The sequence below is a fragment of the Mytilus galloprovincialis genome, chromosome 9 (genome assembly GCF_965363235.1).
Source record: "Mytilus galloprovincialis chromosome 9, xbMytGall1.hap1.1, whole genome shotgun sequence".
NCBI classification, from domain to species: domain Eukaryota; kingdom Metazoa; phylum Mollusca; class Bivalvia; order Mytilida; family Mytilidae; genus Mytilus; species Mytilus galloprovincialis.
The window spans coordinates 12,099,156-12,171,244 of NC_134846.1; the positions used below are offsets into that span (position 1 = coordinate 12,099,156).

At 32.6% G+C, this 72,089-nt stretch overlaps 2 protein-coding genes across 2 annotated transcripts in view; both read right to left on the minus strand.

Moving 5' to 3' along the window:
- Positions 1-6,582: 6,582 nt before the first annotated feature.
- Positions 6,583-48,635, minus strand: LOC143046485 (beta-1,3-galactosyl-O-glycosyl-glycoprotein beta-1,6-N-acetylglucosaminyltransferase-like). The gene is made up of 4 exons (XM_076219642.1): positions 48,536-48,635; positions 13,061-13,538; positions 8,184-8,410; positions 6,583-6,899 (listed from the first exon to the last, which is right to left on the minus strand). Exons 1-4 carry the CDS (start codon positions 48,633-48,635, stop codon positions 6,583-6,585), a joined length of 1,122 nt encoding a protein of 373 aa, XP_076075757.1.
- Positions 48,636-66,540: 17,905 nt separating this feature from the next.
- The window catches only part of LOC143046486 (beta-1,3-galactosyl-O-glycosyl-glycoprotein beta-1,6-N-acetylglucosaminyltransferase-like), a 16,865-nt gene continuing 11,316 nt past the window's right edge, over positions 66,541-72,089 (minus strand). Inside the window, exons 2-3 of the mRNA XM_076219643.1 lie at positions 70,888-71,114; positions 66,541-66,857 (exon numbers count right to left, since the gene is read on the minus strand). Coding sequence (XP_076075758.1) covers positions 66,541-66,857; positions 70,888-71,114 — 544 coding nt within the window. The remainder of the gene's footprint in view (positions 66,858-70,887; positions 71,115-72,089) is intronic.

Genomic DNA, 72,089 nt, shown 5'->3' on the forward strand with positions numbered 1-72,089 from the left:
ACACGTTTCTCGCTAGTTGAAAACCCTACTGGGAGGGTAATAACAAATCATCCTGGTCTCTTGTGAAGAGTTGTCACATTGGCATTCGTACCACATCTTCCTTTTTATATCGTATTGTTCCTTTCGGTTGCACCTCTTGAAAACTAGAGTCGTGTCTGTATATTTGTTACAATTTTCAACAAGTAAAGTGAACAAATTTTCAAAGCATGGATGCATAACGCACACTCTTAAAGTAGAGCAAAATAATTTCCCATAAAACTAGATACATTGTATGTATTTGGCATTTTTACACCAATCAATATAATTAATATAAAAATCCACAGTTTGTTAGAAAAGGTCAAACTTTTAATTTTCTTCATTTTCAAAATGCATATTATTGATGCGTTTTGTTTTAATCTGTGTCAAAAAAGCGTTTACCAGAACGTAATAGGTGTTTGCACATAACGTAATAGGTGTTTGCACATAACGTAATAAGTTTTTGCACATAACGTAATAGATGTTTGGACATAATGTAATAGGCATTTGCACATAACTTACATGGTGTTTGCACATAATGTAAGCGGTATTTGCACATAACTTAAATGGTGTTTGCACATAATGTAAGCGGTATTTGCACATAACGTAATAGTGTTTGCACATGACGATGTAGTTTTTATACATAACTTTATAGGTATTTGAACATAACGTAATAGGTGTTTGCACATAAGGTAAACGATGTTTGCACACAGGGTGAACGATGTTTGCACATAAGGTAAACGAGGTTTGCACATAATGTAAAAGGCATTTGCACATGACGTAATGAATGCTCACAGAGAGTATCAATTGTTCGGCAAAACGCATATGAATTATACCATGATGTATTGTGTTTTTCACTGGAGATACATATGTATAAACACAACATAACGCCACAAGACTATAATATCATGAGATTTACATAGAACAAAGGTGTATCAAAACAAAACCTTTAGAACATTTGACATAACAATAACACTTGAGACAGGACGCAATTATTAACTAGCTTACGTAAAAGAAGAATAGACACAACATAGATAAAATATGAGAGAATGTAGAGGTGGTTGATCATAAAGTTTCGAAGTATTCACAGAATATATAGTAGTTACAGCATAATGTAATGCATATTTTACACCACAAAGTTTAGCAATGACATATTATACAATTGTTTGACCAAACAAATTACTAATTTTACATAACATAGAGATGCCGTGTCAGGAAATAAAGGCATCTGCACATAACATAAAGAAGAAATGACAGGACGTAAAGGCAAATCGACAAAACCCATTAAATATTTACACTATAAGACAGATCCGGCGTTCCATAAGAGTCCCTTTAATGTAAAATATAATCCATATTAATCCGTTTTGAGTATGAGTACTCTTAGCAGTATTGTTAATGTGCTAGTTTAAAGGGTAGGCTAACAGTCACCATGAAGACATGTCACCCTACCGGTATCCATAATTCTAACTTCAAGCCGACCAATCTTAATTGTTTTTACTTGTAACTGCTGTTGAAAAGTAAAAAGTAAAAAATGAACTGTCTTTGAAAATCAGAGTAATCATTCATACATGTCATGCTGCTCTCTATCATATAATGTGACGTCATACGCATGTATCAAGGATTTGTTTTTACTAACAATGTTCTTTTTAAACACAGTTTTTTGTGGTGTAGTATGAACTATATAGCATAACAAAAATAATTCTAGCGTCAACAAATTTAAAATAATTTGTCAACGTAAGGCTTCTGACGAATATCGATATTATTATAAACATGTCAAAGCTGGGACTTGTATTTAGTAATATTCTATTCGGTCCTGGTTAAAATCAAATATAATTTTAGTTTATTCCTAAAAATACAACACATGTAAGTACATGTTAAAATGTGTAACATAACAATCAAATGAATGTGCCAGACTAATGAACTGTTTAGATCTGTAAAATAGTATTCCATTTATTGATGAGTTTCTGTATTTATTTCAAGGGATTAAAATGTCTGTATTAATTTTCCATATCAGGAATAATTTGTAGAAGAAAATTAAAAACGTGTTCGCCCAGTTTGTGAAGGTACATTTGTGGACTTATTTGGTCTTTTTAATTCAATAGAATTTCACGGAAATGATTTGAAATAATAATTTATAGTATAGTGTAACTCAATATGTGGAATTCAACGGTTCCCGAAAATGTAACTACACATGTACAGTACTGGTTTAGACATGATTTCACTATTGGACATCGTTAATATGGACACCATCAATGAGATTTAAAAGACAAGATAAAAAGAAATGCTGACTACAAGGAAATTCAAATCAGACGGTCCATTATCAAATGGCTACATAAAAATAATTGCAAGCACATCAAACTAATAGAAAACTGTCATATTCCTGATTTAGTATTTTATTACGTAAATAAATACGCTGTACCTGTCTTATAGTGTAAATATTTAAGCGCTGTGTCACTTTGTCTTTACGTCCTGTCATTTCTTCTTTGTGTAACGTGTAAGTTCCTTTATAACCTGACATAGCATATCTAGGTTATGTCAAAATAATTATTTGTTTGGTTAAACATTTGTATAATATGTCATTTATATTCTTTGTTATGTGCAATTTAGACTCGGAATTCTCTTGAACTGACTTTTAAATGTGAGTATTTTCATGTGTTTACTTTTCTACATTGGCTAGAGGTATAGAGGGAGGATTGAGATATCATAAACATGTTTAACCCCGCCGCATTTTGTGCATGGCCAAAGTCAGGAGCCTCTGGCCTTTGATAGTCTTGTATTATTTTTATTTTAGTTTCTTGTGTACAATTTTCAAATTAGAATGGCGTTCATTATCACTGAACTAGTATATATTTGTTTAGGAGCTAGATGAAGGACGCCTCCGGGTGCGGGAATTTCTCGCTACATTGAAGACCTGTTGATGACCTTCTGCTGGTTTTTTCTATGGTCGGATTGTTGTCTCTTTGACACATTCCCCATTTCCATTCTCAATTCTCTTTATTACATTGTATTACGTTGAAACTACTGTACATTCTATGTATACCTCTAAACTTTATGATCAGCCATCTTTACTTTATTTCATATTTCCTTTATGTTGTGTCTATTCTCCCTTTATTTATGTCAGTAAACAATTGCACCCTGTCTTAAGGTGGTACCCAACACTTTCACTAAAATTTATTTGGCTCGTTTAATTTCCATAAAATTTTGTCAAAGTATTTACTTTAAAATTAAAAATTTCAAAAAGTTTGAACCAACCGTTTTGTCAGAAAAATTACACTGGTTATATAGCAGTTTGACAAACACCAATTTTGATCATTGAGAAGCTTAATATTCCTTTTTCAACACAATGTAATTAAAACGTTTAGCTGACAGAGTTATCTCCCTGTAGTGTTAGGTACCCCCTTAAATGTGATTGGCATGTTGAGTGGTCTGAAAGTTTTGTTTTGATACATCTTTGTTCTGTGAAAATCGCATGGTACTATATTCTAATGACTTTATGTAGTGTTAATAGTTATTAAAGGTACTAGTATCATAATTTAATACGCAAGACGCGCGTTTCGTCTACATCAGACTCATCAGTGACGATCAGATCAACACAGTTAAAATGCCAAACAAGTACAAAATTAAAGAGCATTGAGGACCGAAAATTACAAAGTTGTGCCAAATACGACTAAGGTAATCTACTCGTGGGGTAAGAAAATCTTTATTTTTTCCAAAAAATAGTTTTGTTAACTGGAAATTTATTAAAAAAAAATGACCATATAATTGATATTCATGTCAACACCACACCGAAGTGCTGACTACTGGGCTGGTGATTCCCTTTGAGACGAAACATATTTACTCAATAGTTAAATAATCGATCGTAAAAAATCAATAAAATACCGATTGGATAAATCCGATAATATCATTCTGGTGCTAATTGTTTTGTGTTTTCTTTTTTTATCATCCAACTTGTATACTGGGTTAATAGGATGAAGAGGAAAATATGTACATAAGCCTTGGAAATGGCAATACATATAAAGAGAAAATTAAGCTTTTCAATATATAGTATTATGCCAGTCTTTTTAGACATTTATTTCATGATTGTGAAGATTAATAGCCGACGTACATGCGTGCTATTATTATTTTACACTTCATATTATTTTAGAAAAATTAAAGAAGCATTAACTATGAGATATGAAATGAAAAATAAAATTTGAATTTTGTTTTCGTCAAACATTAATGATAGTAAAATAGAGAAAAACTAATTCGCTTTCAGCATCCAGTTTAGTTCAGTTGGATGAAAATAAGCTATAAAACATCGCTGATGAATAGTTAACTTGCTAGTCAAAAATAGGACATCATTGAATCAGTAGTCATGTGAACTTCAGTTTAATTCATGACCATTATCTAGCGATTGGTTACGTACAAAAAATGTATGTTTAAGTCGGATTCAGAAAAGAATGTCAACATTGAAAGTGAAAAAAAGTTAATCATTTCATCGATTGACCCGATCCACACAAATAAATCTTATAAAGGTAAAATCGGTTATAAAATTATTTTTCTAACATATAAAATGTATAGCATCAATTTAAACACACCTACAAAAGTATAAATGCACGATGTCCTTTCTATTCATATTAATGTTGATGCTTATCTCGGGCTATGTGGCCGTCGGTAGTCCTCGGAGGGCATCTCGATAGATGGTTTCTGGACTAAAATACAAACAAAATGCTGGTATATAGTCTAGGGTATATTCTTTGTTTATTGTATATTTAAGACTTATTGTAATGTTGATATACGTTTTAGTATGTTATTAATCAAATATGAGAATATGAGTCAAATCAGTGATCATGAATTCGACAGCTTATGTCCCTTTAAACTTGTCTACATGAATTTTAACTAAGCATAAGAAAAATTTACATAACATTGTTGATTTCCTAAGATACAATGTTTACCAATTAGACAGTGGTCTCTTGTTCCAATTGTTAAGCGACTGTTTCTAATAAAACTACATGTAAATATAAGATTCTGATAAACATTGATTATAAAAAGAACAAAACTTGTATGCTATCATTTCAAATTTTGAAGAAAAGAGGACGTTTTCAATCATTCGAAATACGTTTAGATAACATTTCTATAAATAAACACTTTTCACAAGTGTTTTATAAGTAAAAGTTTTCTAGCTTCCACATGACACTGTATGTTTAATATTGATAAACGGAGAGAGGTACACAAGTTTTTAAGGTGGATGTTTTTCTCATTATTTTTCAAATCATACTTAAAATAGTGTACATATAGCTATCCCTGAAAGTTATTATTCAAAAGATATATTGACTCAATTAAACATACATGCACGAGGAGAGGACAGCTGTTTGCTTACTTTAAAGGTTTGAACTGGTAATTATTACTTATTGCTTATCTTGCTCTGTATGAGAAACACTGAATTGAGGCACTTTATCATACAAGGACTCGGAAAGAGCGTTGTGTTTTGTTCGTATTGAAGAACTGCTCCTCCGTATACGGTGCCTTTCAATTTAACGAGAATGGCGTCCTTTGACCGAGCAAAACTAAACGAATAGATATCAGATTTCAATTAGTTTATTATGTATAGCCGTATGGTTGATGCACAGACACTTGACTCTGAAAATAAATTAACTTATTTACTTTGAAATAACATAATGTACGTAACTCATATATTTGAGAAAAGTCACACAGAAAAAAAACTAAAAGGGAAAAGTCACACGGCCGTTATTTTTTTTAATTCTGTAAATATCTATCCCACTAAACCTTGCTTGTTATTGGAATCATTTGTAACAGGCCTTTTAAGTATGTCAACAGTTCTCCGGGTGCGATAACAGGAAGGGCCAGAATTATTTGGGTTACTTTTTCTGATTTTCTGTAATATTTATTAGTTTTAATATCACGTTCCAAAACAAAACCGTGCATATATAAGGTTAACGGTTCTTAATGTAATATACCTACAGTCCCGTACATTCATGTTGATTTTTTTACCTAATACGACTTTTTTCATAATTTGATTTCAGAACAACTTACTGTGGCGTGCATCACTTTTCATGCTATGAGAATTAGTATACATATTGTATGCCCAGAATCTTCAACCATTGACAACATTCTACGAATAGTGTATGATTGTGAGATATCATTGTTTTATGTTTTCCAGTTAATTTTTATCGTACTGTATTCGCATAGGATTGTTTGTCCGTCCTGTTTAACACATTTTCTAGCTACAGTACTTGCAGTTACAAAAGCTGCTACATTTATATCGCTTCTACAAAAGCGTACATCGAAGAAAAGGGGGGTCATAAAAAGATAATTGACTGTTTGAACCAAACAATAATACACGAAATCTTTTTATTTCTACTTTTTTTCCATGTCGAAAATTGTCAGTTTATTTTCAACTTATGAGTTTGAATATTCCTTTAGTTTCGTTTACCGGCGATAAGATTTAATCATTTAGGAAACATGAATGATGCACAATTTTGCAAATGTGAATATTATTATAATAAATGAAATAGTGAACTGATTGTTCACTAGAAACAGAATGGCAAATTTAAGACGAGTTGAGTTTTATATAGCATTTGTAATAAAATCTAACGACCGATACTTAGCAATGTCAAGTTTAAAGCCATTGAAGTATTCGTCTCTAGTTCGATTAAACATCAGCTGATCCAAACATTTGAGAGTGTATGGCTGATAATTAAGGAAAAATTTGTTTGCGAACATTTCTGGTCTTTTAGATAACAACGGCAGATCTCCTACTCCAAATATACATATTTGTCTGATTACTTTGCCGTGACAGGGCCAGTTGAAAAGTGAAGAATTAGGACCCCAGTTTTTAAATCTTGTCAGAAATGGATTTGATTTGCAGTCCGTTTCCGGAACACCTGAAAACAAAGTAACTTGTTACTGGAATCTTTAATGTATTTATGTTATAATAATTATGGAATGACTGTAAAATTTTTTCTGTCTATGAAGAAATAATAGAAAACATTTGATACACACTGCATAACGCGCGTAGTGGGTTACTTCACAGTGTGCACCACTTTTTTTATGTTATTTCGAATAGACAGAAAAAAATATTACATTCATTTCTTATAATTTAATTCTAAATTCAATTTTAAACCTGTGAAAAAAAACGTTGATGAAGTCACGGTCATATGACTAAATTATGTCTATGGGCTGATAACAAAATAACGTCAGCCAATCAGAGGATGCTGTACAAAATTAAATTATATATAATTTATGTATAATCTGGAATTATCATTATCATTTGTTTGACATTTAGAACATGAACGTCCATCGACTATAATCAGGGAATCTGTAAAATAATTCTTGAAATTATCAGAGTTTGTGTCAAATCACATGTGATTTCAGCGATTATATATATAAAATAACTTATGGTAATGCAAAATCCCTCAACAAAAGGAATTAAACATATTCCCTAACTATACGATTTCACTGTAACATTAATGTATATACATACAATATATTGTCTATGTTATCTGACAAAAGGAAAATAAAATGACTATTTTATGGAGCAAGCATTTAACTTCAAAAAAAGGGTTGGGGTATAGCTTTTTTTCTTAGTCCAAAAATATTTTCCACCGCGATCAATCAGCTTATTTTTTTTCGAAATTTAACATATTTAAGATATGGAGGGAATTTGCATTTAAAAAATTTTGTTTTGTCATCTGCTTGACAAGTATATTTTTTTTCTTCATCAAATTGGGAATCAGAATATTTTTTACAAAAATACTGAAAGAATGACACTCCAGACATGGTATGTTCAACAGAAATTAAAGGATAAAAAGATGATTGTACAACATGTACAACAAAGAGAATTATCTTAAGCAGTCGTATATATCAGACACAGAAAGTAGTTCTAGAGTTACGTGTTACATGAACAACTCAGAGAGTTACGCCACGCCACAATTGTTTGCAGCTGATTTATATGAACGACCCAGAGAGTTACACCACAACACAATTCTTTACAACCGATTTACATAAACTACCCAGAGAGTTACACCACAACACAATTGTTTACAGCCGATTAACATGAACCACCCCGAGAGTTACACCAAAACATAATTGTTTACAGCCGATTTACGTGAACTACCCAGAGAGTTAAGCCACAACACAATTGTTTCTATCTGCTTTATGTACCTTACCTTTGTACGATCCTGATATATTTAGGTGTGGATTATAGTTTAATGTATTATAAAATATTTCTGAGGCATGTTGAGCATTTTTAGTCCAGTTGAAAAGATCGCTAGCTACTTTGTTAAAGAGAATGTATTCTACGAAACTCCTATTGACAACAATATGCATGGATCCATGTATCGGTCGAATTCTATGAGGAGGTGGCGGTAAACCATTCCATCTCCCTGTGTACGCTCTACAATATGAAAAAAGACAACTTAAAACTTCATATAAATCTTAAATAGCCCTTAACGAGTTAAAATATATTGAAACTAAGTTCTAATTTCCCTTAACTAAGCATAACTAAGAATTGAGATGGTTTAAGCTGAGAATGTTCTGTTTAGTTTCTTTGGTAATGTAACTTTATTTATGCTTTGCTTCATAAACGTTTGGTTTCGAAAGTCGATTGTAAAAGTTATTCGTAAAACATGTGCCGCGCACGCTAAAATCGACACCAAAGATGTCAAATCGGTTTCGTTGGATACTCAGTATGCTATTTCGAAATATCTCAGACCATAATAACAGTATGATGATTCAGGTTGTTAACGACCTTGACTGGCTATACAGCCTCGCACTGCCCATAGACGATTGGTGAGCATTAAGTAATTTTTGTTGCAAAAGTTGCAGATGGAAGGCGCCATTTTGGTAGACGGTCATCTTGATTTACGTGACTGAGTTGTTTTTGTCATTTTTTAATTTGATCTTCCTTTACATTTACTCCACAACTGTTGCTTTTAGGGCCAGGGTGATCAGCTGGGCAGCCCGCTTACTACGACGATGTGGTACTGGTAGATGAATCATTAACTCCGTAAAAGTTGACTGTTACTGCACTTATACTACAACTTGACCTCGGTCGTCTGAGCAACACATGACACTCACCCATCCACAATGTGTTGAAGAGTGTCGCTGTGACTTGTTTGTAGTTTAACAATATGAACAGCGTAACAGGTCGTGGTTAAAATATCATCAGATCCAAGAAGTCATGGCGCCCTACCAGGACATAGAGAACTTGTTTTAAACTTGCGTAAGTTTTTACTCAATATCAAAATATTATTTTCTAATTAACACTTTGTTTCGCCTTGAAGGCACTTACAATTTCTTTTTTGTTAATATTCTTTAAAACATTGCTCTTTAATTTAGCCTTTCATATGATCTAAATGTTTTAACAGGATTTTATTTAGAGTTAAAAGTATATTACGACTATTCTAATTCATAAGGTACTTATTTGAAAAACTTTCAAAAGAATATATATTTCAAAATATTAATTCTGCTAAACATTTCTAATGTTGACAGTAAATAAATGGTGGCTGTAACACTTTTTAGATATCGATGTCCTAAACTCAATTGTCAATATAAAGAAGAAGATGTGGTATGATTGCAAATGAGACAAATCTCCACAAGAGACCAAATGACACAGAAATTAACAACTAAACTTCCCCATACGGCCTCCAACAATGAACAAATACCATACCGCACAGTCAGCTATAAAAGGCCCCGAAATGACAAATGTAAAACAATTCAAACGCGAAAACTTACGTCCTAATTTATGTAAAGAAATGAACGAAAAAAAAACAATATGCAACACATCAACAAACGACAACCACTGAATTACAGGCTTCTGAATATGGACAGGCACATACATACAGAATGTGGCGGCGATAAACAACGTGTAAGCAGGATCCTCAACCTTCCCCTATCCTGGGACAGTGGTGTCAGTTGTGAAAATACAAACAGAGAAAAATAAACAATAAGAATCACATGACCTTCAACCGGAGCAAGACACTGTGCAACAACATTTGAGATTCAAATGTACTTCAACTGGAGCTAAACACTATGCACCAAGAGGATAAGAATATCCTAATGTGCATCCAACACTAGCCATAAGTATCCCGACTACACAATTTGTTGATCAGCAGATATTAGATATCTTAGAAAAAAAGTAAATTGTGTACGCTTTTAACATGCCTCTCGTAAATTGAGACAAAGACAAATAGTTTCAACTAGTTTTCAAAAAATATTTAATAGTTAAATTAAAACATAATGTCTATTTCATTTCCTTTTCCACATAATCCTGATATAAAAACATGGTCGAATGGATTCACCTGGACAAGACCCAGTTAATTTACAGATCAGAACATTTTCCTGATGTCTTTAGATTTGATTCTGAGAAAATATGCCACTCGTGGTAGTGATGGTAAAACATGAGTAGAGTTCCAGTTTGTCATTCTTATAACCTTCCTAGAGGTCATTTGCGTAGAATATTTTTTGTTTAGTTTAGTGACACTACAAAAATAACACATAGCAGAGATTGTTACCCCAAGAAAACATTGTCAATCGTAGCAAAGCCAGGTTTGAGAATGCTTTTTCGAGGGGTACCAATCTGCTCTATCACCCTCTCAGATATGTGTTACTAGTATTCAATTTACTATGCAGAATGTCCTATCGTTATTGTCTTTTACAGATCAATTTAATTTGAAAGTGTTTTCTATGACGTTATGTACATAACAACGTTACGGGTGTTATGAAAAACAAAAGAAGTGAAGCAATATGGTTTATTTTTTTTATTTTGACAGTCAAATAATAAAATATGAGCAAAAAAGTAGAACCATTGTTTTTAATTACTTGACGTAAATTCAATTCATTGTCCATTTAACCATCGATCTTTGATTTGACTGCACAAGAGGCTGACTTTCAATAGAATTTGTCTCCCACTCAGTTATCATGGGTAAGTGTAAATTATCTCCCTTGTATTAGCCAATCAAAAAATGACATTTTAACCTGAAGTATAATAAAATGATATTGTGCACGTTTATTTATATAGTACCTACTGAAATATATGTAAAAGCACCACACGATTATGCAGAGTGTTTGTAATGAGAATTCGGGCCAGATAATGAATTCGATAATCATCATTTTATTTTCTAATTACTAGTAATTAAATGAAGTGTACACATTTTTATCGCTGCTAGTCTACGACATTTTCATCTGATCTTTCGCACCACAGTAGTGTGATATGAAAAATATCGCCAGAAACTAAGGGAACACGTGCTGCTGTCAATGAAATTAACAACGTCGTCATAGGTAAAATTGCGATAAACAGATTATCATATGTCATCTCAACTCATTTGCTTTTATCACTTCCGCCGTAACCCTATCAAGCGAGAAAATCAATTAGTAGTGGTTGAAGTCTTAAATTTCAAGAATTTAACATGACACCAACTCGCCAAAACAGTTTCAGATGCCATTTGATAAACTCGGATCCTTCAAATTATATTCTAAAAATAGAACCTCTCAAATGGTATATTTCTGTTTCAAGTGGCAAACCCATGGTTTTGATGTTGTGTTAGAACTAGAGGCCCTAAAGAGTATGTTTCGCTCACCTTAGTATATGTGCATATTAAACGAAGGACACATATGCATTAAATTCATAACAAAATTGTGTTTTACTGATGGTGGTTTGTATATCTTACTTTACTGAACATTCTTGCTGCTTACAATATCTCTATCTATAATGAACTTTACCCAGTAGTTACAAAATTGTTAGAAATTGTTTAAAATTGACTAAAAAGGGCAATAACTCCTTAAGGGGTCAATTGACCGTTTTGGTCATGTTTGACTTCTTTTTCAGTCTAACTTTGCTGTACATTCTTGCTGTTTACAGTTTATACATTATTGTTGTTTACAGTTTATACATTATTGCTGTTTACAGTTGATACATTATTGCTGTTTACAGTTTATACATTATTGCTGTTTACAGTTTATCTCTATCTAAATAATATTCAAGATAACAACCAAAAGCTGCACAATTTTCTTAAAATTACAAATTCAGGGCCAGTAACCAAACAACGGGTTTTCTTAATTGTCTGAACATGTCATGACAGATAGATGTTGACCTAATGAACAATTTTATTCTGTCAGATTTGCTCTAAATGCTTTGGTTTCATAGATATAAGCCAAAAATATGTTTTTCCATATGTACTATTTTTAGCCATGTCGGCCATCTTGGTATCGCAAGCGGGGTAATCGGACACAATTTTAAAACTAGAACCCCAATGATGATTGTGGACAAGGTTGCTTAAATTTGTTCTAGTAGTTTCAGTAGAAGATTTTTGTAAATTTACGAAAAATTGTTAAAAATTTACTATTAATGACAATAACTCCTTAAGGGGTAAACTGACTTTTTTGGTCATGGTAACTTAGTTGTTGATCTTACTTAAAATAATATCCAAAAACGTCAAAATTTCCTTAAAATGACCAATTCGGGGGCAGCATGCAACCTATAGCTAGCAACGGGTTGTTCGAATCATCTGAAAATTACATAACAGATACATCTTGACCTGATCAACAATTTTACTCCATATCAGATTTTCTCTAAATGCTTTGGTGTCACAGATATAAGACAAAACCAACATTTTATCCCTATGTTCTATTTTTAGTCATGGTGGCCATTTTGATTGGTTGGCTGGGTCACCGGACACATTTTGTAAACAAGATAACCAATTATGGTTTTGGCTAAATTTTGCCCAGTAGTTTCAGAGGAGAAGAATTTTGTAAAAGTTAACAACGACAGACGACGGACGACGGACGTCAAGTGATGAAAAAAGCTCACTTTGGGCCAGGTGAGCCCAAAAATGGAGCCTAAAACTGATTTCCACCCCCAGTATACAGTATACAAGAGATGGAATGTACTTAGGAATATTCGAAATTCATTTCTCAAAGTCAGACCAACAAAAGCATAACACAAACGAAAAGCGGTCACAATACAACAATCCTGTCGCAAAAGCGTTATTTTTTTTTAATTCGAAACAATAATGTATAGAATACTTTAAAAAAAAAACCAACATACCTTTTTACTGTTCCTTCAATATTATTAGCACCATTGTAAGTCTTCAGTATTCTCACCAATTCTAGATTGGTTCGTAATGGAAATTCTTGACCTGTTAAATTTATAAAATATTTCCATTTCTTGTGTCTCCAAAGATCTTTCATGCACACCATGTCCGGTGTTAACACACTAGTGGTTCCCCATATTACACTGATAGATTTGGCTGACATAAACACATTATCAAAGCAACTTGTTATACCTCTAAGTGCCTGCTTGAAAGTATCGTCTGCCTTTTTATCACAGTGAATACAGTAAACATTTTGCGGACGATAAATTGACCTTAATAATCTTTCAACTTGTTCTATATGTTTATATACAACTATACTATATGCTATAGGGAAGTTTTCTTCTTCTTCCGTCAAAGATGATGTTATAAAACCAGTCTCATGTATATATTGCTGACAATCTGTAGTTTTATTCACTAGTAACCCGAATTTAGCTTGAACGGACAAAAACGTGTTAACGCTATTTAAATGAGATTAATTGTTATTTGATAAAGATTGACAAAAATTAAAAAATATTTTTAATTCATTTCAATTCATTTCAATTCATTTTAACGCCAGTCAAATAGATTTCTTTGCGGTGAATCAATTAAAATCAAGTTGCTAGTAATGTACGTCAAACTATTAGGCCACGCCCCCGTTAAACTATTTCAAACTGGCATCAATTCGTTTTAAACATCGTTGAGACCCGAGCTTTGTACAGGTAAATCACTCAAGCAAGACAAACTTCATTTATTTATCTTTTTTTTCATCAAATTTAATCGAATTTAGTTATATGCGTGTATTCTCAGTTAAGTCGCATGCTTCACAATTTTTAACAAATGAATAAAAGAAATTTAGATAAACACATTAAAATATTGATGCACGGTTTAAGAAATGTGAATCTGTTGAAAATAAAATAGTAGTATAACATAATTTGAATTTGCCAAAATGCAGTAGATCTTTATCTCACATATTCGTTTTAAAAATTGATAATTGCTATGAAAACTCGTGGAATCTAAGTAACGTGTGATACCTTGTAATTGCTTACGAAACTTTAGGTATTCCTGAATATTTATCGTTTCTATTTTTCTGTTTTACTATTTTGTACTCGTAAATTAGATATGTAACGGAAATAAAAGTAACATCACAGAAATTATAAAAAAAATTGATTGCGTATATAATTTAAATCTTATATTTTCGGTAGACAACAAATATTCACTAGCTGTATATTAATATATGAAATTGCTTGTAATGAAAAAACAATGTTTTGTTAAATAATAAAATTGATGAAGATAATGTTGACATTTGTTGAATATTTATTATAAACAGTTAAGTCTTGCTCAAAATTGTAAATAAAGTAACAGATCAATGAGCTTTTAAACTATGTTAAACTGTAATACCGGTCGCTGGAGCAAAACAGGCGTAAATTGTGGAAGAGCATATAGTAGACGAGCATATTGAAGCGTTGTTACGATTCGTATATTATCGTGCTATCATACACCTTGACGTACAAAAATTCTTGTAATAAATGAACATGTATCCTGTATATATGAGATAAATTTTAGTTTGCGATAACAACGGGTAGGTTTAGTTAAACGATCTTGACTGGCTATTAGTCGGCATTCTCTTACGCCTTTTGATATGCTCTAGCGTTAAATCCAGTCTGTTAAGACTGTTTTGGACAAACCTAGACAAATCATAAAAAGTAACGTTTAAAAGTTTCAGATCGGGTCAAGATCCGTTTAGTGTGTCAGAATGATATTAGGAGTTACGCCCTTTTATGTGGAAGATACATTGTATTATAAATGCTAAAATAAAAAAAGTATATTATTTTTAATTATGAAACATAAAATCATTCGTTGATATTATTTAAAAAAAAAAAGAAATTCATTCATTTGATTGTATAGCTCAAATTTTGGGCACCTTGATTGGTTAATAAAATTATCTTATCTTATCTTATCTTATAAATTTCATACGTCCAATTCACGTTTCTGGATTTTACTTCATCAGGAACGATCAATAACGCAAAATACAAATAATTTATATGTAAGATCATTTATATAGTTAATTTCGTTATCCTCTTTAGGCCGCATCAAGGAACCGTGTCTCCGTTTGAACTAAGCTTCTGAAACTGCTCTTAGGCCGTGAAGTGAGAGTGATAAAACGGTGTCTTCCCGATTGTCCCACTTTTTGAAATTACAGGTAAAAAGGTAATGAAATCTTGTGGGACAATCGGGAATATGTTTGTGGGACAATTGGGAAGTTTAAATGTGGGACAATTGGGAACTGTTTTTATAATGATTAATTTGTTTTTATAGCGTGTTGCAGTTAATCAAAGGTTACTAATCAATGTAACTTATAAAATATGAACAAAATAAGAACAAATAATAATATTTACATATTTTATTTTGCTCATAGTAGGTACAATTGAAGTATCATATGATATAATATGAAGTCTTTTAAAAAAACTTTTTTTTTTAGTCTAAGATGCATATTTTTATTGGCTTTGAACTAGCAGTCAGTACTGTGAGTACTCTCAGATCTGTACTTAGTGTCTTTGTTGTGGTTATGTCCCAAGCCAGGAGCCTGTAAGTCAGTGGTTGTCGTTTGTTGCCGTGTAACATATTTGTTTTTCGTTCATTATTTTGTACATGAATTATGCCATTAGTTTTCTCGTTTTACATTAGTCATTTTGGGGGCTTTTGTAGCTATGTGGTATGGGATTTGCTCATTGTTGAAGGCCGTATGGTGACCTATAGTTGTTAATTTCTGTGTCATTTGGTCTCTTTGGAAGAGTTGTCTCATTGACAATTATACCACATCTTCTTATTTCTTATGGAAGTCTTGCTCTTCTTTATAATTGGTGAAGAGTCCTGTTGACTGCAAACACAATGGGAAAATTGGAAAAGCAACCTTTAATAGTGATTCTTTGAAAGGCTGATCTGGAAAAGTTCTAGACAGCAGCAAATTTAGAGAAAATGGATGGGGGTACAAGAAATGATTTTTACCAGAATCATGTGCATCCCATATAAAAGAAAAATCTTTCAAATTTTTCAAATATGTATGTTTTCAATCAATTATAACAAAGAAGTTGAAATAATAAGATTTGTGTTCTAAAAAAAAGAGAAAATTCCAAAATTGACAAATTGACAAATTGACAGAATGGTCAATAGTGATTCAGAATAGTCAATAGAATGGTCAATTTGACACAAAAAAGCAATAAAATTTTATAAAACTTTCTTATATTAACACCTACTTCAAGGTTTTTTTTTAAGTTAGATCTATTCAGATTGGTCCAACCTATCTTTATTGAAAGTATAAAAAAAATAAAGTTTAATTGTGAAACTGTGATTTTTTTCATGATAATAGCCCAAAAATGGATAACATTTGATGAAAACTGACAAAATTATCAGAATTGGGTACTTTCAAATGGCTGTAGCAAAAATAAGTGCACCACCATATGATTTTCGTCACCAATTATTTTTTTAGATTCATATATAAACCCAAAAATCAGGTTCAGAAAAAAAGTTTAATTCAAGACCTTAAAAGATCTATTTCATAAATCAGAAATATTATATCTTTTTAATCAAAAGTGTATCAATCTAATGATTTAAAAAAAAATTTTTTTTATACTTTTATAAAATTAATATTAAATGTGCAATAATTAATTCTTGTTTATTTAGCAAAACAAACAACAGTTACCTTGTTTATCTAAGAACATTTTACTACATAAAATAATGTGGGACAATCAGAACTTTTCATGTGGGACAATCAGAACTCTAAAATTTTAAAAAGTGGGACAATCGGGAATAAACCGATAAAACTATAATAAAAACAGAAATGAAGGACCCCGTCAAGATCCTCATAGATTTAAACAATACATATGTATGACCTAAATTTAAGTGTAGCATTGAGTATATGTACATTTGTTTGTAAATGCGCTTATCCTATCTTTCATTTGAATAAAAAACTTGTTTAATATAAATATAAATATGTATTTATTTATTTGCTTGTTCAGATTGCACTATTATAAATAATTCTTCTTCGTCTTCTACCTCTAAACTGTAAAATTAGCGTATGTATGCGTTGAATATACGGTCTATAAAGATTAAGTTCGATGGCACTTGTTAATAATCTAAAGGTTATAAAATGAACGATCCATAAAATAACGTGGCAATTACAATGGTTATTTCACATTTATATCATACGTTCACTCGTAATGGTATCATACATGTACCTCCGTATGTGGTGTATAAGGTTTTAAATCATGTTTTATAGCTTCTTTCAAACACTATTGACGACGTTGTTCAAACTACATGCACATATCACAAAACCGCAAATTTAATATAGTTAAAAAGATTATACGATATTGAAAATGCATTTTTTTCTATCAAAAATGTAGGGTCGTGTATGTGTAACTCTAAGTGTTTACCTAAAATGTATTGAATTGAAAAAGAATAGATTTGTTCTCAAATATTTGACAAATGAAATATTTTCCGAAAAAAAATCCACATAATAACGTTTTGTCCTTTAATTCTTTTTTGGGGTGTCCGTTAAAATACCGCAAAAGTCCCCCTTAGTGCACTTAGAACAAAAAATTGCACTAAAGGACCTGATGGAATGAGACAATTGACACAAAAGGCATTGCATATATAAGTCAACGTTTTAAAAATAAACAATTTTATAATCACATTTAGAAAGTTATTTTATATTTTATCGACACGCGCCACACTCAGTTGACAGTAATATATAGAAATTCATGTTCATTCAACCTTGACCCGTTTTGAATACACTAGTATACTTATAAAGAATGTATATATTATGTTATTTCATGTTGTTCTTGGTTTTTTTATGGTATAGTTATTACTGTCATATCTATTTTGCTTTTCTGACTGTTATAGTTTTTACTTCTATGTAAGAGTGTATTTTCTTCTTATTTTTGTTTCTTTTAAGTTCGTTTGCTTGTTCCGTAAGTTCACTTTTTTAAGTTCTGTTGAAATGTTTTATAAAGATATTTTGAAATAGTAAAAAATGTATAGAGATTTTATTTTAACCAACACATACTGATATAATAGAAGATACACATATTTCGCAAAGTATAATAGTTTATTACATTTTTGTTGAGCCTTCCGACTTTTGTTGCAATAGCTATCTACAAACCACAAAAAAATACTCTGTGGGTAAAGTGTTTGAAACTTAAATTACTTTCTTAACTATCCTGGATTTCTAATAAACTAGGACAGAAGCTTGTTTATGATTAAGATAGCTTAAACAAAATGTTTATCCGTATTTTTATTTATAACTGATTTTTTTTGGTTTTCAAGTTCTGTAAGCTGATAAACATGCACTCTGGTTAGAGTTTTAAAAAAATCACATTTTCCAGTCGGGGCCTTTTAGTGATCGGTCGACTATATGGAAGGGTTTTTTTCGTTTTTGAAGGCCTGATTGTTGCCTATAATTGCTTACATCCACTTCAGTTTAGGAGGTTGAGCGTACACACACATGCATGCTTATCACGTCATCTTCTTTCTGTGAAAATCCTAAGTCAGTGGCTTGTAGTTCAGTGGTTGCCGTTGGTTCATGTCTGGCATATTATTTTATTTTTGGTTTTTGTAAATTGTTGTTTTTTCTAGATAATGCCGTTAGTTTTCGAATTTAATTGTTCAAAACTTGTTTATGTTGGGACCTTTTATATAGATATATATAGCCGATTATAAGGTATGGTCGCCTAATATAGCTTACATGTGTACATCCAATTAATTTAATGGATAGTTGTATAATTGCAAATTATATCACATCATTATTGAATATAAGCTTTGATAAGTTGGACAAGCGATTGTACAGGAAAGGCCCAAGTGATAGTACAGTAAACTCGTAAGCGATTGTACAGTCAATTAATTTATCCGATATTGAAAAAAATATAATTTGTGAATCTCTACTGGTGCAATGGCTTTCAAACTTTCAGACAGGTAAGACCATACATCAGATCTAGAAATAGTACTTTTAAAATTTCTGGACTCAACGATGTGTATTTCAATGATTATTGACATTTTTATCGCTGTTGTGTGACAGTTCTGATCGATATATTAAAAGCTCCTCCATTCGACGAAAAACGTTTGTATGCATACGTCGTTTATTATTTGATTGGTTCATATATACATATAGAATGTTTTGAATGTCTAGAAGAAACGTTATATTGTATCATTTGATTCACTATTGGAAAACTTTCCATGTTGCAACTTGTTATATTTTCGAATGTCGAAAATGTAGAAACCGTACAGTTCCGTTCCCACACAATATAATAATGATGTAATCGGGTTTTTAAGATCTCCACGAATGCCACATTTTCCCATCTTAATGTCTATCAATCTCTTATGAAAATATGTACAAATGTAAACTCCTGTGGTGTTAAGATGGACATAAAATAAAATTATTCTTTCATCAAGTTGAAAATAAACTACGCTAAATCATTAAGTTTATTCTACAACTATCATAAACTTCTCAATTAGTAACGATCAAATGACAATTGTTTATTGGATAAGGTTGACTGAACATTGATGTTTGGGAATTTGCAATAAGCCTTCGGTCACATGGCATGCGCTGATAAAAAAGAAAGTCAATTTCAAAATTATGATATATATTGATACCCAAATTTATATTTATGAGTTATATACTTTTATGCTTTCCTCCTTCAACCCAAACAAACAACGAGAGGTTTACCTTTCACTTGAATGAATCGGCGAGTATCTCATGTATTTAACATTTATTGGACCATTTGGGCAATGCATAAATGAAAAGAGAAACAAGAAGTTGAATTGCAATATTTTTACTTATTCAGAGTAAAAATGTTTCTCATACAAAAATAAACAATATATAATATATACATATACATTTTCCAACAAGATAATAACAGAGACATATAATGTATATGTCTCTGATAATAATGAATGCAAAACATAAAACGATAATAAAATAATACAGAATACAATAGCTTGGCCTAGGAAGGGGTCAACTAAGCCACCAGGAAAGATGCAATAAAATAAATCTTTCGAGTTATATACTTATATCTTCTCATATCCATGTTTGTGGTCTAATAACATCGTTTTAATGTCCTTAGTGCAAAAACTTTGTTCTTAATGCACCAATGATTTGTATAGTCCTTCAGTGCACTAACGGAAGTCCTTTGCGGTATTTCTACACACCGTACAAAATTTGGCTGTGATCAAAATGTTAAAAAAAAATACCCATTTATTATAACAATTTTCAAATATTTAAGATTAAATTATGCAAGGAAAAGTGTCTTTGTTTTTTGTCAAAATGATTTACCTTTTTTGACATAAAGTTGTCGATAAATAAATTGGATATGCATTTCAATAGCATATTATCAAATTGCTGAAAGATCACCTACATTTTCTTAACAGGGAATCCGTTAGTATTGAAACCCCCTGTCCTTTAGGGTGAATGGGGTATAGAAATATGGTCACTTGGCCAGTCTTCTCCCGTCCATTTGGCTGTGCGGGATGTATCAAGTTCGCAGTCACGTCCGGTCAGCAGGGGGACGTGAAATCTGATGCCTCGTGTAAAGAGACTGCAACGCTCTTTGCTCTTTGCACGTTAAGAATCCTTGCAACAACTCTTTTGAGGGGTCCGTAGGTGGCCTGTTGCAAGACAAAATTTCTGTCCCTATACAAGGTATCCTCATTTTCCAGTGGCAGTCCAAATTTCCCTGACCATCATCCCAGATGGCCTCTATCGTATCAACATACCTAGTGTATATATTGTGAACTTGTTCTCGTCCTGAATATGCATGAAATATTTGCCACTGGACGTTAAGCAACAAACAATCAATCAATCATTCAATCAATCCCTGTCCTTAATAATTCAATTTGTCGTTCTGCATTATTTTGGCGTAAGAAAGACGCACACATTCAGGCTAACGCCCTTAAGGTGTATAGAAAATAGATATAGGAAGATGTGATGTGAGTGCCAATGAGACAATTCTCCATCCAAATTACAATTAATTAAAGTAAACCATGGTAGGCTTATGTACAGCCTTCAACACGGAGCCTTGGCTAGCAACGAACAACAAGCTATAAAGGGCCCCATGATTACTAGTGTAAAACCATTCAAACGGGGAAAACAACGGTTTAATAGTTTTGTATTTTATATAACTTTCCTGCCCTTATACCCACACTAATATAAGCTGTGATTTCTGTGTGAATAAATTTTTTTAAAGTTTCAAATGAAGTGCATGGATGTAAGTAATGATAGGCAACCGCAATGCCTTCAATAATGAGAAGAAAACATAACGTATAATCGGCTTTAAATTGTCCCGCTTGATCATTATACGTTGTTGTTTCCTATAGAGAAATAAATTATCGATTTAAATTATTTTTTACATCATAAAAAAGGGTACAATATCATAAAATCAATTTTGTGAAAAGCGATGAAAATTTAGTGACCCCAATATAAATTTGAACCCCTCTTAATCTTTCCTGTGTTTACGAGCACAAAATTCAAGGATCCCTAATTTTTTTAACTGTCTTTATGAAAGTTAGCACCGACTGTTAGCTTTACACTAGTAAGTTTGTCTTAAAGATAATTGGCTTTGTGTTAAAACTGTCGTTACGTTGCTGTCTTGCGGACGAATACCCGAAATCTCTGTGTCATCAGCAATCATACAGAAATGACTTTATATCGGGTTATTTGGTTATTTTTAATACTCTGTTCTTTGCATAGAAATAATTCTTCGTTAATCTGAGCATTGAAAGAATACTTCATATCACAAGATATAAATATGGATACAAAAAAAAATCTAAGCGAAATTGATAATACCGCAAAGCATGAATAAATGTGTTGTATTTCAGTAAATAACACTTGTTTTCGTTTGATTGTAAACATGTTGTAGCCCATCATGCATTGTTTCTTGTTAAGTGGATTGGTAAAAAAGCGCCCCAAAAAAAGAGTTCAAAATAAATTACGTCACACGTTAATACATTATAACAAATGCTCGGACATACGTATGGTAATTCATGCATATCCTAAAAGGTCGTGTTCTCGATCTATTAAAACGGAAATGACACGGCCGGGTATTGTAAAGGTTTGAGGGACTTTTAATGTCAAATTCATATCCCTGGGCAACGAAATTATCGATTTGTTAAAAAAAAACACCGTGTTTACGCTGGTATCTTCCTCGAATGCCAACATTTTATATGTTACCTATTCCTTGAATGCCAACAAAAATATTTCTGTTTTTATAAGTATTTAACTTTAAAAAATAATTAGTGAACTTGATGAAATTGTAACATTTTATCCCATTTTGATAAGAAAAGTAGCAAAATTTAAGGGTTAAATAATTATGAATATAAAGATAGAAAGAAAATGATTTTTGTTACTATTTATTAAAAAATAAATAAATTTGGGAATGAACAAGTTTTATTAACATAAGACATATATATAAATATAACATTTATATTTAGTTAAATATAATTATTTCAAACTAAAAGAGGATATTAGAGATTTATTTTGTTCCATATTATTATAAATATTTATTTGTTACGTATATATACATGAATTATATGAATATTTTAATTAAACAATTAACCATAAAATAGGGTAACAAGAATTTAGTCTATAGCGGATTGATTTTTTTAGTTGTTTGTGGCTTTGAACTAGATGCCAGTAACTGCAAGTTTTCTCAGAGGATGTACTTTACAAGTGTTTTTTGTTTGTTTGGATATACAAGAACCTGACCACGTCTATTCTGTGTAGTATTTCTATTTATTTACATCTGATAAGTTAAACCGGTTTCATCTGATGTGTATAGTTAGTTCCACTATGTGGTATGGGCTTTGCTCATAGTTGAAGACTGTACGGTGGCCTATACTTGTGAATTTCTGTGTCATTTGGTCTCTTGTGGAAATTTGTCTCAATTCCAATCAAACTACATTACTTTGTTTTATAAGAACACCGATGATTTGCGAACACGATAAACCCCTTACCAGGATCATTTTATGAATCACTTGCAAAAAAGTTTGTAGTATTATTACAAACTGAACATAATACATCAATAGTATTCTAACACGTGATACAAAGTTTCAAGAAATTTAATCAAGTAATATGGTAGGATGTTACAGCACACACAACTATAGAAATATTGAAAAAAAACCTTCAAAGTCCAAAGAGGCTTCACATTTGTGTAAACTGGAATTTCTCACAATATGCACATGTGATGCAACACTTTTCAAAGTTTCATTTTAAGAGAATCCATATTCGTTCAAGTAGTATCATCAGAAAAAAAATTCAACAACGTAACAAACATGAATTAGATTTTAACTATCTGTTTAATTATGCCTCGTTCACACGGACATTTAATTCGAATAAAAAAGAAGCGTGTATGTACGCGATTAGCGAATTCGATTCGCATTCGATTCGAATTCAATTCGAATTAAATAAAATTGAGAATGGAAATGGGGAATGTGTCAAAGAGACAACAACCCGACCAAATATAAAAAAAAGCAAAAGGTCACCAACAGGTCTTCAATGTAGCGAGAAATTCCCGCACCGGAGGCGTCCTTCAGCTGGCTCCTAAACAAATATATACTAGTTCAGTGATAATGAACGCCATACTAATTTCCAAATTGTACACAAGAAACTAAAATAAAATAATACAAGACTAAGAAAGGCCAGAGGCTCCTGACTTGGGACAGGCGCAAAAATGCGGCGGGGTTAAACATGTTTGTGAGATCTCAACCCTCCCCCTATACCTCTAAATGTCCATTTTTGATAAGCATGCTCTCGTGTTGTGATAACTTTTTGCACCTATTCCTCGAAAGCCAACATTATTTATAGGTAAATTGTCGGTTGATCAAAGGATGTTGGCATTCAAGGAATAAACCTATACGCTGACTTATAAAAGTGTTTTAAAATTAGTCTTTCATGCTGTCTAGTCTGAGCAATGTTTGTAGGACCATGGAAGTAATATTGGATCTAAATATTACTTCCATGGTACGACGTTATAAATAAAAAAGGAAAACCGTCAAAACATTATGTGAACGGAAAATACATGGGCGTTGCATACGTGTCTCAAACGATTTAGAAAATCTAGAATATGTGTGAATAATGAATATTTATATTATTTAGACTTTAATATTGTTGTTTTTTGAATATTGTATCTACAAGTTCATGACGATTTAGAGCTTGGCATTTCGTGTAGACACATGTTTCTTGTTGAAGACTAAACATGCGGTCTTGATTTATCTATAGTGTTTTTGTCGTTTGGTTGCCGTCAAATTGAATTATATCCCATATCTCTTATATTATGAGCTTTAACATCAGCTTATAAGAATTCATTATTGAAAGGTTTATTTGTAATTTTATATGAATATGCCGTAATATATTTATCGGTGTGAGCTGTACCACATCATGACTTATATATGAACTTTATTAATTTCGATCTAAAAAAAGTTCCTAGAAATAGATATTTTAAAAAGTCTTAATAAATTCCAATGATCACAAATCTAATCTAAATCCATTTTTTTCCTGATTCTAACATACGTTGTTCCTTTTTTTTTGGTTTAATTTTGTAGTAATTTGCTAGTCAGTCAGATTCGGATTCCGGGTGACATTGCGTACGCTTTGTCCTTTGATTTAAAAATACATAATTTTAGCATTATTATTTTTTTTATCTTTGCTACGCTCGATGTTTTTGCTTCCGCTGTATCAAAGCTAGTGAATTAGTCAAAATGTCCGTACAATGTATAGTAATATTTCTTTTCATGACTTGTTTATTCTTCAATATAAGCGTTGGCTATTTTTATCTGACAATATCAAATTTGTCTAGAAAGTTCGCTGTAGTGTTCCATAAATGTCTTAGGGCTTAGTGCACCAAAGCGGCCTGGGTGGGTTTTAGACGTACCGACAAGTCCCTGGACCACAATTGCACAACCGTCCTTTTGATGATCAATTTGTTAAATTGCTGGGACTATCATACTAATAACATAGTAGTCCCCGTTAATTTCAGAGCTCTACCGTTAAATAGTAATTATTATTAATGTTATTATTTTATTTTTACGCTGTCTTAATTTGTAAATAATTATTAAGTATAATATGTATAGTATAGCGTCGTGTAAGTCATTTTTGGGCTAGACATTGTTTGCTTTATAGTGTATTGAATAATTTTTATTGCAATCAATTTATAATTCATTACAAGGAAAAAGTGGACCGTATGTCATCGCACACAAGACAGCTGATGGGATAAATATGATAGGCTGTTACGCCTACATTGATACTGATGTCCAATCGAATACCAGCAGACACCTGTCAGTAAAAACAAATTTCAAGCGTGAATAATTAGAGATTTATTTGTGTATTCGATATTTGAAAAGTAAGTTAAACTATTCGTTTAATCTTTTTTAGGTGAATTTCAAAAACTGTTTTTTTTTTCACTTTCTTGTAGGAAGGTATTCAAATATGAGCGTACCACATGTTACGGAATTTTACAAGCATTTTATATAGCGAATTGTGATTTCCGGAACCAGAGACACTGCCGGAACGTACTATTTTCAATATTTCACAAACCTCTGAAAAAATTAGATCATACAGGTTTCATCTACCATGTGCATAAAAAGCACTATCAAATTTTATTTGTAAATTGTAAAAGATTAAGAATATTTTTGTATATGTACTAAATAATCTGAAATAAAACAAAACATATTTCTCTCGGCCTGAATTCAATCGTAATCTGAAATAAAACAAAACATATTTCTCTCGGCCTGAATTCAGTCGTAAGCAAATTTTCATACTTTTTTTTTTATCTATTTGCAAATGACGAAGAATTCTCCTTAAACTGTGATTCATTACTATTTAATATTACTTCCATGATTAAACCGACAGACTAACTTTAAAGGACAAAATACAAGCGTGTACTACCAGCCAAGGAAATGAGTTTAATTAGAGTAACTAATCTAAGTGGTCATCGATGTGTAATATTTGACACTGGGCATTATTTGTGGACCAATGCAATAAAAATAATGTATACTATCAATCAAAATTAAATACTTTTGAATGTAACAATATGCTACAAATTCATTTGATTCACTGAATTTTTATATTTTTTTTTTATCTAAATGAAAATGTAATAAACTGCTCCCGTTGAATATAAATAAGAAGATGTGGTATGTGTGCCAATGAAACAACTCTCCGTCAAGTCACATGGTATAATTTAATTAGAGGTCAAAAGTACGGCCTCAACACGGAGCTTTGGTCCTCATTGAACAGCAAGCTATAACGGTCCCTAAAATGACAATACAATTAAGATGGAAAACAAAAGTATAATCTATAAGTACGGTAATTTCGCTACGTTTATTCGTCAATTCCGAATTACAAGTAAGCGTCTCACTGTTTATCAAAATGAGTAGTAGCACTTGTGCCTAAAAAAATCTGATTCGAAACTGAAATATAAACCATTAGATTTTATCCATCGTGTCTTAACTAACGTTGTTTGATATTTTTTCTATGATATGATTAACTCCTGTATTTATTTCGTGCTAAAAATATAACGATAAAAAAGATCAATGGAGTTATCGACATCGGTCTTTATATGATAAGATAAGATAAATTTATTTTATTAAAGTGTCACGTATTGATCTTACACAATAGTAAAATATTTACACAAGTACAATCACATAAAAAAAAAGATCAACACCCAGCCTAAAAAGACTTATGAGACACTGTTATATACATATAAAACAGCTCAATCACACAATGTAAAAAATAGAAATAATATAAAAAAAAACACCTTGCAAACCTGATAAATTAAACGGACTAATAAAAATTAGATTTTAAAGAATTGTAAGAATGTTAAATACACCTAGTTTAAAAATTGCGTCTAAAGACTAAAACAAAATTATGTGTAAAACTGCGATAAGAATAAAATATTTCTATATATTATTATTTAAAATTAATAAAAGTGATAGAAAAAAGAGAAAGTAAGTTGAATCATCAGTACATTTAAACCACTTTCAACAATTTTCAAAAAATATATTTAAAATGTTCTATCGACATATTACATGAAACTATTACAATACATATACTTTCATTATTTATGTACCAAAAGTTATTTCCCTTAATTAATATATATTTTCTTTAAATTATATTTTTACCCTGATAAAAAGAATAGGCTTTATGGACAATTATATGTTATAAAAAACGTTTTCGCCTGACATAAAATTTGTGAATAGAGTAGGACAGTGTTATTTGAATGTCATTACATGTCATTAAAGCATTGAACTTGAGCTCTGTACTCATGTTTTCAAAATTTTCAATAAATTGACGTGCCTTTTGAAACAATTCATATCTAATGTCTTCATACAGAGTGCAAACCATTAAAAAGTGAGTTTCGTGTTCAATATCATTCAATTTACAAAATTTACATAGTCTATTATTCAATGGAATCTGCGGTCTGGTGTATCTCCCTGTCTCTACAGCTAGGGGTAGCGATCCACTGCGGAATAATGCCATAGTTCGAGTAACGTTTCTTGGTAAAAGCGAGAGAATATACTGTTCTGTTTTAACACTTTGCTTGTAAATACGGTAAGTCCTTAGCTTGTTGCCGTTAGCATTGTTTCTGTCATCATATAAATCTTTCTCAAAATCAGCCTGGTCAAAGTTCGTTAGTTTTTCACTTATGAGGCGCATCGCCGTTTTAACACTGATAGTGGTGTTATGTACAATATCAGCAACATGTATATCGTTTGCAAATTTGTCTATTTGATGATGCCACCCTTTTCGTCGCCGCGAGGCCCACGCTGCTACTTTTGATATAAGTCTATCATCGTTAACTCGTATGATCTTACATTTTAGACGTAGGCATGATAGTTTTTGCTTCGTATAACATGAGGTTAGTCCAAGATCTCCGCGCACCGCTGTGTTGGAGGTTCGCTTCCCAACTGCAAGAAAGTATTTTGCAGCTTTGTTCTGTACATTGTTAATTACTCTGTGGGATTTGTATCCCCAAACAGCACTACCATAGAATAGAACTGGTTCTACCATCGTCGTATAAAGTTTGTGATAAACGTTCCAAGTCATACCACCTGTCGCTATGAATTTACCAAAAAGGGCTCCCAAAGCTCTACTGGCTGATTTAGAAAGTTCTGTAACTGCCTTTTCTAGTGTTAAGAACTCATCGAACCAAAGTCCCAAATATTTGTATGAGTCAATATATTCTAAGTTGTGAGTTCCACATTCAAAATCAAAGTCTGACCGAGGTATCGAAGGATTTCTAAAATGCACTACTTTGGTTTTCGACCGATTGACTTCAAGTTTCCAGTCATCACACCAAGACGCAACCTCGTTAAGCATTCTCTGTAGTTTGTGTTCATCCGGCGCAAAAACAGCTATGTCATCGGCATACAATAGTATGCTTAACTCAATATCGTCAATCGTAATACCACAGTTTAAGTTGTTTACTCGTTCAGCCAGGTCATTTATATACACCGCAAAAAGACTAGGCGACATCAAACATCCTTGTTTAACCCCTGAATCGACGTTGAACCATGGTGTAAGACGGTCGTTAACTTTCACGGAGCATTTAACATCATCGTACAAAGATTGTATTGCGGTAAGGAACTTTCCACGTATTCCAGCTTTAAACATCTTATACCAAAGAAGATTTCTAGGGACGGAGTCGAACGCCTTTCGCATATCTATGAAGCACACAAAAGTTGAAAGTTTCGATATCTTTCTATCATTGATGACAGTATGTAGCGTATGTATATGCTCCTCGCAACTTCTCTTCTCGCGAAAACCGTTCTGTTCGTCGCACAGAGTTTTATTAGCTTCCATCCACTCATTCAGTCGTGAATTTAATACATGACAGTATATTTTGCTAGGAACGGACACTAATGTAATACCACGATAGTTCATAGGATTCTTCCTATCGTCGGATCCTGTTTTAAAGATCGGATTAATAATCCCTGTTGTCCACTGTTCCGGCACTTTACCCAACTCAAAGCATCCATTACATATGACGAATAAAAGTTCAACAGCTGTCGGATTTTTCAAAACTTCTGCGGGGATTTCATCGAAACCGGTAGCTTTTCGCACTTTAGCACTTTCGACTGCTTTGATGATTTCTTCTCGTGATATAGGATCATTTAATTTAGTCACATCATACTGAATGTCATTTCCGTTATCCTCTATCGATGGCTGTGCATGATCATTTTTGTTAAAAAGATCTTCAAAGTCAGATTTCCAACGTTTTAAAACAAAATCTTTTTCTGTACTGATATTTCCTTCATTATCGATTACGGACCATGGAATACTTTCATTTCTCTCACTCGCTATTCCCAATTTTCCTATAGACTTCCAAAAGTCTCTTTGGTTCGTTGAATATAGTTTTTCTTGTAGTTTTTCTTTTTCTTTATAAACGTATTGTCGTTTATATTTTCTGTTCAACCTATCAAAACACTTACGTTCATAACAGTACTTTTCTTTCAATGTTTTCTTATGAGCATTCGATCCTTCTGTCTTAAGCCAATTCTTTTCACTTTTGCAAACGTTGTTCCACTGATCTTGGAGAACTTGATTCCAATACGGTTTGTACATAGATTTGGTATGTTTGTTTCGATTGGTGGTGTTGTTTTTGATAACCGGTAGTTTGTCTTCCATTTCGTCTTTCACTACAGCACAAAAATTGTCGTATGCTGACTGAACGCAATTGTCTACATTTATAGAATTTTCAATACGGTTTATTGCTCCATATATTAAATCAAGTCGTTCTTGATCACTCAGAAAACTGTCGGGAATACTGCTTACATTGTATTTTCGCTTTGTAAATTCAATATTTCTATCAGATGTATCACATGTTATGCTGCATGGCGTATTATCGGGTAATCTGATTTCGCCGGTTAAAAGCGAATGATCTGGTACACTAACCGGACAGTGATTCACAGTATTGATTATATCTGACATTTTTACAACATTAAAATCTAAAATATTCCCAATTTGTTCATAAGGAACACAAACGTAGTCCACTACCGATTTTCCTTGCGGTGAGATATACGTAAATTCGTTACATCCGATTCTTCCATTTAGCATGGCAAAATTTATATCCGACAAGAATTCAACAAATAGATCGCCGTTATAGTTTTCAGATTGATCAATAACATTCCTTGGAATAATATCATCTACACCTTCAATATAATCGTTGTTGCGGCCACATCTGGAGTTAAAATCACCCAAAATAACGGTTAAGCCTTTATTTTGGTTACAATACACCTGTTGAAGCAGATTATCGAAAAATAATTCCTGATCGTTTGGTCTACTCGACTCCCTTGGCGGTAAATAACAAACGGCAAAGCATATAGAAAAGTTTGATGTTTTACTTTTAAGTTGTATCCATAAAATTCCTTCTACATTTTTATCCAGAGACAAAATTTCAAAATCATTGTATATTTCACTTTTGATGAAGAAGCCAACTCCGCCAGAGCCTCGAACAGCTCTTTTATGTAAATTTCCCCGATTATTTCCGATCCATATATATCCATCTACAATAGGAACTTCATTTCCCCGAAAAAACGTTTCACAAATGGCAAATATATCGCAATTGGAATCCTGAAGTACCCGTTTTCTAAACTGCGAGTTGTCGTTGTCTTTCAAAGACCAACCACGACAGTTCCACATTCCAAACCGCAGTCTGTCCTACTGTATTCTCTTGGTTAATCTGTTGCCCGAAAAGGTAAAAGATCTCTCTTTTCCTAATTCTTTCAATAATGTTCTCATATTGTTTTGATGTATTCGTGTTTCCAAGGGCATATCGTTGTCGATGTATACTTTGTCGTACTTTCTACTTTTCTTCAAGTCTTTCTTCTTTTTGAAGATCTCCTTCTTTTTGTTAAAATCATTAAGTTCTACAATTACTACGCCAGGAGATCGTTCATTTCCCTGTTTTCTGGCGACACTCTTAATATCTACATTCGTCAGCGCAAGTCCATCTTTAAACAAAGCCTGCACTACGTTTTTCGTTATCTCTTTATTGTCCTTTTCTCTCTCATCATAAGGTAGGTTTCGAATAACTATGTTGTTACGAATGTCTGGTTGTTTTGGATTGACTCTTTTTATATCTTCGCACGACTTCTGTACTTCTTCTATTTTGACATTTAAGGTCTCTATGTCTTGTTTGAATTCGTTCTTTACTTTTGAGACTTCTTCGTCAATTTGAGTTTTCAAAGCCGTTTGTATTTTGGCGGAAATCTTCTCTTCAATATTAGTTTCTAGTTGTTGCATGCGGGTATTGACCATATTGAAACTGACAGAAATATTATTGGCAAGATTTTGAATAGCCGAAAATAAGAAAAGTTCGGATTCTGACATGTTGGGGATGTTTTTACTTGCAATGTCATTTACTTCAGTGCTATGTGTGCTACGTATTTTCTTAGCATCGCTATCGTCTGAACCAGATACTTGTCTTTTTCTTGACGTACTACATTTTGACCCTTCATTTGTTGACATATTAGGGTGTACTTGAAAACTACTCACGGTCGTGTTGTTTACATCAGCCATATCGTCTAAATCCCTTAAAAATCCAACAAAACACTAATATTCAGACACTTATTGATATCTTAATGTTTGTAAATAAAATCCACTGACAATAATCCACTCTATATTGGGAAATTTCAAAGATATTTTCAATAATCCACTAAGCAGAAAAACATCGACTTCACACGTTAACTATCACGTAAAAACCCTATATGTATATAATGGTCAATATAAACTGTCAATTAAATTTTTAAAATATACTTATATTGTTGTTGAATTTATTTTAAAAATAAAATGATGTTTTTTTGTAAATGTAATAATTCAACCCGGTTGAACCTTTTAAATTTTATATAAAAGATAAAACATGGAACTTCATTCATCATACGTCCATTACGTTCACGAATGGGTAACTGATATTAGAGTATAAGGCAGCATATCATTCGTTAATAAACTTCAGAAAAAAAAACGCAATTTGTAATCTGTGGTTTGAATTTTCGTCAGATGTGCCACTGACATAATGGCTGTATTATGGGTGAAATATTTGCCACTAGACGTTTAGTAAAACCCATTCAAATCCAAATCAAACCGCTCTATTTGATGCAAAAGAAACGTGACAGGCAGTGCTATCGAGGTATATGATCAGATTTTTTTCAGCCATCAGTGCATATGATAAATAAGTGATGCACGAAAAAAAAGGAGATGTAAGATATACGCCAATGAGACAGCAACCGAACTACGGAAATAACCGAAAGCCATCTAAAGGGAGACGTGTCGACTTCAACAAAAGACAAATATTCCAACATTATGTCTTATAAGTGCTATCAATTATTTATTTCGGACAGAACTCGGACATTGTAGAGTCTATACATTTGTAACATATTGGACTTTCATGTTACGTATCGCATTGAAACATGAACGCGGACCTCGATGAGAACAAATGAATTGAAAGTTTGCAAGTTTACTATTTTATTTTCAACAGAATCACATTTTTTAAACCGTGCATCAATATTTTAATGTTTTTATTTAAATTTCTTTTAAAAATGTCACATCTATTGTTCATTCATTTGTTAACAATTGTGAAGCATGCGACTTTACTAAGAATACACACATTTAACGGAATTCGATAAAATTGGATGAAAAAAAACCCCGATAAATAAATAAAGTTTGTCTTGCTTGAGTGATTTACCTGTACAAAGCTTGGGTCTCAACGATGTTTAAAACGAATTGATGCCTGTTTGAAATAGTTTAACGGGGGCGTGGCCTAATAGTTGGACGTACATTACCAGCAACTTGATTTCAATTGATTCACCGCAAAGAAATCTATTTGACTGGCGTTAAAATGAATTGAAATGAATTGAAATGAAGTAAAATTATTTTTTAATTTTTGTCAATTTTTATCAAATAACAATTAATCTCATTTAAATAGCGTTAACACGTTTTTGTCCGTTCAAGCTAAATTCGGGTTACTAGTGATTTAAATAAAATGAAGGGGGGACTACATCAAACTTTGTATGACGCATTGAACTTAAGATTCGATTTTGTTCCGTCGTATTACCATTAATCAGAAAATTACAGTTGACACCTTCCACCTCCCTATTTTGTTGAAATTGCATCCAATTCGGAAACTCTTTGTTTTCACCCACTTGTATAACGTTGGATATTGTAGTTTGGTAAGGGTGAAATCCGGGACAATCAACGCCTGCCCATGGAGCCTTATTTGTTTGAATGTCCTCGTGACTGATAATTGATGTTTTATTCGTTGTTTTTACCATGTTTAAGGATAATGTATCTTCTATGTTTATATTTTTTAAATCTTCTTCGTTATGTACAGTTCTTTCAGCATTGTGACGACGTTCCGTCTTTCGAATTTTTGAAATGTTAGATATAATAAATCCTGAATCAATAGTATGATAATAAGAACAAACTGATAAAAGTAGAAAACAAATTGTACTTGTGACAATGAAACTTTTGTTGTATCTACGTCGACAAAAGACTGTATACATCTCTAGAATGGTAACACGTGTCTTTATATTTCACTGACAATACTATTCTTTAAACAAGATGAAAACGTGTTGGCCATTCACTGCAACGAAATTTATATATATATATATAACTCTACAACAGATTTATCCATCGGATCACCAGCAAGGATGGTGATACATGGCTGTGTACATTATGTATATACAACTCGTCTAGCGGGACGGCTACAGTGCAGGCGATTTGGTGTCACGATATCTCAGTAGCATGGGTTCGAATCCCAGCGAGGGAAGAACAAAAAATTGCGAAAGCAAATGAACAGATCTAACATTGTTGGGTTGATGTTAAGACGAGTTGTATATATATATATATCTGTACATATCATATTGTTAATGAATATAACTCCCTCCTACTATGCTATTGACTCGTTCTGAAGTCATTGATTTACAATTTTTCGGGTACGTTAACGTTGACAGTTAAAGATATTTATAATATCTGTATGAGGATTTATAGACTGTGGCTTTGCCTTACTTTTTGTTTGTTAAGGAATTTTGATTAAATCTAATGTAAGTTCAGTAAACATGCCTAAAAGTTGAAATTTTGTTATATTAAAAAAAAATTAGTGTAAAATTGAAAGTAATGATTCAGACATATCAATTTAATGAATGTGGGTTGTACTTTAAGAAGTTATTTTTCTCTATAAATGTCGGCCGTTATATGCTTTTTGATCGGGTTGTTTTATTTATCACTATAAAACTACAGTTCGAAAGTCATAAATGGATTGAGAGAAAACCAGTCTGGATTACAAACTAAAAGCGAGGGAAACACATCAACTATAAAAGAAAAAAAACCAGAACAACAGAAACACTAAAGTCCAACAAAAACAAACGCCAAAATACATAGATACGAACTACAACTAACAACCCACATTTTCCGTATTGGGACAGGACATTTTAAGAATAAAACAAATTTTCATTATACATGTAGCAGTAACTTAACCTTACGTGATAAAAGATCATTTTACCAAGCTGTGAGAATAAAACATCCCTTACAGCTTCTCTTCTGTATTTTGCTACTTATGTTTCTTTTACTTTTTTAGACAACTGGTTTTTTTTTAAATGAACGTTAAGTTTTTCTTGAATTATTTACACTTCGGGAAGAATGTAGTTTTTGGTCAATTTAATATTATTTTACATTATATTACAAAACAGGTATCAGCTGTAAATTCAGTCATAAGTAATTTAATATCAGGTTTATGTTTTAAATATGATATAAAAATGTATACGAAAGGTGTCATATATGTATTCAAAGAATATTTAGTAGAAATTTCGCAACGCTTACCTTATGTATAGAGTATTTTACAAATAAAAGACGATCTTTGAATAAACCTCCCTGTTGTGTGAATGAATATTGGTGTGAGCGATTATTGGTCTAAAAAGTTTACAAATTGATATTGAGTTATTCCATTTTTTGTTATGTTTTATATAAAACAATATATCTTTTCATCTTTTCATAGTATGATGTAACAGGAGGTTTATATCAATATAAATGCGTACAAATCATTACGGAAATTTAAACCAACTTATATATGTGTACACATTGATTGAAAAAAAGAAAATATTTCCTCTTGTGTTCGTTTTATTAACAATAAAGCTAAAATAAATCTATTATCATAGTTTATCGCAACTGATTTCAAATAAGGAATATTAAATTAAATTTTAAAACAAATGGTTGTATCTATATATTTCTAAATCTCAAGCTTTCAGATGTTTGTTTTGTTAGCATTCCTGATGATGGTAAATCATAGTAAGAGCTTCAAACACGAATACTGTTACTTTTCTGTTGAATTTGTAGAAGGAGTTATGGTTGTTCAAATGCATTTGTTTTCATTTTGGTGAAGTGTTATCGTTCTTTTTTTTAGCCATGACATTGTCAGTTTATTTTCAATCTATGAGTTTGACTGTCCCTCTGGTAACTTTTGTCCCTCTTTTTCATTTGACACGAAGATGGGGAGAAAAGATTCAGTTGTTATGACTTTCTAAGGAATAAAAATAATCGATGAAAAGTAGGAAAATGGTTACTTGAATTTCTACCAGCCTATAGTAAAGGAGAGGGAAATCATCAAACACCAATACTAAAATGGTATGTTAATTTCCTGAAAAAAAAGCACAAAGGATTAGTTTTAATCGCAAATGTTCTGAAAATTAAAGTAAAAGTGTCCTTTCAAAGAAGAGCAAACGTCCCATGCCGACTGTCGTGGCGAGAATCTTCATATTTTATTTCAAGTGTCGTTTAAGACCCCGTTTACACTGGCAAATAAATTGAATCGATCTTAAAAAGACCAGTTCGCGTTTACATTGCACAAGCAAGATCGATCGAGATCGATCTTATTTAATCTAGTGCGTTTACACTTCAACATAAAAAGAACCGGTCTGACCTTTATTTTCCTATCTAAATATAACAAACACCTGAAAAAAGATCGATCGCGATCGATCTAAGCGTTTACACCAAAAGTAAGATCGATTCAAATAAGATCGATCTTTTTAAAACCACCTCTAGAGGTACACTTTTTAAGTCCGATTGAAGATCGATCTTACTCGTTTACACTGGACCAAAGATCGATAATTTTTGTTAGTGTAAACGGGGTATTTGTATGGAGAGTTGTCTCATTGGCACTCACACCACATCTTCCTATATCTATCTTAATCATGATTAGGTTTTATTACATTTTATAAGATTACATTTTATTTTACTAATTAGAGAACATTGAACATTGTAAGTAATTTTAAAGGAATTAGGAGTTTCTATCATAACATATCAATTTTCATGGGTTTAAAATTACTTGTAAAAAATAAACTAAATTGATCAAATGAAAAAGTGCATTTTCATGAACAAATGAAAAATTGTATATTTATGAACAATTTACCTGGAATGTTTACTTATTACTAATAACATCTAGTGTATACCATATCTTTTCCCCATATTAACCCTGCTAACATCCCGAGACTCTGATACTAGTCCAAGGTGCTTGCAGAGGGCTCAAATGTATCACGGGTTGATACAAGGGCCCGTATGGAAAAGGCAATGTTATAATCTATTCATCACATATTAAACACATGATTTAACAGAAGGTAAAAAAAAAATTTATTCCGTTGGGCAAGTTCATACATTTTTGTCCTCTATTGACTTAACTTTTTAACGGCTCTATGTGATGATATTAAAATAAAACGCCCATACTAGTTTATATCAGAGTGCCACATAAAACAGCTGTGGCGTTCCATATTACAATGTCATTTACCATATTAACTAAAATAACTTAAAATACATCTAGGAGGGGTGTATTTCTGTATTCAGAATAATTCTTATTTTGTGAAGAACCACACTGATTATATCAGAAAATACACTAGAGATGATATTATCAAAATGCTGGACTTTTCAGTCGACAACATATTTGTGGAGTTTTGAGGATTGATAATTCAACAGACAGTCCGTATTTCGATTGGTACTAACTGTGCACCCCTTTCAGCCAATTTGTTATTTTAATGCTCGTATGAAAGCAGAATCCATCCAGAACCTTTTAAACGACAAAACACACCTTGCAAAATTCTTTTATTTTATTTTCAGATATATTTTTTTATGTCCGATCCCTAAATAACCAATTTTTCATTGTTGTTTTGTTGGTTTCCTCTTATATATGATGCTTTTCCCTCGGTTTTATTTTGTTACCCGGATTTGTTTTCTCTCATAGATTTATGACTTTTATCAGCGGTCTACTCCTGTTGCCTTTATTCATCAGTCAGTACTTGCATCTCATATTCCAGTAGACTTAACATGAAGGATACTTCTGATTCTAAAAGGACTGCGCCTTACCTTGATCTTTTGATCAAATGTTGACACAGATGGAAGACTCCTACCTAAAATCTATGACACACGGGAGGATTACAACTTCTCAATTATCACCTCCCCATTCTCAGCTGTAACATATCCTCTGCACCGTCTAATGGTGTGTCCATTTCTCAATTGATACGTTATGCTCGTGCATGTTCACAGTATACGAACTATATATACAGAAGTAAGCTCCTTACGCAAAAAAGGATCGAACATGGCTATGAGGAAAAAAGATTAAAAATGACACTCCGTAAAATTTATGGACACAATCACTAATTGGTTGATCTATTCGATGCGCTTGTATCTTACCTAAGTAACGATATTTTTACCTAGTTTTGTATTGTTGTTTCACATTTTTGTCGCCTGTTTTCTAAGTACCGAATGTGACCAATTCCTAAATATAACTTTTATATTTTTTGCGAGTGTGAATTTTATATTGCTGAACGACGTGTCTCGGTATTCATACATCCAACATTCATTTATGTTTCTTTTCAGTGTTATGTTGGATAAAGTGTTATCTCTTATCGTTTGTGGTTTGAATTTTGTATTTTCGGTATTTTGTCTTGTATAGTCGATTTAATTTCCATTTTCACAGAATAGTATTGTGTTAATCGAAACAATATTGCCGTCGTCACAGTATTAATACAAAATTGCATTTCAATACCGTCATAATCACGATAATAATTTGGACTAATATTGTGAAAGTAATTATTAATATTCAATCTCGTTCAATTTATTTGTATTAATTTCCAGATTGTATAATACGCCCCCAAACAATACGTCACTGTTTGGGGAAGAGTCCTGTGCTGTCGTTAAACGAAGATGCTCGTTGTTATTCTGCGGTTTACATGTTACAAATGTACTATTATATTATTTATTTGTGATAAATTATGTGCTCTTGCATTTGTTTGTACTGTATTGCTGTCACGTAATGTTGTCATTTCAGAGATATTTTAACCTAGCAATATAAACGGGAGATTTGGCTTGATTAGAACCAGATTCAACGCACCATTTGTTTTCTTAAAATGTCCTGTATCAAGTCAGAAATATGGCTGTTGTTATCAAATAGTCCATTTCTATTAACGTTGTCGTTCGTTTGATTTTGTAGCACTTCAGTGTTTCTGCTGCTCCATTGTTTTTCTCTTATAGTTGATATGTGTCCCTGGGTTTCAGTTTGTAATCCAGATTTGTTTACTTTCAATCGATTTATGACTTATGAACAGCGGTATGTTTTTATTGACTTTATCTATCAGTCATTTTATATTTTTTCCATTTTTCTTTTTTATTATTATTTTATATTTTCCCCATATTTGTTTTAATTATCATTTTATATATTTTCCCCTATCATCATGATTATTAATCATAATTTTATCATATTTTGTGAGGACCTTATCATTCTTTGATAATATTCGTTATTTTGGTATCTTCATTACTCATCCTTTATTAATACCCATATCCCAGTGAACTTGAAATTAAGGATACTACTGATACTAGAAGGACTGCTTCATACCTTGATCTTTTCCTTAATATTGACGTAGATGGACCACTTCACACGAAAATCTATGACAAACGGGACGATTTCAACTTCCCAATTATCAATTTCCCATTTCTCAGCAGTAACATACCCTCAGCCCCTTCGTATGGTGTTTACATATCACAATTGATACGTTATTCACGTGCTTGTTCACACTATACGGACTTCATATACAGGAGTGTGCTCCTTACGCAGAAACTGCTCCAACAAAGTTATGAGGAGGACAGATTAAATTTGACACTCCGTAAATTTTATGGACACCATCACGAATTGGTGGATCCATATGATGTCTCTTTAACCAAACTAGCTAAGGACATTTTTATCACATGGTAGATTGTGGTTTGTCATTATGTCGTCTAATCTTTTCATTACCAAACGTGACTTATTCCCGATTGTGACTGTTTTGCTGAATGTGAATTCGCATTACTATAAGACGTGTTTCTGTACTTGTTGATCCCAAATTCATGTATTTAGTTTACATGTTTAATGTTATATTTGTAATTCTCATCGGATTTTGTCAAATGTGTTGACGTCTTTTTATTATATTTAGGTGTTACGGATAGAAAAATTAATCACCGCCTTTATTAATTATATTAAATTTTGTACGATTATTTACGTTTGAAGTTGGATTCATAACAAACTGGACATATATATATATATTACAGTTAATTGTTATTAATAAGTATTGCAATATGCATTTTGTTTAAATGAATTATCAGTATTTAGTTCTAATATAATCTTAAAACTACCTAATTCTATCTCACTTTGATAGTTTTTCATATGTGACGTCATGCTGTTTCTAAATTTCATAAATTCAAATGTGGCATAACGTTTGTGCCTTTTCGCCATCGTATGTGACGTCACATTTTTGTAATTACGTTGACGCCTGGACTGATTCGTGTGTGTCTATTCTGTGTTAAACTTTAATAGCATTTTGTATTCGGGTTTAGTTTTCTGTAATTAGTTAATACTTCAGTTTCATTATGTATATCTCTTTCATATTCATTTGTTAAAATTTACTGTTTGCAATAGCATGAATTGTTCTTTATAATAAGGATGTTCTTATCCCGGGCATAAAAACAATGCCGTATTTGGCAAAACCTTTTCAACTTTTTATCTTCAGTGTTGTACAACTTTGTACTTTTTTCACTTTCGATCTTTTATATCTGGGCGTCACTTGTAAGTCTTGTGTGGACAAGGCGCGTTTTTGGCGTATTGAATTTTAAACCTGATGCTTTTTGTTATCTATTAATCATGTTTTTCTTTGTCTAATATTTTTTATTAATTTGTATTGTAGTCCTGTAATATTATGTTGTCATTTCAATGTTATATTTAACTTTGCCATTAAAGTGCGAGGTTTGGCATGCCACAAAACCAGGTTCAACCCACCACTTTTATTCCCCTTTAAAAGTGTCCTGTACCAAGTCAGGAAGATGGCCATTGTTATATGATTGTTCGTTTCTGTGTGTGTTGCATTTTAACGTTGAGTCGTTTGTGTTTTCTCTTATTTTTGAGAAATTAAGATAAGACGTGGCACGGTACTTGTCTATCCCAAATTCATGTATTTGGTTTTCATGTCATATTTGTTATTCTCGTGGTGTTTTGTCTGATGCTTGGTCCGTTTCTGTGTGTGTTACGTTTCGGTGTTATGTCGTTGTTCTCCTCTTATATTTAATGCGTTTCCCTCGGTTTTAGTTTGTTACCCCGATGTTGTTTTTTGTCCATGGATTTATGAGTTTTGAACAGCGGTATACTACTGTTGCCTTTATTTCTTTCCTATTGTTTAAACATAATTAAGACCATCGTCAGTCTTCAGCAAGTAAACACTAAATTTAAATGTGATTTCAATCTTTTTATAAATATCATTAATCTACTGCTATGGTTAGATATTAAAAAAACTATTCCAAAACATCGTGTATCGTTATTGGAATTGGTATAATGCCCAACACTATTAATTTTTACTAAACTTTTATAAAATTCCAGAGGAGAGCGATTTAAAAATGGAGAAAAGGTTTTTGTACTATAAATAAAAATTCTTGTGCATAAGAATATCTAACTCAATAATATAACTGAGGGATGATCAGTTTATCTATCTGGTACTTGATTAGTACGCAACATGTCACATTCATATCCTACTTTCTTTAACAATTTCAAAATAAGATTGAATTCTTTTAATCTGACGAAAGCATCCTTTAAAAGAATTAATTGAATTCATTTTTAACTTTGAATAACATCTGTTTTCATTTATTAAGCTATATATTGATGTGGCGAGATTGAAAGGGCAAAATTAATAAACTGCAAAATGTATATACTTTTATTAAGAATCTAATATTAACAAATGACGTTTTATAATTATAATAATAGTCAGTCGGTCACCAAAAAGAATTGCTCGGTCATTTTTTTAAATAGAAACATGAAAATTAAAGGGGGAGAAAATCTGTCTATTATAAAAAAAAAAAAAATATGAGTCTGCTTTAATCAAAACTTTATTAAATTTTGCCATGTATTGACATTTGTATGTTTGAATGATTGAATTGTGTATATACTAGTAATATATAATGTAATATATATTGTATTTTAATGTAGGAATGTATGAATGATAACTGTATGCATGTATTTTGTTCTAATTGAGTTCCCTCTTAAAATAAAGAATTTATTATTTATAATTATTATAATTATTATGACAACGGAACATCAGACGCCGCCCCATCCATCTTTTATAGTGAATATCTTTGATGAGATGATTAGCAGCAATTCTTGGACAGTTTCAACATACTTTAAAACATTAATATTACACCATTAGTTTCCTGACACATGTTCCACTGAATAAGCAATGATATAGGTAAATGCTTCAAACATCTGTTCAAACCTTCGGTTCAAAAACGTCTCAATCTTTTCTCCTAAATAATTATACTGTACAAATAGTATTTTTTACCAAAATCTGGGTCTACCGTTGACAGAATTACTCGAATATAATGATTTTGTTAAAGCTGCAGCAAGGTCCGCATGTCGACCTTTTAGTTTCCAGAACAGTACCTTTACAACATTATTCGATACTCTGGTCTGGTCAGTCAAAGGCTATAGTGCATCCAGTTGGGGCACTCGTTCCTTTTCTTGTATTAACGCTGTCCAGAACAAAGCTATCATTTTTTTATTGGTGTTCGCAAATAAACGCCAAACCATGCCATTTACGGGGACATGAGCTAGAGACCAACTAGTGTTTTGAATAATGAACAAGTGTTCGAAGGCACTGGGCAAGATGTATTGTCATGAACAATGGCAGAATAAATTATAAGAATTAAAATGATGGTCACATAAAAATGATGTAAATAAGACAAAAAAACTGCTGTAATAGAGACCTGATAACAATTAAAGATTGTAATTTTTAATTGTTCGCATATTATTTAAAAAATATCGAAGAATGGCAAACGAAATTTTTTTCACAGAGTGATGCTACAGAGTTCTATTTTAAGCAAAATATGTCTATTAATTTTAGAAGTGCTTATCTAAAACTCGTTAATTATGCGCGCCTTTATAACGTCATTAACCAGATAGAGGGGATCGCCTGTATCCCTGCACTATTAACGTTCATCAAGAGTCTTAGTGATCGTCATTGTGCAGGATAAACTAGAAATTATGTTTGTACGTAATCAAAATTCCCTAATGGCAGCAGTGCTGATTGTCAGTTATGATAATTCAATTTGCTGAATAATTCGTGCAATATAGTTTTCCAACAAATACAATGTAGCTCAACATGGGAACGAAAGTGACGACGCCCCTAAACGCACATATAATCTTCAAGAAAACCAGAGTTTTTCACGGACAAGCATCGAATTCGAAAGTTGTCTATTTGATGAGTTTACATTTCAATATCACGTATCATTTGAATAACTTTTTGTTAAAATTTTTGCATCTGTAATTTGGACAGTTTGACAGGTGTAGAATTTGCATCCACCATACAAAACAGGTTTTTTTTTCGACGTGTTGACATAGTTCAGTACCTTCTTTTAATGCAGTGTCCCAAGGTATTCCGGATTTTTCTAAAGCGCTTCAAAAATGTAGATAACCGACTAGTACTTGTGACGGGACAGAACCAAATAGCTGGCCTTGTTTTTTTCACTATTTCGTCCATAATTCTATATGTGTTTTCCAATATCAATAAAGAGAAAAACGTATCACAAGTTGTAATTTCACTTTACAATAATGTTGTTTTGCATTCATATATTTACATGATTTACGTGTACTATCATGGCCTGTTCCTAGTTAAAAAAAAAACAAATGATATAAAACGTTATGACCAATACTATTTATTTCAGTTACTGTTGTTTAAACAGACACGGCTTCCTCCGCCTCATTTTGAGAATTATATCTCGAATTTGACATACACAGTCATCTCAGTACAAGAATCTATGACAAACGAGAAGATTTTAATTTTAAAATTATAAATTTCCCCCACGTACCTTAGTAGCAATATACCCAACTTCACCTGCATATGGGATATACATTTCCCAACTTATTCGATATTCAGGAGCTTGCAGCTCCTACTCAGACTTTGTAAAACGTCACCAGTGTCTGTGCACAAAGTTGATGAACCAGGGGTATGTCAAAGAACGTCTCGTCCTTTTCCTAAAAAAAGTTCATCGGAAGGTACCAAGACCTTGTTGATAAATATTCTGTATCAACTTCACAAATAATACATGATTGTCTTGATGTATAGATTCTGCGTACTGACGTTGTTTATCATCTTAACAACGTGCTATATTGGTTTTTTTTCATTTTTCTTTGTTCTATTATTATTATTATTATTATTATTATTATTATTATTATTATTATTATTATTATTATTACGTTAACTGTTTGGATTGTTTTCTGTGATATCCATTGACGTGGCTCGGTACTTATACATCTTGTCAATGTGTTTGTATTATATTTCATTTTTGCTAGTGTGTATTGTATATGCGACTTTTTGTGTTTCTTTGGTTCTCATAACGTGACTCTGTACTTTAAAAGATCCCATCATTATGGTATTCTTCTTTTAAATGTCATTATGATATAGATCTATTATATATTAGAAAATACGTTGAACGACAAACGACAAAATTATTTTAATCGAGTAGTGGTATTAACCATTTTTGGATTCTTAGAAATTCTACAGAACTTCTGGACAATTTTTAATATCTGTCTATTTCTAAAATTAATTATAAGATACTTTTGATTTTTTAAACCCTGTATGCCAACATTTCCCATTTGAAATTATAAAATTGTTTTGTGTACACGTCATAAACATCGAACGATAAAGTTTCTTACTATGTGACGTATAAATATTCTGACGTCAGACACGCGAAGCAATGAATATGTTTTTAATTTGATAGATAAATTTGAGAAAGGAAATGGGGAATGTGTCAAAGCGACAACAACCCGACCATAGAGCAGACAACAGCCATCTTGCTTGTGTGCTTTTTTGTAAAATTGTATGTTTTAAGAATGTGTCACGTACCGAGGGTATGCAACCTTTTACTCTGGGTTTCATACCAGAGTCGTTTCTCTGAATAAAGTAAAGGCTCAAGAATTGGTAGCGTTATTTTATCAACTGAATTTTCGGATTCTCTTTATATTGATGCTGGGCATCCAAATTAAGTAGGCTCTGGGTATTAGATGATAATGCCAAGGATGATAATTATAATGACGTCCTGGTTTATAATGCTTTATTTAATATCTTGATATACTTTTGCCTAGCCAGTGCTTTCTAAAAGCAACGAACTATTAACTATATACTGAGCCAGTGCTTTACTTGTAGCCACTGCTTTATATCTACTTGATTTGGGCCTTTGCGTGTGTTAGATTGTTTGGTCTGAGTCACTACTTTGCTCGTATTCAATGCTTCATCGTCTGGAAATGCTTTACCTTGTATACAGCCAATGTTTCTCTCTGAAGCCTCTACTCCTTCAGCAGCTATAATTAATTAATCACTTGGCTCCTTATTCAGAAACACTGCTTATAATTTTTATTCAGAACTATACATTAGTCTTACTTTTATTCTGTCTCTTGTTAATAATCCAACTGCTCGGCTTGAATTCTAAACCCAGAACAAGGTGAACTGTGAAAACCTTGGTATAGATAGTAAATTGTAGACTCGTCCATGCAATAGCCTATTCCAAAAACGACTTTATCACTAAAACGTTTAACAACACCTAAGCATATATGATATAACAAAGCACAATTGTGACGGTTATATACTTTGTAACAACTGATCATGATCGTGGGAATTCCGGATTTGTAGGTCAATTCCTGACCGAAAACAACTACTTATCACCCAGTAAAATGTAAACAAATCGAAAGTGAAAGTAAAACAATGTTTAAATAAATGAAGGGGATGAATGATATTTCTTTCTGTTGGACTTTACAATTGGATTATAAAATAAGCAAGAACCAAGTAAGTTTGTAAATTCATCACAATACCCACGCCTCCACGCGTCCCGGCATTTAACAAAATCAATTGATATAAAAAAAAGAAGATATGGTATGATTGCCAATGAGACAACTATCCACAAAAGAACAAAATGACACAGACATTAACAACTATAGGTCACCGTACGGCCTTCAACAATGAGCAAAGCCCATACCGCATAGTCAGCTATAAAAGGACCCGATAAGACACTGTAAAACAATTCAAACGAGAATGAGCACATCTACATCAAGTAGTCAGTGTTCAGTCCCAAACTCTATCCGGGTATTGTCTCGAGCCATGTCATTCAAAAACCACAATTCTCAATATCATTAAATAAACTCATCATAGATACCAGGACTAAAATTAGTATAAACGCCAGACGCGCGTTTCGTCTACAAAAGACTCATCAGTGACGCTCGAATCCCAAAAAGTTAAAAAGGCCAAATAAAGTACGAAGCTGTAGAGCATTAAGAACCAAAATTCCTGTTAAACAACTGTTACTTCTACAGTAACTAATTCACTAAATCAACTGTTACTTATTCATTAACTAACCCCTAAAACAACTCGTAGATGTATAATCTACCCGACATGACAAGATTCCCACTCAACTGTTTACTATTGTCTTAACACTTGAGGAAACGTGTAATATGTGCATCAACTTAAATATATCACCTTTATCCTAAGTACCCTTAAGTCGTTTTACATCTATGTTTCAAATATGCATGCAGACAGATTTTTGAGCAACCAAATTTTAACTTTGAAAACCAACAAGCTAAGAAATACATTTGAAAACCACCGAAAACATCACAAAGCGTTGCCACACCATCCTCAATTATTACATGTCCAAGGAAGGACACTGATTTTGCGAACAACGAACACGTTTTGGGTTTTAACTTTAACCCGGCGTCAATCAATCTATCAAAAACTTGTCGCAAATTAGTTAACATCTTTTCAAAATTTCTGCCAAAAATACACCAAGCAAATGTTCAACTGTAGTCCAGCCATAACTCTTTCCATTAACCGCTCAAATGTTGCCAGAGCACAGGCAAGCCCAAACGGCATTTTACGAAATTGGAAAACTCCACGCCGTGTCGCGAACGCAGTTTTAGGGCTGTCACTCTCTTCTGCCTCTACCTGCCAATAACCTGAGCAAAGGTCTAAAGTTGAGAACCACTTTTTGCCAGCTAGCTGCTCCAATGAATCGTCTATTCAACGTAACGGATACGCGTCTTTTACCGTAAGGTCATTGAGTCGATAATCGACACAGAAGCGAGTCTACCCGTCCTTCTTTTTAACAAGTACAATCCCTGATGACCATGGCTCTTCAGATGGCTCGATCACGCCTCATTCTAACATATTGTCAATATGTTTGTCAATTTCGTCGCGCATGGCTACCGGTGTCCGACGAGGTGGTTGTTTGACAGGATAATTTGTTCAGGTGTTGATGCGATGGCGTACAATACTAGTACATCCGAGATCGTTATCGGACAGCGCAAAAAGCGACTTGTATTGCTGCAAACAGTTAGTAACTTGATGACTCTGCTTCTCAGTCAAATGGAAACTTGCTTCATTGACCAGCTTCTGCAGTTCGCTGTCCAGTTTTAGATGTTTGAGTTCTTTACTGGTGTTTCCAGTCATGGTGATGACATCTTCTACTGGACTTATTTCTACAACAATGGTTCCGGTTCGTATTGTTGTAACATTATTTGAAACATTTAGCAATCTAATTGGCACATGTTCTCGTGCTTCAACCAGGGTTTTTCCCAGTAAAGCGTTGTCCCTTTTTACAAACTTCTCGCATGGCTCAATAATGCCTATCTGCAGTTTACTGGTTAACGTATCACAGTCATTAATCCTACCACGTGAAAAAGCTTCTGTTCCTGGTGGTATACTGATATCCTATGCGGATGAAATTCTGTAACAGCCTATTGTGCCAGAAAACGCCATAGGATATGTGTTACTTTTGCATTGAAGGATTTCCTGTTGTAAATCTATTTTGCAATTATTCTTTTTCATAAAATCTAAACCCAGTATCCCGTCAATAGATATGTCAGCAGCCAAAGCTTCAACTATAAATTTGTCTTGTCCAATCTCTATACAGAACATTCCCTTACCAGCTATGCTAAGCTCTGTTCCATTTGCCGAAATAATGACTTGGGTAATTGGTTCAAGTTCCGGTCGTTCGTTTTTCTGTATTCTGTAAAACAAAGCGTGCGAAACTAAAGTTACCGTGGCACCAGTGTCTATTTAAAACTTGGTAGGCTGATTATGAACTGCGACGTCAATGTACGCACAAGCTTCCATGTTTGAAGCATTTTCTCCCACGTAAATTTTTCTTCTTTCCATCCGCCTGTGCCGACTGTTGTAGTGTTAAGGCCGCACTGCTCCGTTTCCCCTACAATTGTTTTTATTGTAAGGCTTCTTAGGAGCTCTACATTCATTTCTAAAATGTCAAAATCTTCCACAATTGTAGCATTGTATGTTGTCTTTCCATCCAGGTATATGGGTATCGGAGTCTTTCCTTGTCATATCGCTTTTAAAATTATCAAGGTCTTTTTGGAGGGATTCAATTTTTGTTGAAAAGTCTTCCATCGTTTTTGACATTTTATCGTAAGACTCATTTGGTTCAGTGCATGTGGCGTGCAAATGACCTCTGACAGTGTCGTATTTCCTTTCAGCCTTGTAAAAAGCTCCTAATTCTACGGCAAGACATATTGTTTGATTGAGGTTTTCCGGCCTAGATTGTTTTATCTTTATTCTCATCTCTGAATCTACAATAGAATCTAAAAATTGTTCCCTTGCTAAAGTTTCTTTAACCTCGCTTGGTGCGTCGGGATAAGCCTTGTTTACCAATCTTCTTATGGCCTGACCAAGCTCCGGCAAACTTTCACTTGCTTTTTGTCTTCTTTTTTTAAAATTATACTCGGTACAACTCAGTCTGGTTTGAAGGCGATAATCTTTTTTGCAATGCTTTTATTAAGCAGTAGTATAATCCATTCTTTTCTCAGTAGGTAGATCACTAAACACTCCCTGTGCCTGTCCTCTTAAAGCTGTTGCAAGGTACAGACCCTTCTCTTGGTCATCCCAGTTGTTGATCACCACACAGGCATCAAAATGAGACTTAAAATCGCTCCATTCACTCGTTCCGTCATAGTTGGCAAGCTTCATTTCGCGCCGTGTCTTCCCGTGGATAGGTATGTCACCGGAATTAGTGTTGCGGACTTGCTTGTTTTGGCGTAATTCTTCCCGCAGTATCGGTGGTACATCTGACATCGGAATTGCTTCGGTTTCTGCTTCCTTCTTTGTGGTGTGTGTCTTCTGCGTTGTCTGTCCTTTTGGTCGTGCTCCTTTTTCGTCCGTCTTTATAGTGGTAAATGGCCCATATAAATTTAAAAAAGAAGATGCGGTATGATTGCCAATGAGACAACTATCCACAAAAGACCAAAAAGACGCGGCACTTCGGGTGTTGGAATATTCCGATCGGTACCGACACTGGCACGCTGCGTATTGTGCATGAAATCGCCGTGACGCGTTTGAATTATACCAGAGTCACTTAAATTTTTTACTGGTTTTTTTTGGGGGGGTAGAATGTAAATTTGAACTAGGTCCCTTGCTCATTAAAGTCTGCATTCTATCGCCTAATTCTTCTTCTAACAAACTTATTTGTTGCCCTAACTCATTATACTTGTCCATATTTAATATGTTATTTAAAATATAACCAGAGCCTTGCTGTATCCCACCGCTGCCACCAAAAACTATGTCACGTACCGGGGGTACGCAACTCCTTTACTCTGTGTTTCGTACCAGAGTCGTTTCTGAATACAGTCAAGGCTCAAGAATTGGTAGCGCTATTTTATCAACTGAATATTCGGATTCTCTTTTATTGATGCTTGGCGTCCAAATTAAGTAGGCTTTGGGTATTAGACGATAAATGCTAAGGATGATAACTATAATGACGTCCCGGTTTATAATGCTTTCTTTAATATCTTGATATACTTTTGCTTAGCTTGTGCTTTCTGAAAGCAACGAACTATTAACTATATACTGAGCCAGTGCTTTACTTGTAGCCACTGCTTTATATCTACTTGATTTGGGCCTTTGCGTGTGTTGGATTGTTTGGTCTGAGTCACTACTTTGCTCGTATTCAATGCTTCACCGTCTGGAAATGCTTTACCTTGTATACAGCCAATGCTTCTCTCTGAAGCCACTCCTTTTTCAGCAGCTATAATTAATTAATCACTTGGCTCCTTATTCAGGAACACTGCTTATAATTCTTATTCAGAACTATACATTAATCTCACCTTTATTCTGTCTCTTGTTAATTATCAAACTGCTCGGCTTGAATTATAAACCCAGAACTACTTGAACTGTGAAAACCTTGGTATATATAGTAAATTGTAGACTCGTCCATACAATAGCCTATTCCAAAAACGACTTTATCACTAAAACTTTTTACAACACCTAAGCATATATGATATAACAAAGCACTATTGTGACGGTTATATACTTTGTAACAACTGATCATGATCGTGGGAATTCCGGATTTGTAGGTCAATTCCTGACTGAAAAACAATTACTTATCACCTAGTAAATTGTAAAAAAATCGAAAGTGAAAGTAAAACAATGTGTAAATAAATGAAGGGAATGAATGATATTTCTTTCTGTTGGACTTTACAATTGGATTATAAAATAAGCAAGAACCAGGTACGTTTGCAAATTCATCACAATTGTAACACAGTGATAACTGCTGTACCCATATTTAGACTATTTTATTTATTATGTATGTTTTTGTTCATCACGCATCTTTGTAAATATAACAGAATTTGATGAGACTGTTGTGAAAGTGAGAGGGTTAGCTATAAAACCAGGTTCAATCCACCATTTTCTACATTTGAAAATGCCTGTACCAAGTAAGGAATGTGACACTTGTCGTCCATTCGTTTGATGTGTTTTGTCATTTGATTTTGCCATGTGATAAGGGACTTTCCGTTTGATGTTAGTTCCATGAACGAATGTTTACAATTCAAACACACTTTTTATATGATGCATATGTTTTAAGTTAAATGAAATAGATACGACAAAACATATTATACACTGCAACCGTCGTTTAAGGTAACACTTGATGTGTATCAAAAACCAAGTCACCGAGATATGTGACAACAAGAAATAGTCGCTTACAGTCATGGTATTTTTAAAGATTTTAACAACTGCTGGTGAGCTTTTTGTCTCCATCGTTACTACCAGCCAAGTATTCATTAGTTTTGTGTTGATATGAATTTTTATTATTATTTATTTCTGTAAAGTTACTGTTTATAAAATCATGAACTAATGGAAATACTAAGGGTTTTTAGCCCACAGTCAGCCATATTTGATACATTAATTATGGAGTTCACCTGCCAAATGTTTCGTTTCATACTTCAATGATATGTTTTATGTCCGTCACAATAAATTTACAAGCCACGTGTTTTAGTTGATTTTTTTTAAAGCTGTGATTGGTTTACACCATTAGCTACTGTTTGTTGGTTTGTTTCACCTCTATATGATAATATTTATAACCATACAAGATGAAAGCTGACGTTATAGTATTTGGATGTATTATAGTAAACAGAAGTTTACAGATGCTCAATTCTCATAAATCTATTTAAAAGATACAAGCACGATTAACTTAGAGTTAAGAGGTGTTGCTGATACAAAATGTGTTCAATAACTAAAGTAATGGTAAAGTTCATGATTTTTAAGCAAAACAAATCAAATATATAGGTCGGAGTAATTACAAAATAGAATTTGAAAAAAATGGCTTTATAGCTAAGTTTCAATAATTTCTAATAAATAATTTTGGCAGTGAAGTAGATACAGATGTTATTGTAGAGTAACAAAATCAGTTGCATTGCATAAACATAAAAAAAACATTTAGAGGACGAATTTAACAAGCGAAAGTTTAGCATTTAAGTAAAATTCTGTGTAAGATTCAGATTTAATACAAAAATGGAATAAAATGACGGACGAATAGACGAACATACAAACAAAACTCCCACCACTACGAATTACATAATGTCGCTTCAGGGAGCAGTAGGTAAAGGATATAGAAAAATATGAGAGGAGGCACAAAATAATATTATGTAAGATGATATATAAATATGTAATTTGGCTTTTCGCTCCTGTTACACAGTAACTGCGACTGAGTTGTATTTTGAAATTAACATACGAACATTATATTTTTAGCTTCACAAATCTATTTAATGGTTCAGGAGCAGTAGTTGGTAAAGAAAAGGACGGAAGGACAAATTGACATGCGGATGGACAAATACACACGACTCAAGTTTATTGTACCCACTGTTGCAACTTTTGCCCTGAGGACAAGAAACTTACTTTTCCACGAATATCCAGTCAGTAAGTGTTTTATTATGTCGAAAAAATCCTCTTCTGTCTACCATTTAAGTTATTTAACTCTTTGCTTTTATATCCTAATGAATTTTTAATATTCGTTTTCATTTCGTTTTATCAAAGACATTTTTCTTTGAAACAAATACCATATTAAATTGATTTACACCACCTGTTTCAAACATGGATTCCAATTTCGCAATTGCCGTTTCCAAAAAGATATTCCATGATTTAACTTACTTTTTATTCGCCACCATTTTCTACATTTGAAAATGCCTGTACCAAGTCAGGAATATGACAGTTCTTGTCCATTCGTTTTTGATGCGTTTTGTTATTTGACTTTGCCATGTCATTATGGACTTTCCGAATTGATTTTCCTCTAAGTTCAGTATTTTCTTTTATTTTACTTTTTTCCTTCGTTTGTCTGTACAATGACTTTGATCATGTTGTCATACTGTTATATACAGGATATTTTGTATCACAATCTATATTTAACTTGACACTTTTATTTCCGCCATAGGTTTTAGCATTTTCGTTCAAGGTTATATCTAAACGTTTGTTACTGATTTGGTAATGTACCATTAAGTATATGTAAAAGGTAAACAAATGTGGCTGATAATCATAGTGCCAATACTGTCATTAATAATTTTGTATTGCTCCCTACGAGAACAAAGAAAATTCGTCTGTGTTGAAACGTTGTCCTCGGTTTCAAGAAATATAGTTAGTTTGTCTTAAGGTCTTATTTTGTCTTCACGTGAAGGTTGTAGCAGCACATCGTCGTTTATTTTGTCTTCACATGAAGGCTGTAGTAGCACATCGCCGTTTAAGTTTGGATGTGATATCCCGTTTGTATAATTGTTTGTACAAGTTCAGGTAAACTACAAAATAAAATTTCTGTGATTAAATAGTTAAAGTTATCAAAGCTAACAGGCCTATAATTTGATACGCCAGACGCGCGTTTTGTCTACATAAGACTCATCAATGACGCTCAGATCAAAATAGTTAGAAAGCCAAACAAGTATAAAGTTGAAGAGCATTGTGGACCTACAATTACAAACAGTTGTGCCATATACGGCTCAGGTAATCTAAGCCTGGTATAAAATATATAACATCCCTAAAGACAAATTCATATCGAACTATTTGAAATTTACATAATGTAAGAAAGGGCAACTGTTACAAGACCGAAAATTAGAACTAACTATAGATCCTGTGTCGCTAACCTTAGTATATGTGCATATTCAACGAGGGACACTCTCCAACATTGTACATGAAAATAATATTCATGACAAAAATCTCTGTTTTGTTTCTTGGATTGTGATCATTTAGTCTGTTGATTTTCTCTCTATCTTTTTTAGTTTTTGCTCTTAATCTGACTTGTAAGTAGATTTTGTCTTGCTGATCAATTTTATGGTTTAAAGTGTCTATTTACAATTTATCTATTATAATTTATTATTGGTATATTTATCCAATATCTAACCGTTTATAGTATGGATCACATTTCCGACCTATATTCATAAAAGAAAAGCACTTCTGACGCATGAAATTATTAAACGTGTTGTTTTCATTTTTTTTATATTAGACAAAACGTTATTAATAATAACTCTGAAAAGGAGTGGTCTGACGATATCCAGATTGTCTAAAATGTAGATTTTGTCTTCCTGATCATGTTTTCTTATCTAAATTTTTATCTATCAATTATTATTTTTGAAATATAAGGCAAAAATTCAAAAGATTGATAAAATTCATCATTAAGGTAGCACAATACAAAGATTTTATAACTCCAACTCCCAAGTTTTAAAATGCTGTAACTTTCTTAATAATGCTTGAAAATTTATAAAAGTGGTAGTTTTGGATAGATTAATCTTTCAAATTAATGCAATGTTAGTATCATGCAACAATTATGTAACCAATTATAATGTTAACTGTGTCTAAAATATTTTTCACCAAATTTCCGCTTTCAAATGAAATTAGCTTCTGCATAGGTATCCCTAGAGGGTTGATTTTATTATATGGTGTTCCTATAGCCATTATCTACAAAAGGGTGTCTCAGATTTCAGATAGAAGGTACAGAACAAATTTTACACCTAATTAAACATTATCTTCTTTTATGTGGTTAGGATGTTTACACTAATTAGAGATTTTTGAGAGAGAATGGAATACCATAGAGACAATCTGAGACACCCTTTTGAAGCCCATGATGTGTTGATTTAGATTTTGTTAAAATTTTCTGTACAGTTAAAGAGATGATAGAGCTAAATTCATTTAAGTGAACTTACCCAGATTTTGCCACTAATTACATAATGATTGCATAATAAAAATATTGCATTAATTTAAAAGATTAATCTTTTATCTATCTATAAATACCTCTTTTATTATTTTTTATTCATTTCTAAGAAAGTTACAGCATTTTAAAGGTTAGTGATTGGAAGTAAAAAAATCTTTGTATTGTGCTACCTTAATAGACCATAACTCTAATTAGAAGACAACTGACGATTGCGATTATTGTACAATTTTGTAGTACTTGCTTTGAGAACTTGCTTTGCTGATGGACGTCAAGTTGGTTACTTATTCCTTATTCGTTACTTATTCCTTATTCCTTATTCGTTACTTATTTGTTACTTGTTCGTTACTTATTCCTTATTCGTTACTGATTCCTTATTCGTTACCTATTCGTTACCTATTCGTTACCTATTCGTTACCTATTCGTTACCTATTCGTTACCTATTGGTTATTTATTCCTTATTCCTTATTCGTTAACTCTTCGTACTTATTCCTTATTTGTAATGGCCTGACCATTAAGTATAACCACGATTGGGCTCAAGCAATAAGAATATCAGGTGCTGACAATTTATTCTTAAACCAATCTAACAAATGGTAAAAAGCTGAAAAACAAATAAAATACAATTTTACAATGTGTTGAATTAATGTTTCTAGTGTATGAAATGTCCAGAATAATTGATAGCACAGTCTGTTGAATCCGAGAAAATGTTGTACTTTCAAGAACGGTTACATTTCCAGTATTTCACGGAGGAAAGATTAAATCATACGAAAGGCAATTTGAAGGCTTTAAATACAATGTTATATAATTAACTCACTCTGTGGTTAGCCACGAATATTGTCCAAGATGACGTCTCGACGAAATGTCCCTTGTGATCGTTATGACCTTGCAGTTTTCATGTAACGGATACGTGTGAGAGAGAGAAAGATATCGACGGTACGATGTTTTAACGTTAAAGATGAATAATCCTCCTAGACTGGAACACATAAATAGATTAAGAATATAATCAAACGAACTATATAAATTACGGAACGGTGTAACAGAATATTATTCCTTATTCGTTTCCTATTCGTACTTATTCCTTATTCCTTATTCGTTACTTATTCGATTTTTAAATCTTCCCCCATTTTAATTGTTTACATTCTTATCTCTGGAAATAGTTCTAAATTTGTTGAGGTAAAATGACCCTTTTATCACCTTTTTATACGTGTGTGTGCTTTACCGATCATGTTACTTTCTCTTCGATACTTATTCGTTCCTTATTCGCTTTTAATACGCGTGGTATACGTTGCACCTTGCAATAAATCAATTTTCAATTGTGTTCATGCGCGTAGCTACGTTTTCGTCAAAACGCCGTGCGTACACTTGATTTTTGATTAAAAAAAATATAGTTTTTATCTAAAATCAAAAGATCTGATTAAAATCACATCGACCGCGTAATTCTGTAAATGACAGTGTAAAACAATTCAAACGAGAAAAACTAATGGTCTTATATATATCTATAAAAAAAAAACCAGAAAATAACGAAAAACAAATATGTAACACATAAATAAACGACAACCACTGAATTGCAGACTCCTGACTAGGGATAGGCACATACGTATATAATTTGGCGGGGTTAAACATTTAAGCGGAATTCCAACCCTCCCCTAACATTGGAGAGAGGTATAACAGTCATGACAGTACAATATACTAGTATATGGACTTTTCAAACAACAGTGGGGGGCCTTTAACCGAAACTGCAGCAATGTTATGAGAAAAAACGACTGACACTGGACACTAGACAAGTTTTACGGTCATCGGCACGAATTGTTTGACCGAATCGATATATTGGAGTCTCAACACATTAGCTGTATGCTATCGCGGTCTTACATTTTGAGATACCAGTAAACTCCTATGATATGTTATTTCATGGATTCTACCATATTCCCGAATATAAAATTTGACTTCGTATGTATGTTGATTTATAGTAGAAGATGTTAACCTGATCGAGGAATCAAGTATTACGCTTTTTTAAGTTCATTTTTATTTTCTCGATCTTGATTTTTATCCGGATTATTATTACCTAATAAATTCAAAAAATTAGTACATCCATAAACGACTGCTGTCCTAATACTAACCTCCGTAACACTAAATATCTCTTGAGTAATCACATATATTGCCTTGACCTAGGTATGATCTGGAACAAAACTGGGAACTTATTGTAGGGAAAAGGAAAATCGCAAGAATACCAAACTTCAAGGAAAATTCAAAAAAGTCTATTATCAAATAGAAAATTAAAAGATCAAACACATCAAACGAATGAAAAATGACATGGTAAAGGTTTCTCATTATGTAGAAAATGATAAATTATATAGTGAATAAAACATCCCCCGTTAGCTGGAATATTTGTCAATTTCGTACATTCAGATGAATATTTTTATGCAAACAATGTTTTCTCTTAATCGATTAGGGACGTTTGAACCGCGTTAAACTACTGTTGCCTTTAATTTACATAATTATTTATTCAACGTATTAAAAAGATACTTTCAAAATAGATGAATAAGCAATCGTAAAGTGGGTATGGCAAAAAATAAACCCTTGATTGTACATATTTTTCACCAATGCAAGCGGAAACCTAGTATGCAGTTGAAATTAAAAAATAAGAAATGAAAATATTGTTTAATAAAAAGACTAAATTGGTATATTCTAATTGAATAAATATGTTTCTATCGACCTTACAAGTGTAATAAAGATGCATAATCTAGGATTTTATGTACCGTTTATAAAAGAGGGACGAAAGATACTGTTGTTACTTGATGCTTATATGCGTGTTGTTACTTGATGCTTATATGCGTGTTGTTACTTGATGCTTATATGCGTGTTTATTTTATTGACGTACGGAGCTTTGAATTATTTGTAATATTTTAAATTAAAGACACATTTTCAAAAATCAGTCGATTATGGCAGTTTCAAATTCAACTGAATCTTTTTTGTGCATAAGCACACATTCAGACGAAAAAAATATACAATGGGCTATAATTGTATTGAAAAGAGAAACTCGAGTGAACCTTGTTAAGTTCGAAGTGTTTGATTTGATTTTTCTGTCTGAACATCTTAGAAAGCAAAACTTTTTGAATGATCATCTTGCTTTGAATTTAATTATCTTAAGGGGGCTCGCGGGTCTAAATAATTTTTTTCCTTAATATAGGATTTCGCTGTATTTTTTCTATAAAAGAATTTTAATTTATACTTATTGGAAAAATTAAATTAAAAATAGGGTCACCGTTCATTTGATCCCACAATCTGCCTCCGAAAGAAGCATACACTTTTGTTAATGTCCTTTTTTCTGTTGAACTAATAGAGGTAATATCGAAATAACAAAATAACCTGATTACAGAAATCGCTTCAATTTTACAATTATTTAGTTAATGTGCAGCTTTTTTGAAAACCATTATAGGTCACCGATGTGTTAAAAAAGATATTTGACTTTTAATGCCAAAAATGACATTTTTTTACCAAAGGGAGATAATTTGGAGCTTTTTCAATGATAGAAACATTTTAAAAGTCATCTGGGGCCTAACCGAATCGATTTTTTTTTGTTAATCTTGGTACCATATTATTAAGTAATAACTTAGTGTAATAAATAAAATTTTGAATGAAAAAACAAATGTTTAATTTTTTGCTACAAATTTTGTACCTGCGAGCCTCCTTAAGTTTAAATATTTCGGCAACGTTTTTTAATTACATTAAAGTAATCAAAATGAGTACATGGGTCAAGTGAAATCCTTTTCTAATGAGTAGTAATAAAATAGTAGGTGTGTTCAAATAACATTTTTTACTAATAGTACTTTACATCAGACTTCACAACTGGATCTTACAAATGCATAACTTTATCAAAATTTCATTTTTTTGTGTTTCATTGAAAATGTAGGTTTATTAATTTTCAGCTTTAACGAAATATTAAACTAGACTTTTTTGCATTTTTTGTAACTTTCATATATTCACAATCAGATAATGCTTTTAAGTTGACTGAATGCAGACAGAGTAATTTAATTATGCGCAACAGCTAGTAAATACATTTCTCTTTTACCATACAACTGGCATATAAGAATCGTAGTGCTGCAATATGGATAAATTTACCCGTTTTCAAGAGATAAATTGACAGCGCATCATCCCTACAATAGTTGTCCTTTATACAATTATGATTGGCGTAATGGGGATATAATTTTGAAGAAGTAGAATCCTGACTGAATGACAGTTCAGGAAGCAAATATGTTCATGATATAATTGTACTACAGATTTAAAATACAGGCAAATTTAAAAGCATATTGTTTATGTTTCTGCTTAAATACGGTTTTATTAAATTGTACTATTTTTGGGGTAAGATGATTTTTAAAATTATGAAATATTAAAATTTGAAAACAAATGATTAAAGGATGTATTCTTCTGACGTTTCAGTCTCCTTGAAATCTCGTTTTGGAATTATTTCCTAAGCATGTGATACAAGTAGAAAATATCAGTGAATTTTAAAAATATTATAATCAAATATAACACTGTGAAAACATTGTGCATTTACTATGAACAGTTATCAAAGGTACCAGGATTATAAATTAGTACGCCAGACTCGCGTTTCGTCTACATAAGACTCATCAGTGACGCTCATATCAAAATATTTTAAAGCCAAACAAGTACAAAGTTGAAGAGTAAAGGCAACAGTAGTATACCGCTGTTCAAAATTCATAAATGCATGGACAAAAAACAAAATCAGAGGGAAACGCATTAAATATAAGAGGAGAACAACGACACAACATTGAAATGAAACACACACACACACAGAAACAGACTAAGCATTAGACAAAATCCTATGAGAATAACAAATATAACATCAAAACCAAATACATGAATTTCGGATAGATAAGTACTGTGACACGTCTTATAGTAATGTGAATTCACACTAAAAAATAAGAGAAAACAAACGACACAACGGAAACACAACGTTAACATGTAACACACACAGAAACGAACTATAATATAACAATGGCCATATTCCTGACTTTGTACAGGACATTTTTAAAGGCAAAAATGGTGGGTTGAACCTGGTTTTGTGGCATGCCAAACCTCCCTCTTTTATGGCCATGTGAAATATAACATTAAAATGACAACACAACATTACAGGACTACAATATAAATAAATAGGAGAACACAATCGACAAAGAAACACACGAATAATTGCTAACAAAAGGCAACAATTTTGAGGATCCAAAATTCCAAAATATTGTGCCAAATACGGCTCAGGTAATGTATGCCTGGGATAAGAAAATCCTGAGTTTTTCGAAAAATTCAAAGTTTTTGAGTAATCCAGTTTTCAAATTTTACGACCGATCAAGTCCGTCTTTTTAGACAAATTTTCGAGAAAATAGGTGAGGGGTACAAAGAAATTATTTTACAGGAATCGTGTACATCCCATATCGTTTTTGTCTTTAACTTGATTTTTACATTTAAATGTTATTAAGTATTCTTTGATAATGATTTTCAACAATTTCAAAACACTTAAGGGGACACTAGTCCTGAGATATAGCCAAAAATAAAGAAAGAATTCAATCATTAATACAAGAGGAATAGTAAAATAAAAGTTCATTTATAGAAGCCAGTTTGATTATGTTTTGTCAAAGGGAACATCTCTAATGAATTAATTACTTACAAGTGAAATTAAATCAGTATTTATGTGAAATAGTATAGAACCTCTTAGCTAGATGTGGGTTACGCATGAAATAGGCGTGATCAGCTAGTAAAAGGAAAAGAATGTAAATCCTGAAAGAGAAACAAGAGTAAACAATTTGTTTGACTGATCTTCAAAAACTCATTCTAATACAGGTAAAAAAATTATAAAAATTTTGTTTCAACCTTTGATGTAAAATCAAACAGACCTAGAAAAAAATCCAATTGCACGATATCGTTTTCTATTGATATCTATATTTGATGTTTAAATAATGCTATATAACCATCTGAAGTCGTCGGAAAAACACATCGATGATAAATTAGATGGTATCTAGACTAAAATAAACACTAAATGCTGATACATTATTTTGAGTTTATCCATCGTAAATTGTTTATTTCATACTTTTTTGCTTGGATATACATTTAAGTATGTTATTATATATGAAAGTTTGAGTAAAATCGGTGAACATGAATTAGACAACTAGTTTCCTTTAAATGTAAAATATAACCCATAATTACTCTTAGCAGGATTGCTAATGTGCTATTTCAAAAGCTAGGGTAACAGTCACTAAGAAAACCTGTCACCCTACCGGTATACATAATTCTAACTTCACGCCGACCAGTTTTAATTGTGTTTACTTATTACTGTCATGGAAAATGTAATGGCCTGACCATTAAGTATAACCGACGATTGGGCTCAAGCAGAAAAGACTATCAGGTGCTGATACTTTAATCAAGAGTCAATCTAACAAATGGTTAAAAGCTGAAAATACAAATAAAATACAATTTTACAATGTGTTCAATAAATGTTATTATAATGAAATGTCAAAGGTAATTGATAGCACAGTCCGTTGAATGCGAGAAAATGTTGTACTTTCAAGAACAGATAAATTTCAGGTATTTCACGGAGAAAAGATGTAGACAACAATTTGAAGGGTTCAAATACAATATTGTAGAATTAACTCACTCTGTGGTTAGCCACGAATTGTGTCAAAGATGACGTTTGTCCTTAGAATGTTCTCCAGTACTGGTATGACATTGCAATCTTCAGTTTTAGATACGTGTGAGAGAGGGACAAGTAGCAACGATACGATGTTTTAACGTTCTTAAAAGGTTAAAGGTGAATAATCCTCCTAGACTGGAATACATAAATACGTCATACGCATGCATCAACGATTTTTTTTTGTACTTACAATGATCGTTTTAAACACAGTTAAAAGGTGGTGATATGAACTATATAGCATAACAAAGATAATTCTAGTGCCAACAAAAATGTCTTCATTATACCTGCCTATATCAGTAATGATTTGTGGAAGAACATTTAAAAAGTGTTCGCCTCAGTTTGTGAAGAGTACATTTGTGGACTTATTTGGTCTATTTAATTCAATAAAATTTAACGGAAATAATTTGAAATAATAATTAGTAGCATATTGTAACTCAATATCTGGAACGGTTCCCGAAAGCGTAACTACACATGTACTGGTTTAGACATGATTACACAATTGGACATCGTTAATATGGACACCAACAATGAGATTTAAAAGACAAGATAACAAACAAATGACGACTACAAGGAAATTTCAAATCAGACAGTCCCTTATCAAATGAAAAACATAAAAAAGCTCAAGTAAATCAAACGAATGGAAAACTGTCATATTCCTGATTTAGTATTTTATTACGTAAAAAATTATGAAATGCCGTACCTGTCTTATAGTGTAAATATTTAAAGTGTTGTGTCGCTTTGTCTTTACGTCCTGTCATTTTCTTATCCCAGGAATAGATTACCTAAGCCGTATTTGGTACAACTTTTTGTAATTTTGGGTCCTCAATGCTCCTCAACTTTGTACTTGTTTGGCTTTATTATTTTGATCTGAGAGCGTCACCCATGAGTCTTATGTAGCCGAAACGCGCGTCTGGTGTATTAAATTATAATCCTGGTATCTTTGATAACTTTTTACACCACTGGGTCGATGCCACAGCTGGTGGACGTTTCGTCCTTCGAGGTAATCAACAGGCTATTAGTCAGCACTTATGTGTTGACATGCATATCAATTGTATGGTCATTTTAATAGATTTCCTGTTTACAATGCTTTGAATTTTTCGAAAAACTTAGAATTTTCATATACCTGGAGAAGAGTACCTGAGCCGTATTTGGCACAACTTTTTGGAATTTTTGGTCCTCAATGCTGTTCAACTGTGTACTTTTTTGGCTTTATAACTTTTTGATTTGAGCATCACCATGAGTGCTGCCTTGTAGGGGCATTAGCCTGTTCTTTTTCGAAATCTACATATTTTACTGCATGTATAAATGTTCAAGGCTGTAACAAAAGAAAAAGTGCTATAGAAGCAAAGGAGTCGTCTATTTCATTAATCACATGACGGTGTGCACAATTACAGGAAGGTCCTTCCACAATAAGAAAAGTAACCCGTGATGACAAATTAAACTAAAAAATAGAAAAAATTTTAAAAAAATGCAGATGAACTTTTTGTCTCCTGGTGAATCACATGTACAGTAGTATTCAAATGTCGACATGAACTATCTTTATCATGATAATCTAAACCCTTCCCTTGAGGTGACCGTTATAGGACGGTCTCATCCAAACTAACGTCGTATGGCTTCAATGGTTCTCCATACTTTTATACGTCAACTTTATGACGTTGATGCATGTTTCCTCATCTTGAGGCTAATCATTATCACGTTTATCATGTTTGAGGTGCATTTTGAGCTCAAACATAAGCTTGCAATATTAAAATCGGATAAATTTTGCTGTTTACTTTTTTTTAATTTTTTCCATGGCAAATCTTTATATACTTTTTAAAAGCTCTCTGTGTATTTTTGTTCAAGGCTACTTTGATCCGATGACCAAGTTCATCCTCTTTTATTTCTGATAAACAAAGGTTACTTTGTGTTCCTATTATAATAGCATTTCTGTAATTATGTTATTTAAAAAGAATGTAATCAACGTGTGATTGCCGATGATCTCAGAAAATGATTTGATGAGTTTACGGGTCCAAACCTCTATCAGCTCACTGAATGGAACAAAATGTGCTAGTAGTTGTTAATGAAATGACAACCTTGTGGAATGTGGAAGGCACTCGAAGGGATATTCGTTTAAAGAAATGAAAATGTATTTGACAATCATTAGAGAAACAGCTTTTACATATTTACTTGTGAATTATCGAATTTATCCAATCTCGATAGTTAAATTTTCAATTGTAATATTCAATAAAATAACTATCTCGATTGGATAAAATTAAATAAAAAAATGAAAATTAGGTCAAGGTCAAAGGTCAAGGTCATATTCTAATTTTTGAATTAGGCTTATTTCCACTCATCTCCAGAAACCGTATAAGATATCGACAAATTATTTTGACTAAATTGTTAGTTGCGACATGTCGTAACTTAATAATTTTAGTTGAAAGGGTGCGTAGACTATGAATGGGAGTTTTTGCCCCTATCATATCTAAAATTATGTGTAAAGTGATATAACTAATTAACCATACATATTAGAAACCTAGGGTCTTTTGATTTGAGATCCTCAGTTTGTGACCTTCAAATTGAGATCAAGGTCATAGGTTAATTTGACGTTCTAGATTTTGACCTTTGCTTTAAATTCATATCTATACATCATAAAGCCATATGAACTGACATTTTAGACTGATTTTAATATTTTAATATCAAAATAGATATTAACTGGTGGAAAGACCTTCAATTGTTCTCTGAACAATTGGTTTTTAATTGTTTTCGATTTTCTTTTTTTATCATTAAACGTGTATACTGGGTTAAAAGGACAAAGAGGGAAATATGTACATAAGCCTTGGAAATGGCAATACATATAAAGAGAAAATTAAGCTTTTCAATATATATTATTATGCCAGTCGTTTTAGATATTTATTGCATGATTGTGAAGAATAACAGCTTAGGTACATGTGTGCTATTATTATTTTACACCTCATATTATTTTAGAAAGATTAAAGAAGCATAAACTATGAGATGTGAAATAAAGTTTGAATTTTATCTCGAATGGGAGTTTTTGCCCCTATCATATCTAAAATTATGTGTAAAGTGATATAACTAATTAACCATACATATTAGAAACCTAGGGTCTTTTGATTTGAGATCCTCAGTTTGTGACCTTCAAATTGAGATCAAGGTCATAGGTTAATTTGACGTTCTAGATTTTGACCTTTGCTTTAAATTCATATCTATACATCATAAAGCCATATGAACTGACATTTTAGACTGATTTTAATATTTTAATATCAAAATAGATATTAACTGGTGGAAAGACCTTCAATTGTTCTCTGAACAATTGGTTTTTAATTGTTTTCGGTTTTCTTTTTTTATCATTAAACGTGTATACTGGGTTAATAGGACAAAGAGGGAAATATGTACATAAGCCTTGGAAATGGCAATACATATAAAGAGAAAATTAAGCTTTTCAATATATATTATTATGCCAGTCGTTTTAGATATTTATTGCATGATTGTGAAGAATAACAGCTTAGGTACATGTGTGCTATTATTATTTTACACCTCATATTATTTTAGAAAGATTAAAGAAGCATAAACTATGAGATATGAAATAAAGTTTGAATTTTGTTTTCATCAATCAATAACGGTAGTAAAATAGTGAAAAACTAATTCGTTTTTCGCAGCTAGTTTAGTTCAATTCGATGAAAATAAGCTATGAAACATCGCTGATGAATAGTTCACTTGCTAGTCAATAATAGGACCTCATTGAATCAGTAGTCATGTGAACTTCAGTTTAATGTAATTCATGACCATTATCTAGAGACTGGTTATGTACAACAAAATTTATATATAAGTCGTATTCAGGAAAGAATATCAACGTTGAAAGTAAAAAAAAGTGAATCATTTCATCGATTGACTCGATCCTCACAAATAAATCTTATACAGGTAAAAATCGGTAAAAAAATATTTTTCTAACATATAACATCAAATTAAACACACCTACAAAAGTCTAAATGCACGATGTCCTTTATATTCATATTAGTGTTGATGTTTATATCAGGCTATGTGACCGTCGGCAGTCTTTGGAGGGCATCTCGATAGAATATTAGATGGTTTCTGGACTAAAATACACACCAAATGCTGGCATATATTCTAGGTTCTATTCTTTGTTTATTGTTTGCTACAGACCAAACTTTAGAGGAGTCATGTGCATTTGAACTTCCGGTAAATGCGCAATCGCCTACTAAACGATCAATTAAGAAATGGATATTAGTAGTATGTTTTGGTTCGATCATATGTTCCCCATATGTCGTCATTAGGCTAGTTCAGTCACATTGCGACCATGAACAACCTTTTGCACTTTATATAACGTAAATTTTCGTCTTTCTAATTTTCAAATAACTTAACTATCTACTTCCTGCGTGTGAATGGACATCAACACGTCAAATCTTTAACCACTTCTTTAAATCTTAGCCACTATTTCATTTTATTCAATGTAAAAAATAAATCTCACTACATTGTAATAACAAACACACAGAATACAATCAACATCGGTTTTCATCCTATTCGTTTCAAACATTTGGTTTGTACCTCTTTAGGACAGGAAACAAACGCACCAAACACCAAATAACATCTAGAAACTAAAAATAAGGAGATGTGTAATGATTGCCAATGAGACAACCAATTGTATCCACCAAAGTTCTTAAAACTGACAATTTTAAGATCTCTTACAATAAAAAAAAAAGACCAATAGCTGTATAATATAAGGACATAGACCACGGTAATACATTCTACGGCTTCCACATACAACAAGAGCAATAAAAGTCAACATATGTTCTTCATAAATAATCAACCTATGAATATTTCGTTTTGAAATTTTTTAATTAACTAACCCGCTATCCATATAAAATTCCTTTAAGAAGAAAATGAAGCTTTCAAAAAACATATTAAACTAAAAACAAACACTTTTCAGGTTCTTGAATAGGAAACGCCACATAAAGATGTGACGATATTTCTGTTTTTAGAAAATCAGTCGTACTTAAAAGAAATTTCAATAAAACCTATTAAAACGCATCTATCTTATTTAATCAATTGTGTAAAAGACAACAAAAACAAGTAACAAGTAACACAATAAAAATAAAAAAATATCCGATCAATGCTGGTACTAACTTATACTCGGTGTATACACTAAGACAAGAAAATATCGGCCCTAAATTCTTTTATCGGTCGCTTTACCTCTGAAATTATTTCATGCACCAACACTATTCGTGGAAAGACAAAATCGATTGAAATGGCTTAACCCAAACAAAAGACATATTAACACAAGTGAACATACACTAAAAGAATACATTTGCATAAATAGATTTATCACCCAGTTTGTACTTAAATGAGAATCATGTGGAGGGTAATGTGCTTACCCTTCCGGAGCACATGATATCACATCATTGTTTTTGGTTGGTTTCGTGTTGCTTTTTCTTTGGTTTGATGTGTTATGTATTTGTATATTGTTGATTGTCTTTTGCATTTTTATCTTATTTATTTATTTTTTTGCAACATTGTCAGTTTATAATAGTTTGAAAGTCCCTTTAGTTTCTTTCACCTCGAATAGAATTTAATAATTTAGGAAACGTAGAGGATGTACAATTTTGCAAATATGAATATAAATATAATAAATGAAATAGTGACACGATTGTTTTACTAGGATCAGAATGGCAAATTAAAGACCAGTTTATATAGTTTTATATAGCATTTTTAATAAAATCTAATGACCGATACTTAGCAATGTTAAGTTTAAAGCCATTGAAATATTCATCTCTAGTTCGATTAAACATCAGCTGGTCCAAACATTTGAGAGTGTATGGCTGATAATTAAGGAAAAATTTGTTTGCGAACATTTCTGGTCTTTTAGATAACAATGGCAGATCTCCTACTCCAAATATACATATATCTCTGACTACTGTGCCGTGACAGGGCCAGTTGAAAAGGGAAGATAGTGGACCCCAGTTTTTAAATCTTGTCAGAAATGGATTTGATTTGCAGTCTGTTTCCGGAACACCTGAAAAAAAGTAACTGGTTACTAGAAACATCAATTTATATCTGTTATAATAAATATGTATAATCAAAACTTATCATTATCATTTGGCACTTGTCATGAAATCTGTAAAAAAAAATCAGAAATTTTTCAAAGATTATGTCAAATCACATGTAATTTCAGCGATTATATATATATAATAACTTATAATAATGCAAAATCCCTGAAAAAAAGGAATTAAAAATAATCCCATACTATATATACGATTTCACTGTAACATTAATGTATACACATACAAAAACATTGTCTTTGTTATCTTACAAAAGGAAAATAAAAATGTCTTTCTTATGGAGCAACCATTTAACTTCAAAAAGGGGGGATGGCTTTTTTTCTTAGTAAGAAAATATTTTCCACGCAATCAATCAGCTTTTTTTTTCAAAATTTAACATTTTTAAGATATGGAGGGAATTTGCATTCAAAATATGTCATCTGCTTGACCAGTATATTTTTTCACTCAAATTGGGGATCAGCACATTTATTTACAAAAAATACTGAAAGAATGACACTGCAGACTTGTTACGTTCAGCAGAAATTAAGCATAAAATCATGTTTGTACAACAAAGATAATTATTCTTAAGCAGTCGTATATGTCAGACACAGAAAGAAGTTCTAGAGTTACGAGTTACGTGAACTACCAAGACAGTTACGCCACGACACACTTTTTACAGCCGATTTACATAAACCAACCCGAGAGTTACACCACAACACAATTTTTTACAGCCGATTTATATGATCTACTCAGATAGTCACGCCACAACACAATTGTTAACAGCCGATTTCCATGAACTATCCAGTGAGTTACGACACAACACAACTGTTAACAGCCGATTTACATGAACTACCCGGAGAGTTACGTCACACAAATGGTTTAGTTGTCGTTTGTTTATGTAATATATACGTGTTTCTCGTTTCTCGTTTTGTTTATATAGATTAGACCGTTGGTTTTCCCGTTTGAATGGTTTTACACTAGTAATTTTGGGACCCTTTATAGCTTGTTGTTCGGTGTGAGCCAAAGCTCCGTGTTGAAGGCCGTACTTTAACCTATAATGGTTTACTTTTTAAATTGTTATTTGTATGGAGAGTTGTCTCATTGGCACTCACACCACATCTTCCTATATCTATTTTAAAGACCATTAACATGAACTACCCAGAGGGTTACGCCATAACACAATTGTTTACAGCCGATTTACATGAACTACCAAGAGAGTTACGACACAACACAATTGTTTACAGTCGATTTACATGAACTACCCAGAGAGATACGTCACAACAAAATTGTTTACATCCGATTTACATGAACAACCAAGAGAGTTACACCATAACACAATTGTTTACATATGATTTACATGAACTACCCAGAGAGTTTCGACACAACACAATTGTTTACAGCCGATTTACATGAACTACCAAGAGGGTTACGTCATGACACAGCTGTTTACAGCCGATTTACATGAACTACCCAGAGAGTTACACCTCAATACAAATATTAACAGCCAATTTACATGAACTACCCAGAGAGTTACACCTCAACACAAATGTTAACAGCCGATTTACATGAACTACCAAGACAGTTACACCAAAACACACTTGTTTACATCTGATTTACAAAAACAACACAGAGAGTTAAGCCCCGACACAATTGTTTACAGCTGATTTGCATAAACTACCCAGAGAGTTACGACACAACACAATTGTTTACAGCGATTTACATGATCTACCCAGAGAGCAACACCACAACACAAATTTTTACAGCCAATTTACATGAACTACCCAGAGAGTTACGACACAACACAATTGTTTACAGCGATTTACATGAACTACCCAGAGAGCAACACCACAACACAATTTTTTACAGCCAATTTACATGAACTACCCAGAGAGTTACGACACAACACAATTGTTTACAGTGATTTACATGATCTACCCAGAGAGTAACACCACAACACAATTGTTAACAGCGATTTACATGAACTACCCAGAGAGCAAAACCACAACACAATTATTTATAGCCGATTTAAATGAACTACCCAGACAGTTACACCACAACACAATTGTTTACAGCCGATTTACATGAACTATCCAGAGAGTTACGACACAACACAACTGTTAACATCTGATTTACATGAATTACCCAGATAGTTACGACACAGCACAATTGTTTACAGCCGATTCACATGATTAACATGAACTACCCAGAGAGTTACACCACAACACAATTGTTTACAGCCGATTTACATGAACTACCCATAGAGTAACGACACAACACAATTATTATTGTTTACAACCAATTTACATGAACTTCCCAGAGAGTTACACCTCAATACAAATATTAACAGCCGATTTACATGAACTACCCAGAGAGTTACACCTCAACACAAATGTTAACAGCCGATTTACATGAACTACCAAGACAGTTACACCACAACACACTTGTTTACATCTGATTTACAAAAACAACACAGAGAGTTAAGCCCCGACATAATTGTTTACAGCTGATTTGCATAAACTACCCACAGAGTTACACCACAACACATTTTTTTACAGCGATTTACATGATGTACCCAGAGAGTAACACCACAACACAATTGTTAACAGCGATTTACATGAACTACCCAGAGAGCAACACCACAACACAATTAATTACAGCCGATTTAAATGAACTACCCAGACAGTTACACCACAACACAATTGTTTACAGCCGATTTACATGAACTATCCAGAGAGTTACGACACAACACAACTGTTTACATCTGATTAACATGAATTACCCAGAGAGTTACGACACAACGCAATTGTTTACAGCCGATTCACATGATTTACATGAACTACTCAGAGAGTTACACCACAACACAATTTTTTACAGCCGATTTACATGAACTACCCATAGAGTTACCCCACAACACATTTGTTTACATCTGATTTACATAAACTACACTGAGAGTTACGCCACAACACAATTGTTTACAGCCGATTTACATGAACTATCCAGAGAGTTACGACACAACACAACTGTTAACATCTGATTTACATGAATTACCCAGATAGTTACGACACAGCACAATTGTTTACAGCCGATTCACATGATTAACATGAACTACCCAGAGAGTTACACCACAACACAATTGTTTACAGCCGATTTACATGAACTACCCATAGAGTTACGACACAACACAATTATTATTGTTTACAACCAATTTACATGAACTTCCCAGAGAGTTACACCTCAATACAAATATTAACAGCCGATTTACATGAACTACCCAGAGAGTTACACCTCAACACAAATGTTAACAGCCGATTTACATGAACTACCAAGACAGTTACACCACAACACACTTGTTTACATCTGATTTACAAAAACAACACAGAGAGTTAAGCCCCGACATAATTGTTTACAGCTGATTTGCATAAACTACCCACAGAGTTACACCACAACACATTTTTTTACAGCGATTTACATGATGTACCCAGAGAGTAACACCACAACACAATTGTTAACAGCGATTTACATGAACTACCCAGAGAGCAACACCACAACACAATTAATTACAGCCGATTTAAATGAACTACCCAGACAGTTACACCACAACACAATTGTTTACAGCCGATTTACATGAACTATCCAGAGAGTTACGACACAACACAACTGTTTACATCTGATTAACATGAATTACCCAGAGAGTTACGACACAACGCAATTGTTTACAGCCGATTCACATGATTTACATGAACTACTCAGAGAGTTACACCACAACACAATTTTTTACAGCCGATTTACATGAACTACCCATAGAGTTACCCCACAACACATTTGTTTACATCTGATTTACATAAACTACACTGAGAGTTACGCCACAACACAATTGTTTACAGCCGATTTACATGAATTACCCAGAGAGTAACGACACAACACAATTGTTAACAGCCGATTTACATGAACTACCAAGAGAGTTACGCCACGACAAAATTGTTTCTATCCGATTTATGAACTTACCTTTGTACGATCCTGATATATTTAGGTGTGGATTATAGTTTAATGTATTGAAAAATATTTCTGAGGCATGTTGAGCATTTTTAGTCCAGTTGAAAAGATCGCTAGCTACTTTGTTAAAGAGAATGTATTCTACGAATCTCCTGTTGGCAACAATATGCACGGATCCATGTATAGGACGAATGCTATGGGGAGGTGGCGGTAAACCATTCCATCTCCCTGTCAACGCTCTACAATAAAAAAAAAAAAAAAAAAAAAAAAAGAAGACTACTTACAATTTCATATAAATCTTTAATAGCCTTTATCGAGATTGTTTTCAAATTTCGAGTTTAAATATATTGAAACTAAGTTCTAATTTCCCTTAGCTAAGCATAACTAAGAATTGAGATGGTTTAAGCTGAGAGTGTTCGGTTTTGTTTCATGTGTAATGCAACCTTATTTATGTTTTGCTTCATAAATGTTTGGTTTCGAAAGTCGATTGTAAAAGTTATTCGTAAAACATGTGCCGCGCACGCTAAAATCGGCATCAAAGATGTCAAACCGGTTTCGTTGGGTGCTTAGTATGTTATTTCGAAAGGTATCAGACCATAATAACAGTATGATTATTCGGGTTGTTAACGACCTTGACTGGCTATACAGCCTCGCACTGTCGGCTCTATACCCGAAGACGATTGGTGAGCATTAAATAATTTTTGTTGCAAAGGTTGGTCAAGAACAGGTGGAAGGCGTCATTTTGGTAGACGGCCATCTTGGTTTACGTGGGTTGTTTTTGTCATATTCTAATTTGTTCTTCCTTAACATTACTCAACAACGGCTGCTTTTAGGGCCAGGATGATCAGCTGGGCAGCCCGCTAACTACGACGATGTGTTACTGGTAGATAAATCATTAACTTCATTGACTGCTACTGCACTAAAACTACACTACAGCTTGACCTCGGCCGTCTGGGCAACACATGACAATCACCCATCCACGATGCAATGGTTTGAAGAGTGTCGCTGACGCAGGTTTGCTGTGACTTGTTTGTTGTTTAACAATATGAACAGCGTAACAGGTCGTGGTTAAAGGATAATCGGATCCAAGAAGTCATGTCGCCCTACCAGGACAGACAGAACAAAACTTCTGTACGTTTTTACTTAATATCAAAATATAACATTATTGTCTAATTAACACTTTGTTTTGCCTTGAAGGCACTTAAAATTTCTTT

Excerpts from the sequence above, each read along its gene's own strand:
- LOC143046485 (XM_076219642.1), bottom strand. The coding sequence starts at position 48,635 with ATGAAGCTTGCCAACTATGACGGAACGAGTGAATGGAGCGATTTTAAG. Across the intron at positions 8,411-13,060 it reads ATTGAAGGAACAGTAAAAAG|AGCGTACACAGGGAGATGGA; the intron begins GTATGTTGGTTT and ends TTCATATTGTAG. Across the intron at positions 6,900-8,183 it reads TATATCAGGATCGTACAAAG|GTGTTCCGGAAACGGACTGC; the intron begins GTAAGGTACATA and ends CTTTGTTTTCAG.